The sequence below is a fragment of the Crassostrea angulata genome, chromosome 10 (genome assembly GCF_025612915.1).
Source record: "Crassostrea angulata isolate pt1a10 chromosome 10, ASM2561291v2, whole genome shotgun sequence".
Lineage (NCBI taxonomy): Eukaryota > Metazoa > Mollusca > Bivalvia > Ostreida > Ostreidae > Magallana > Magallana angulata.
Genome location: NC_069120.1, coordinates 46,797,062 through 46,867,663, shown reverse-complemented (window position 1 = coordinate 46,867,663; position 70,602 = coordinate 46,797,062). Strand labels below are relative to the sequence as shown.

The following is a 70,602-nucleotide window of genomic DNA, read 5'->3' as shown; positions in this document are numbered from 1 at the left end:
GTTCAACATGAGACATGCAAAGTTGGGGGAAACTTGCTAAGTTCAAACCAGTCAATTCCTCTCGAGTTTGTCGATTTAACATCAGTTCGTACATGTCCATTGAAGGCTGGACAAATGTCTCTTCACGATGGATTGCTTATTCATGGAAGTGAGCCCAATACCTCATCAAAGCGTCGCTGTGGTTTTGTTATCAGATACGTAGCAACCGACGCTAAACCAATTCAAGACCCCGATAGACCTCGGACTTTTCCTTGCACGGTTCTTCTTTCTGGGAAAGATGAATACGGAAATTTTGAAGACAACAAATCGGAGTGGTTTCGCCACTTGAATTGAGCCAGTTAAGCTTCTAACTGTGATGATTTCGCCAGCTCTTGCGGACTTATAAATTATTCATTATATTGTTTTTAAGTTTTTACATTATTTGCTACTCATTTTCACAATTGTTTTAAGATTTTGAATCAAATTGTCTTCTTAATTGACTAATATTTATGAATCTTCAAGATAACGGCAATATTGACTTTTATTAAATACAGGTCACATTGCAACATTGACCAAATGTAATATTGAGATATTTTTAAGCAAACATTTTGTTTTTCGAAATAAGAGACACACAAATGTGATTTTTTAAACTAATTTAAGTTGATTTGAGAATGATGTACTTGTAAACAACACATAATTTTATTGCATTTGAGAAGAAGGAAATAATTTAGTCATTATCACGCACTAAAAAATACGAGTATGTTTTTACAACGTATCATATTATTGTTTCGCTTTAAATGTACAACCATTTACGTTTGATTTTTACTTAAATAAATCTACTTGTTTCTGTTTTTTTTAATTATGTCAACTCCAGTATGCTTTTATGTGAGTATAATATCAAAACAATGATTCCTCACATCTGTATCTTGCTTGTATCCTGACTCCTAACTTTCAAATTTCGGTCAAATATTCAAAATACAAAAGCAAACCATTTTGAACATAAAAAATCACAAATCGTATGTTATTCTATATTAGTCATTAAAAAAAGCTTTCAATGAGAAGCTAGGGCACATTTGGACCTATATTTGAAAATCCGTGACAGTGTTTCACACAGGAAGTAATTATTTGCGACCATATCTAGGTCTTACCACTTTCCTGTGAAAAAACCCCATAGTGTTTGTTCTGTTTTTTCATTATTAAATTACTGACCAAATTTGTTTTGTGTCAAAATCATTTAGGCATTTGGCCCTTTTAATGAAACCCCTTACATGCACTGAAACTCAGCCCTGAAACAGAAAGCAAAGAGACCTGAAAAGGCAAATGTCTTTGGTTCATTTAGAGGATCTTGAAATATATTTATACTTAAGGATCTGAAGCTCTTTTCAAACAGTTTTTGCAAATGAAAGTTATTAAATTTTGAAAAATACTAGTAGCTTGTTTACTATACGCCATAGGGACATTTGACCACGTGGGATGTACACAGCTACTTTGGCTGATTGAAATGATATAAAGGTAAAGTGTGAAGGTCATTTTACATTCCATGTATTATTGAGTTTTTATATCTCTTTCGTTTATGAAGATATAAAAAAAACTTTTAAACACATCGATTCCCCGTTGGGGGCTTCGCCAGGTGTGTCGGGTATTTCTGTCGATTATCTATCTATTCACGATAGTCAGTCCAATATCAGATAAAACATGGTTAAAAAGTCAGAAATGAAAGTTATGATTAATTCGATCTGAGAAGAATGAAAAAAGATATTAAAGAAGAAATTAAAAAGAACGTTAAAAATTCATTGCTTCATGAAATCAAAGAAATCAAAGAAAAAACTACACTAGAAATCAAAACAGCGGTTAATGAAGAATTCGAACAAAAAATTGAAACTGAAACAAATGAATATGAATATAAAGATATTTCGGACGGTTTCAATCTTGAATTTGAAACTCTTCGGGAAAAGTTCAGCAACCGGGCACGAGAGTTGAGAAGCATGATGGACAATCTGAAATACATTCAAAATACATCAGAGAACGCACTAATGTTAGCTAACCAGAATCAACAATATTCACAGAAAAATAATATTAAATTTCTTAAATGGGAAGAAAAGCAGACCGAAAACTTGCGAGATGACATATGTCACAAACTGAAAACAACTGTCAACATCGATCTCGCACTTGCGGACGTCATCGCGATTCATCGGTCCCAGGAGGTGCCAGGGACGGTCCAAGGCCAGTGATAGCGAAATTCCGCGACACTGAAACAAAGGTAAAAGTAATAAAGAACCGTTCGCAGGACAAGCTCAAATACATTTTATTATGTTATATATAACATAGTGCCGTACGTTCATATCTTGGAAACTGATATCACGTACAACGTCAGGTTCAACAATGGGATGGCATACATGTATTTATCATACAAGTATTGTGGTTTTTTATTTTACTTTTAAAAAAGATGCAATACCAAAATTAAAAGTTGGCATGATGTAATTGTTTCAACACTAAAACAAATTGCATTAAAAAGTGGCATTATATGGGACATTTATGTACGCGTATACAATATAGCATTTCGTGATTTGCTACATGACGCAGGGTAAAATAAATCATTGGCGTCTTCTACAGACTCAGCTAAGCGATGTTGCCATCCGAAGTTTGATAACTCATGCATATCGGTGTCAGTCGAGGTGTCCTTGTAAAATAAGCACTCGTTTCTGCAGATCGAAAAATATGGTGATCAATTTGTTTTCAACAATTTTCAGTCCCTCATAACTCGGGTTGGCAATATAGAATGCAAAATTCTTCTCCACGATTCCCTCTTTTCTGGGACATTTTTTTCTATTGATGAAATGTCCTGTAACAATTGGGAGTGATGATCGCTACTCGAATGAGTTGCTTCACAGCTTCTTTTAATCGCAAAAAAGCATTGCATTTAATCGCAAAATTATTCTTTTTAATCGCAAAAACTTTTGCATTTATTCCCAAAATATATTGCGTTTATGCGCACTAATAGCTTTGCGTTTAAATGCAATATTTTTTGCGTTTAAACGCAATATTTTTTGCGATTAAATGCAATACTTTGCGTTTAATCGCAAAACTTTGCGTTTAAACGATATCCACTTTGCGTTTAATCGCAATACCTTTTGCGTTTTATCGCAATCTTTTGCGTTTAAACGCAAAGTACATTGCGAAGAAACGCAAAAGATTGCATTAAAACGCAATAACTATTGCGATTAAGCGCAAAATAATTTTATTTATTTACTGAACTGGCCTCAATGAGCTTCCTTACTATTGATAGAATTATGATAATGAATTTTCTACCAAATGTTTGAAAGTAAAACATTTTTCTAATGTTTTATTTGAAATTACATACAACATTTGTTTGAGGCAACATCCCTCATTATATACCTCGCCTGGGGTGCCAAGGGCTCCCTGGATCGGTAATTCTGTACCAAAAAATGATGATACATATACGTTTATATTTTTACAAAAGAAAGTTAATAAATAAAGTAATATCATTATATTCATAGTAGATATTACACACATATATCTTAACAGTGCGAATTTATCATATTTCTTATGTAAAGATTTATTGTAAAATATATGTAATATATGTATATATTACATTTCTCAGTCATAATTTATCTGCAATTTACGAATATAATAGGATTTGACAAATATGATTACAGAAAATATAAAAAGCGAAATACAGTGCGATACTATGCGGAAGGACTTGCTTCCAGTCACAGTCACAGTTCTTTCTGCCGTATAACACCTGAATGTACAAAGGGCCAGATCGCCCTCTAGTACATTTTATTCTGATACTGTGTACAATGTTCATTTCTTATTTCATATTTTACAATTTACAACCTTTCAGAGAGAGTTCCAAGTATACAATAATCAATATTGCCATTTTGAGCTTTCTGATTTACAAGCAGTAAAACATAATAAAAAGTGTTGATAACGGATTGAAGATTGAAATCTTTTTATTAAAATCATACCAAACGCTTTCCTTGCTTAAGTTAAAGTAAATAAAAGTATTTTACGATTGAATTTTATATTGTTGCATCTAAAACAATTTTCTAAACAATCTAAAATATTCAAAATAAAAAGATGAATGATAGTTATCTTAACGATATACATTTCAATGAGACAATATAATGCAATAAGAAAACACCGAATATTCATATGCACACAGATAACCATGACTTTTTTTTGTAACAATAAAAATCATAATAAAACAAACATTTTACAGGCACAAAAGAGTTTATCAAGTTTTGTTTTTAAAGTTAGTGAATCTTCTAGGACAATTATATGTTCGTTCTAAGTAACTCCAGCAGACCATCAGTCGAATCACAAGATGACATCTTGCTAACAAGTTTAATGATTTTCGTCTGCTGGTGTTCAGGAAGTAACCTTGAGTTTGCTAAAAACTTCTTTTTCAAACTTTTGTCTGTTAAAGGTTTTCTCCAATGTCCGTTTGGTTCAAGACATCTGGCAGAAAATTTCTCTCCGTTTTGTAGAGTAACAGTAACTTCGACGTACATTGTGTCAAAGCAAGGCTTATTGTCGGCTCTGTGAACAATGGTTGTCTTCTGTAATAAAGTGAACAATTCTTTTCTCTCTTTTTCAATATTTCCAAAGACGAAAGTTTCAGGAGATACTTTTCCGTCTATTAATGCTGAATTAGCAGTGAATTGAAACGAATGTCTTGCCTCGTGTTCGCACGATGGTACCGGTCTGTTAATATATTTGGATTTTGGAGCAAAGATTTCAATGGATTTTACAAAACTGGCATCCATGTTTCCATAAAGATCTACAATTTGTTTTCTGACGTGAAGTGATGCCTCGATGGCCCAGTGCATCCCAAGATGACAGGGATAACTTTTGATAGCTATGTCCTGGTGGTGCAGAATTAGGTTTTCAGAAGTTTGTAATTCTTGAAAAAAAGTGGATGGATCATAGTCGGTGAAAAATGCCCCAAAGCCAGATTCCATGTCAAGAATACGCTCGTTTCCTTCGATTCCTTGATCTGCCAGAAAAGCTGCTTCTAACCCGCATCGGGCTGATTTGCCAGCATGTAAAGGTTTGGCAAGGGTTCCAGCATTTGCCATTGGAGCACCAGCAAACGAGGCTGCAATAGATAATGCGTGTAGGCATTTCTTGGGTTCCAGACCTAAAAGATTCGCAGAGGCAGCAGCACTTCCCATTACACCAACTATTGCTGGGGGATGTAATCTGAAAATAAACATATTTTGAAAATCCATCTTTAAAAATGTCATGTTGCAGTTGTTTGTTAATAATATATTTATTCTTTTCTGAGATAATAATTTTTCTTAGCTAGAGAACGGTACCTGTTAGGAATATTATTAGACTGCAATGAACACCGTAATAAAACTCCTTGTATTTGGACTCCACAGTTAAACGCTACAAGAATGTCCTCAAGTGATGGTTTGTACTGTTCTGGAAGAAAGTCTGCCAGTGCAAACAAGGCAGGGAGAATAGGGCTGCTGGGATGAGTAGCAGGGTGCCAAGTATCGTCAAAGTCCATCGAATGACAATTGGATCCGTTTATAAACGCCGCCATACCTGGCCGAGTGCGTTTGTTAGACGTTCCCCAAATAAGCGCCGGCTCCTTGTCGCTGATTCTGTCAGTTGTTTCTGCAAAATGTTGAATTGTTTTGGAGAAGGATGTTGTAGACCCAATCAGACCGACTCCTATGATGTCCAGTATCATTCTCTTGCTCCGGTATCTCACGCGGTCAGACAATTGTTTTGAAGAAAAGTTCGACACATGTTGCGCAGTCCAGTCGGACAAGGAGCTCTCGGGAAAATTGAAATGAGTCACTGTTAACAAGAGAGAATATCATGATTTTATATGACCATTGCTGGTTTCTTAATTTCTCTTTATTTCTTATTTTAAAGGTTTAGATATTTCATATCTGAAACAAACATGTATATTAGTGTTTACTTCAGATACAAGTATCTGTCAATCATAAAAAAATAAGTTCATTTCATATCGATACGGTTACACAACGTTAACAAAGAAAATAGTGGACAACAAGTCTGACCGCTGGAATATATTAAATCTGTACAACCATTCTGTTTTGGTCTATTTCATATAACTTATATCTGTGGATCATGATAATTTAACTCTTGCAGTTATAAGAATGATTTAATGTTCATGGAAAATGACTACCATTCGCCGAATCTAGTTTGTCAGATGAATGAATCAATGTTATTTCTAATACTGAAATTTTGAAACATGTACTTTACCTTGTGGCAATGCTTGTCGCTGCACTTTTCTTTGGATCATTTTTAAGCTCGCTCTCGACATATTTAAACTTCCTTTTTTGTATAATTCAGTCCTGCAAAAACACTAACTTGATGATGAACGTAATATTTTATTCTGTTAGTTGTTAACAACGACTGTGTACGCGTTGCTATCTTTGGCTTTAATTTTTTCCAAATCATCGAAAGTCAATGATCATGTCGTTTTATATAGTTTGAAACATGTGACTACTTGTGGAAATACATTAACCTATTTTTAGACATCGTTGAAACTTCATCCAGGAAGGAACTTGTTCATGATCGGTACATGGACGCTCCGAGAGATTTTATATAAATGAATACTTATCCCAGTATAGTCATACTCCACATACACATGAGTATGTAAAACTGATGGTCAAAAAAATTACACCTTTGGAGATGGGTGTTCTATTTTCTTTTTTTTTTACACACATTTCATTGAGAGAAACTTTTTCGACAGGTAATCGCATTCGTTTATTATTGTCTGCTATAAGCTGAGATATTGATAAACTACACTAGAATGTCATATCTATTACCCTTTTCTCTAAAATGAAGGGAATTTAAATCTAGAGAGACAGAGAGATATTGATAAACACTATGCGGTTGTTTTTGTTGTTGTTGTTGATTTTTACATACAAAGCAGGAAACAATAAGGAATGAGAATTAAGTCCAAATTTAAATATTGGAAAGGGCGCGATTAAACAATCAAATCAAGTCAGGAAGTAAGTGAAGCTACAAATCTGATCATCTGGAGATACTTGAATACTAGTACTCTTTAAATAGTGTCATGTTTTGATTAATCGCTCTATTTAGACAATCAATGACTCGTTAAAATTGCAGTCCGATTCAGATGAGCATATACGTGTGCAGATATATACCAGATGAGATTGGCCCCCTCAGTGCGCACTCTAGGAATGCACGATGACGTACTGGGCAGTCTGTCCGCTGTGAGGAGTATGTCCACATATCCATGCAGTCTTCAATGTGCTTCTGTCTGTAGAACCAACAACACTAGTTAATATGAGTTAAAATAGTTGAACTGTACTTTATGAAATACGAATATAATATGGGGAAAAAGATTTCGTGATGTTATGCCTTTGGCTTGTATTTTCATGCTTACAGTATATCTCTATAATGTGCATGCATTGCACAAGCTCTGGTTCATTTTAGTTGAATTCAATTTGCATTTATACTTGTGGATTTGATATGCCAATAAATATCCAGGGAAAATGAGAAAGAAAAGATAGGAAATTTACACTTTATCTTTAAAAAATCTATCACATGACATAACCAGCTTTTTATTACATGATTTTTATCTAATGTACAGAGAATTTCTTCCTCAATATTGATCATAAACGATTTAAACTTTTGAACTTGCATATAATTTGAAAAGATAAAAATCATAATAAGGGACGCTCTGACAGATCAATCATTTTATCATCGCCAAATACTATCAATCTTGAATACGACTCAGATTTTAATTACGTCCATTTAGGAATGAAATCCACATAAAAAAAATTAAGACTAGAGGTAATTATCAATACAAATAACCAAAAGAAAATATTATATTCGCATAGTCAACTGTTACTCAACTATACTCAAAGATACTACATGTATTTGAAACTGAAAAAAAATAAGTAATCGTTAAGTTTGCTTTGTTGAAGAACAAAATCATTTTCCATTTAAATTTTAAATTTGTGTATATCTTCCACTATATTTTTAAAGTTATCTTTGATTTATGGACGAGGAAAGGCTAGAGCTCACTATCCCATCTTGTTTAAAGTTTAAATATACTTGACGGTTGTAGATACAAAAAAAATTACAACATGACAACTTATCATGAGTAACAGTTTATGCATTTCACAATCCTGTTGGCCAGAATAACTTTCCCGGATTTATAAAAACATCGGACCTTGCGAAGTGACTAACAATTTGTAGTGCAGTATTTGTAGTGTGTTTACGAAGATGCTAAGATCGGAACGCCCAGTCGTGATTTCTGAAAATATTTAGAACTCTACACTACTTTCGATTCAGGCATCTGATATATATTTTGCTGTCATGTGCCCAATGATATAACATACATTAGGAAATCTAATTTGAACTACTTGCTCTCGCGATATATGATACACCTAGTTGTTAACTCTCTCTCTCTCTCTCTCTCTCTCTCTCTCTCTCTCTCTCTCTCTCTCTCTCTCTCTCTCTCTCTCTCTCTCTCTCTCTCTCTCTCTCTCTCTCGGGGGATTACATCATCCTATAAGATTTCCTGTTGGAGGTGAAAACCGTTGAAGGCGATCACTATACTTACAGCTTCGAGTTAATTTATTCTTTATTTACTTAATCTAGTGTTAATAGTGTAATATATTTTTTACCCAGCTAATATCACCATTTCATACTTCCTGGGAAAAAGAGGGTATGCTTCAAGATGCACATTTTCAAATTAATTTGTGAAACTACTTAAGTAGGGTTAAATATAGACATAACCTTAAACACATTTTCACTTTTTAAAAATCACTTTACAAACAAATCACGAGTTCATTACTAAGGAAGCCTTGTTGGATCAAATTAAAATTGTAAATGAATACTTACACTCTGTCAATTTTTAAAAAAAATGTTAACACGAAGCTGAAAAGGTTATAACGAAATTAAAAATTCTATAGTACTATATTTGAAGTAGTTAGAACGCCCTTTTAAAATTCATATGTATGTCAGCGGCCAAGAATGTTTAATTTTTTGGTTAATTTTGTACTGTTCGATCTTTTGTATCTTTATAAATGTTAAAAAGTTGCTTATTTCTAAGCAAAAGGGCTACACCTGCATAAAATTTAAAATCATAGAGTTCGTTTTGCTGTATAGTAAATGACGACTTCAAAGTCTAAAAATTATATTCCAATCGATAAATACCACGTTTTTGAACTAATTTAAATGTGCATTTCTTTTCCAATGGGGGTTTGGAACCTTTTAAATGTATGCATGTTTGTCAGTGTTTTTTCATTCCTTACCAAAGTTCGATAACTCAATTTTTCATAATTACTCTATTTGTAACATGATTTTCAGTAGTAAAGCAGAATTTTATTAAAACTCTGGACTCCCCCCCCCCCCTCCCCACCCCTCCAAAAAAAAAATCAATGATAGTTTTGTATTGACTCTTATCCAGGGGTTGCCGAATTTTGAATGGTTATTGTTAACCATGTTTATATGGAATTTCATGCCACAAAATTTTTTGGCCAATCAAAGAAAAATAACCGTGAAACTGCATGGTGTAAAAAACCGCGCATCACTTTAGAAATAGAAAAAAATTGAAATATTTTTACACGGATACTCTACCCTCATATATTGCCAATTAAATGAAAATAAATAATCAAATAAAGCAAATGTTTATTAATTTGCACTTCATCATACCAATCAATAAGTAATAAATTCTAGTTTGTATTGAATAAAACTTTGATTTAAAAAAAAACTTTGCGGATATTCTGACATAAACATGATTGTTCATATATGTAAAAGAAGCAATTTTTTAAGACTGCAGAGTACCAATAAAAGATACTTTCTATGTATTATCGCGCGACTGAATAGGAATCATCAAAACCGACAATAACAAGAGGCTATTGGTGTATTTCTTACTGTAATTATTTTTGTTGTCAGTGGATACATTAAATACATGTACTTTAACATTTTATAATACTGTTTGCTGGAAACATTCTGTTCCAACATTGGATCTTGCTGTATATGTGACAATTTGACTCTCTTAGTCTACAATAAAATAACAGTTGTTTTCCTCAAAGATATTTTGAGAAAGTTTGAACTCAACTCGGTCCAATAAATAAAAGATCGCATCTAACATGGCAGCATAATAAGTGATATTTTCGTTGGAAAAACATAATCTGGGAACAAATTTTATTTCTTGTTTTATTTTTTTTGGGGGGGGGGGGGTAATCTATATTTCATGTATTCTTGCGTTCAAATTAGAGTTAACTCGTTCTTGAGAAAATCAATTGATTTTCTTGTGGTCTTACGTGTTTCATAGATCACATCTCTCCTCGATACGCCTCTCAGAGAATTACAGAACATGTTTCCTGAAAAGCGGTGGGTCGGCTCAGCATTATGGTTTGAGTATGGTGAACGTATGAACTACGCCAATCTGTCATCTCTTGTAATGCAAAAGTCTCGTCCATAATGGCGGGATGTCACTGTCGTTGTGTCCATCATTAGGAAATAAAAATCGATGGACATCGCAGCAAATTATTCCTAAGATCAATTTGAAAAAAAATAAACCAAGGACATCACGCTATTTACCGTTTTCTGCACTTATTACGGCGTGAAGAAACTATTTTTCCCAAGTCAGAAAGGAAATTGATTGCCTGACTGTAAACAAAAATTGTTAAAAACATTTTTTTTTTCATTGGAGAATGGTAACCATGATTACATTGAGATGTATTGATCGCTAGGTCTGGGTTGACACATGCGCTGTGTACTTAGCAGTGCCCACTCTCGGTTCCCGCAATCTCGGCTTATAGAGAGATTGCTGATTTCATGGTTGTCTTTACTTACCCTTTGCCCTGTGAATTTCGTAGAACGTAAGTATATATGTATTTTGTTTTGTATAGATTAACATCTAAGGATTTTAGATAAATGTCTACATACATCAGTATAGTGTATAGTGTATAGAATGGTTGATTTTAAGTTGCCTTGAGAGCAATTCGAATTCATTTTCTAGTGCTATTATTGTTAGCGAGAACAAACTAAGTACATGTATCCATATCTGTAAGCATTCAATGGTTTGATCATAACAAGCTTATTTATTCCTTTATAAGCACATATCATTGCTAGTATTAGAGCATGAATGCAGAGGAATGTTCCTTGTATGTCTTATCAGCAGTAATTAACATTGTTGTGTTGTTGTATTCGTCAACATCAGGTGCAGAATCTATTTGACTGTTGTGTGACGTATGACGTCAATCTTCCAAATTCAAGCCTCCTAAGATCAGAATCATTGTCATAAACTTTTCTTTTGTTCTATTGGTGGCAATCTTTATTGGGTTAAAAATAATACATTGCTTTAAACAAGATATACGTTGAAACTAAATACATTGCATACACGAACTTGTATTCAAGAATATGAAATGAACAACATAGATTTGGGCAATATTTCAATAGATGCTCCTCATAGCGTTTTTTCTCAGGAGTCATAATTGTATATAGACGGGATTAAAATGTTAGAAATACCGTGAATTTGTTATCCATTTTTCCTACGTTGTCCGATTTTGAGGAATGAATGGTATTTGATTAGTCAATTTGTCAGACCGATGGGTGATGACTATATCGTTCGAATTTCCTTTTAAGGAGGCTGTATGGTCAACAAATTACTCATCAGATATATACCTTAAATCTGTAAATATGGTTTTTTGGTTATAAATTATTGATTAGAGAAGAAAGGTTCCATATATTTCTGCTTTTTTAATTAGATATATGTATATCGTTATATAAAGCTCTTCTTCAAAAGGAGAACAATAGGGTCTAAAAATGGCCGTGATCATTCGGCTCTCTTTCATACAAAAAGAACAGATAATTTGTCATATATCTTAAAGTTAATTTTTATAAACAATATTGATAGGAATGAATTATATTGAGAAGTTGCAATGTTGATGCATAAACTATAGCACTCATTAGCAAGTGACATGTTTTGATGAATGCATCGTGAGAGGGTTGTCACAAAACTCCTTTAGAAGTATCTCGGATGTTCAGCTACCGGTGTATGTTCATTAAATGCTTATAGACTTCTGATGAATATTAACGTACATGTACTTGATGTACATACATGTATTTACTGTAAAATAAAATGATTTCTGATAGTATAGTATTAAATGTTATCAGCAAAGTTGGACGGTTAATTCATTCATGAAATTGATATTTTAGAGAAGTGTGTAATGTGGTCTGTCTAAACGTCAATATATTTAATTTAGTTATGATCACAATTAATTCCATGTTGCTAGGCAACAAGCTTTTCCCATTTTGCCCCTTGGCTCTTTTTCGCCCAGTGTTTCTTCGGTTCGAATTTGCGATGCATTATCTGTAGCTTTAAATTGAATTAAATTTCTACTTTTTGGTAAGCGGTAAAAAAAAAACTTCACTTACGAAGTAGCAATTGTTTTGTAAGTCAACGGTATAAAGCATTTATTTTTTGGTCTAAATTAAATTAAATGTATTTTAACTATTAATTTTTGAAACTTATTCGATCTTTAAAACACCACACTGCTTCATTTAGACTTACAAATCATCAAGAAATCTTTAGTAGAGAACACCAACGAGTTTTGAGTTCTCATCATAAGAAGGTTCGGCATTGCAGGCAAAGTGTTAATAGTTCCATCTGATGTATCTCACGGTATGAATTATATGAGACATTAGCCTTCCAGGAAAAGGTCAGGTGCTAATACCAATATATAAGGTAGCTCTACGTGTATGAAACTCAATAGTGGGATGATGCGTACTTTAATTATCAGAGTAATGGTTTGCGTCAATGGTGGACATAATATACCAATGAAACACTGACATTAATTAATTTACCTTCGTCATATTGTAGAGACTTGATGATTAAGTAGACTCAGGCATCAATTTATTGACTAGCTGGGTTTTTTTTTTAGATTACTGTCAACATTGAGATTAAAATCAAAAATCCACGAACAATTATTTCAGTCATATAAAAATTTCTTGCAAGATTTGTATTCCATGGTCTGACTTCTTAAAAAATCGTTAAGTATCTATAGATTTACATCGGTTATTATGGGGAATTGTAAAGTAAGATCGATTTCCTTACTTGAGGCCTCTGAACAGCATTCTTAGATCATAATGACTTAATTTAATTTCCAAGAGTGGAATCTATCTATTCCAATAACTTATCTGGTTCACAGAAGACGAGCAATGTACAGTATGGATTTTTTGGTATTCCACTTGGGATTTAACTGTAAATAAATGTGTGAACCACATTTGGAGTATCGCTAAATTTGAACAGAGACCTGCAATCAACATTTAATCAAAAATTCTATGACGTATAAAACGTCATATGGTATTATATTATCAACTGTTATTGGTGGCATTTTGTCTGATGACGTCAGTTCTCTTCCTACGTAACGTTATTTCACAACTTTAGACTCGCATGCGAAGTGGTTCCTGCTAACATGCGTTCATTTGCACGTAACGATCTCCAACTCAAACCATCAATATGGTTTATTCATTTCCACAGAATTCATGGAATATTTTCTGGGTTTTTATTTGTATCTCATTCATTTCCATCTCTTTGCCTGAAAATCAGCAATACAGAGTCATTTTTATTGCGTTTCGCTATCGCTACCAATTAATTGACCCTATACATTAACCGTTATGCTGTAGGAATCTGTATGCTTTGCTTCGTTTTTTGGCTGTTTCGAATCAATAAACGTTTAAGAACCCCCAATGACAGTTCCGGAGTCTGACTTTTTTTTATTGGTGAACGAGAAAACCACAGGTAATTGAAAGTCCATCTCAGGTGTATAAATTGATGATAAGGTTTGTGGGTTGTTCAGTGCTGTGAGTAGGCTTTCCTGTTATTCCTTCTACTTCAACAGTATCGTGTTGTTCTCTTTCAATAAGAATTGAATTGATGAAATATTTTCATCTTTTAAAATTATCGTTTGGGGTTTATTTTAAAAAATGCCCAGTTTCTAATCATATTTGTTTATAGCGAAATAAAGTAGCACTTAAATAGTATCTGGTAGACCATCGCTAGTCCCTAAGATAGTTATAAAAAAAAATTATAATAGAATTATGTGTCTTGATTTATTTTCTGATTGTAAAACAAGGAATCCAAGCAATTTTTTTACAGTATAATTCAAGACTTTGTTCATATAAAATATACTTTTGAATATTAGAAGACATAGATTTATAACCCTTTAAATATTACTGTTGAAAAATTCGGTTAAATCTCGGACTTATTTATTCTCTTGCATCTTTATTTAATTTCAGATCAATTGTTATCAGTCTGATTAAGATTTAGATTCTTAAATCAATTATGAGGTTGAATACCAGATACAAGGCTTCGGGTCGTAGTATAGGTTCTTTAATTAGATTGCATTGATCAATGTACTCGACGCAAAGCAGGTATAAATTCTGAAAGCGGGAAAACGACTTCCATACAATTTTAGAGATCGGTTCTGTATGGAATTGCTGAATATGGATTTACTGTCCAGAGACTTGGTAAACAAAATCGGGGAAAGATGAGTGTCCTAGAATGTCGCTGACTAAATCAATAGATTTGGATGTCATGTATTTACATGTACACTAATTCATGTAAATAATACGTTGCGATGAGCTTTGAATCAAATTGTTAACGTCCTTATCGCATTATCACCAATCCATGCCCGAGAAAAAACGAACAGAATTGCAGCTATTTCATTTACCAGTTCACCCTCTCCCAGTAATCAATGAAATGATGTCATTTTGTGGGCGGCGGATATTGCTAGTTAAGTTTTGCTTCAAATAAAAATGATTTGTGATCTTATTTTTGTGGGGGATTATTTTTTAGGGTTACTGCCACCTGGAGCATGATGTGAGGACGTTCTTTGTCGGGAGACGTTTAGAGGCGTCATGTCAAAGGAGAGCACGGGTTTATTTACGGACAAACCGACCTCTCCGAAATACGCCGAGGAAAAGCATGATTCAGTCTCCACACCCAAAGAGAAGAAGACAGGGAAGGTGTTCTTCGACGATGATGTGCCGGAGAAGAAGAAAGGGGTGTGTCCTTACTACTTCGGCGTGAGATCCTACCTCCATAACTTCTACGACTCGGCGACGTACAAGGATCCCAGCATCTACGAGGAAGATGATGACAACCGGTACCTCCTCAACCCGCATGCGCGCCGACGCCGATGTCGTCCGATTTGGTTGAAAGTTTGTATATGGATTGGAGTTAATCTTCTAGTGTTGGGTGTTCTTGCAATTCTGGCTGGGTATTTCATACCGACGAAATCCATCATCCGTAAGGGTGACGTTCAAGAGAACGTCGGATACGTTGACGAAGATGCTGTCAGATTCAATACCACGCTTGATCTGTTGAAGCTAGTTGGTCTGATATTGTTCTGTGTCGGGGGAATCCTTCTGGCTGTGGCCCTTATGTTTCCGACATTCATGTCCAACATGTGTTCCGATGACATAGGCGAGGAGGCGATCCGGATTCAGTCGGGAGAGGAGAAGCCACCCCTGAGTCCTATTGAGATGACCATACCCGCCACCTCCAAAGTGAAAGGTGTTCAACCGCCATTTAGTTCTAAACAGAAAATTCACTTCCAAGAAGATTCTGTAAAATTCAAGGAACAGTAAATGCAGCATGATCTTGGGTTTGGAAAAGAAATCCCCTTTTACCCAAAAATGGTCACCCTGCATTAAATCGCTGTTCCAAGAAATAGCTATACGTGGATATTGTTTAAAATTGTGATTGTATAAACTGTTAAGCAATGGCATATTACTCAATGAATTTCGTTGCAGTAAGATCAAAATTTGTTCGTTTTCTGTCTCAGACTCTGCCGACAAATTTAATTACAGCCTTAGTTCTTTATTTCATTTGCTGATCAATTAAAAAGACTCGTTGTAGAATTTTTACTGATTGTGGGTCGTCAAAGATAGCATGTCATTAAGAGGGCTGGATAGTCGTAACATCATTTTAGACTATATTGATCTCCTTGAAATGAAGAGCTCTGTAGGTAAAGATATAGGAAGAGATTGAAGCGTAGAATATTTGGATTTTTAAAATTTTTAGATAGATATTGATATAGTTTATTGCGAATTATAATCATATCTTAAATTTTAAGGTAGATCTTATGTGAAATTTGTTAAGCATCCGAACAGCAAACAGTTGGTAAACGGCTACTAGTTTGAGGTTTTTTTTTAAGATGTTCATATTTGAAACCCATTCGTTTTATGTCAAGTGTTTGGTTAAGAGCTAGATATTAGCTTTTCTCTCCGTGGACGTTCCCGGTGCTTACTCAGCATGCACCCTATAGATATATTCTTGTGTTCGTAACTCAATAAATTTGTCCATTTTTCAACTTTTTGTCATTATGAAAATTTCATTGTTAAAATTGGTATTAATGATCTAAACATTCTATTAGTCACTTTCTAAATCTTAAGTGGACAAATGAGTATGTCTCAACCCGTCCGAATATGTATCGCCGTTTTATACATGTATGATGCTACTGCACCCCTAGATCACAGCTGTGAAGTGTTTTCGTGCTGGTGCATCTATTTTCTGATTAAAATAAACAAACGATGGTCTGGTGTCTCCACAATTATACAATACTAAATCGGTCTGCTCTGAGATATAGAACAGATCCGTCTCTCTTTAGAAGAATCGGTCTATGCGATATCTAACCCCTAAAAAGATAATGTGGGGAAATGTTTAATAATTTCAAATAATTTTGATTTACTTACCAAAAGAATGTTTGAATACCAAGACTAGTATTGCCCAAACTATTATAATGACTCAGAAATCGTGGCTAAAAACTCTTGAGTGCTTTTTATAAAATGGTGAGTGAATAATTTTTTTGTCAACTCGTTCCATTTCCTATAAATATTTTAACATCAAAATAAATTCCCACATGCATTAATGCGGGATGTTACTCACATCAAACCAGAGCGGTTGAACAACATTATATGCGGGCATCGTTTGTTTTAATTTTTTTCTTGTCAATATTGTCCAACTTGGTCATATTTCTTGTATTTAAACCTAGATTATGAAACTACAATGTGTACATTGCCATCAGAACACGTATGTTAAGTTTGACGCGCATGGTTTGGGGGTGGTTTAGGGTAAGGGAGTATGACTAAAATGGGTAGCGAAACCCGGGACGGGCTGGAATTTTCGAAACGGAAAACCGGATTTCTGCTAATTTCTTAGAAAATACTCGTTTGTTCTGTACGAAATTTGCAGAATAACCAGTTTAATCGGGAAAAGAAAATCTATTCAGAAAAATCAACATTTACTGTGCTGCAATTTAATTACTAGAAAAAACTTCTTTTAAAATAAATACAAAATAATACATTGTGCTTATAGGTACACGTATAGTAATTTGATTTTCAGTAAAACATGTTAAATCATTAAGAAACAAACCGAGTCTGGGCCCTGGTAGGGCGTTGTGTTTTAAACAGTTAGAACGGTTTTTCATCGCGATTTGCTGTTTGGATGCTTTATATTTTGAATTTCAAATGGGGGAGAGAAGATTCAATTGAGGATACATCAGCGTGGTTTGAGCTGGGCAATGTCACATGACTGACAGCTATAAAATCCTCGTCACTTTTTCGGAAATAAAAACAAGAGATAAACCTGTACATGTGACTGTAATGATAAGAAACGTGCAGTAAATTCCAATTATCTTTACATCAAATTTCTGAGTTATGAAACGCGTTTTTATAAAGCGTTGATTGAATAATCTATAATCCGCATGTCGCACTAAAAGCCCGCTATCTATAGGGTAGTGTTATAATAAGGTAGTGTCGTAAACCCCCAGGGAGGCCCCAATTAGCTTTGTTGTTTACACTGATATATAACTGAGCAAACATCACTCCTGATCAGATTGTGTCATATTACGTAACGCCGGGTTACATAAACCCAAAATTGCCTCTTATGTAACTTTAAAAAAGTTATGAAACCATTTTTTTTTTCTAATTAAAGAAAAAATATGTAAAACTTCAAAGATTAAAGTGACATTATCATAAATTACAAAATCCTAGCAATATTTCACAGATTTATTAAAACATGATTTTATCACAGAATATAAACAAATATAATTCATACAATATTATATCAAAACATCAACAAAAATAAGAATAAATCTTGCCAAAAGATGACACAGAATGCAATAATGTATCACAAAAATAACTTGCTTTGAAAAGCAAATATTAAGGTAAGAGTACAAGTGGTAAAACATCTTATTGGCTATTGAAACAATTCAATTAAAATGCAGAAACAAAATATTCCTGGGTCTAATAGTATGAAGGCACCATTGACATTTCACAATAGTTTGGACATTCACTCCTCAATCAGCACCACACATACAAGTCAGTTTTAACTTCTCACATACACATACAGGTAAGTAACAGATGCCTGTAATAGATAAATGGTGATGGGGAGAATTAAGGCATTTCATGATCAACTTGGACGGAAATCATAGCATCATTCAACACTTGGAGAAAGTAGGAAGTGGAACAAAAACAGAAATATTGAATACTATTCTGTAGTTCCTCAAAGGTAAAGTTATTTTCATTGATAAAACAGAAACATTATAATTACAAACAGAATAAGCAATATGCCATTGTTTAAATAGATGGGATTTGTTGTCCGTTCAGCATTTTAAGGTTCAATAAACCAATGCAATGTATCTTAATACTCTGATTTCCATTGGAAACAACTGTAAATCCAAGGATGATCACAACAAATGGCATTTTGCCTGGATCTGACATCAAGCAAATTACCAGTCAACCAGCAGACAATACATTGCAAGGAGCAAGATCCTATATTTCCTGAACATCATTTCCAGTGTGTGATTTTTAAATACTTCATTAATTAAAAGTTGTATTTCAAGCAAATTAATACTGTTTGTCTTCTTTTTTTACTCATTATTAATATAAATCTTAATCATCTTCTGAGAATTAAATCCATTTTCCTGCAGCGTTGTAGATAAATGACTGTTTATTTGGCTCAACAGGTCGATAATGAGCTAAAAAAAGAAAAAAATTATAATAAAATATTAGTATTTTACAAATAGATAATAATATTTTAACTCCTACATTTTTCATCTAAATTTCAGTCTTTCAAAATAAAATCATTTGGCATTCATAAAATATTTAACCACAGTACATCTTTAGTTATTCCCTTTCTTTTCATTCGTTATTAATTTAATATTGCCAGTTTACTCCTGATATCATACACAAAGGAATTCGAGATTCTGTGATCTATGAGTTCTAAAATCAATAAAGTGGAGGCTCTAGGACGGTGTCAGTCGACAAATCTGACAGCTTGTCATCAGGAATAATGATCTCTCTCTCTCTCTTAGGGACAAAATTTGGGGGAAGCCATTTCACAATAAAATGAGGGGAAAAAATCAATACTAAACAGAGCATCGATGAAACCAAACATGAATGGATCATATTTCTTAACTTTTTGATTTTACTAAAATCTGATGGAAATACATAATTTACTTGATATTGCAAATGCTTTCAGTTCTTGCATATTGGTTAATTCTGTTGATTTCAGTCTATATATATCAGCAATGGGGAGTGCAAATTAATTTTTTTTTCTCCAAAAAAAAAAAAATAATAATTCCAATAATTTCTTTCTACTAAACTATGATATCTAAATATCAGATGTATGATCAATACAGCTGGTGTACAAGTGAAATAATTAAGTCAAACTTTCTTATATAAAAATTTATATAAAATTAAGAACACATCACGTCAAGAAAACTCATTTTCATAAACAGCAATATTTCTCTTCTATTTACAGACATTTCTGGCTCCTTTAGATGACTAGTGTTAAATATATGGGGAAAGACCTTTGTCCAAAAACAATGTCAGTTTGAAAAATTGAACATGAAAACATGTCTATATCAATCTGTAAAAACATCTCGATGTGGAGTAAACGCTTAACATCATTTTTTTCCCCTCTAGTGAAATTCATTTTCCAGTGTCCAAAAAGTACCTGGTAGTACATTTTCATTACACCCACACACAAAATGCCAATGGCAGTAATTATTTAAAGTGCACCTTTAACCCTTTCCTATTATAGAATTTACAGTCTGAATGTTATACTACTCCAGCATCAATTTCATTCTGATCACAAGGTTACAGATTTTATGACGTAATTGCCAAATACAAAATTTGTTCAAAGGTTTTCTTATTAAAAGTTCTCTAATTGTTTGCTGAGGTAGGGTTTTCTAGAGACAATATACTGAATTCAATGCATGAATCTGGCAGAAAATCATTGCTATTAAAATGAGCTTCATTTTACTGACATTTGTTATTTGAGACTCATTTCCTGCTGGAATTTTCTACTTCACAAGAGATTCATAAAAAATTTTAATTAGCACCTTCATTTTCTGGGAAATTAAAATGAACATAATTAAAACAGCTTGATTACTTTCACACAGATATCTCTCAGGTGTTGCATGTTTGTCTTGATTAAATATTTACAGAAGAAAATGGGGGAGTATAAATAGTTCATTAGCACACAACCAGTACAACCTTTCCTGTTCTGAAGCAAGGTTAAATAGAGAGCAAGAGTTACCAGCCTTGTATCACTGTTTTAGAATAGATCGAGAGTGGGAAGTGATCATAAAATATGTAAAAGATCAGAGCTTTGTGTTCAAAATAGAGAGATGACTCATGAAGTTTTCCTTCAAAATCAGTAGCTAAATTCAGAACGAAGTAAAACTTCACATTTAGTGTCATATAGTGGAAAATTGTTAAGTTTTCTTGCTTAACATATCGCAGTAGATAATATCATTTGATATCCGTATCAAGAATGTTAATCAAACTCACCTGGCCCAGGTAATTCTCCAGTTGGACCATTCCCTGTCCATCGACTGGTTGTGGACACAAAAGCAGAGCTAGACATATAATGTTTGGCAGGACCCTGATAGTCGACCAGGTCATAGGCGGCGGGTCCAGGCTGGGGCGGCGTGTCTGGTAGGGGCATGGCGGGGGCAGAGATACACAGGTAGTGCTTCCTCCTGTTAATGTAGTCAAGTTAACTTTTTATATATACTTTTTTTTCTTTTAAATATTATCTTATTTCAGGTTTACATGATAAAATAATAAATATTCGTAAACTGGATATTTTACATTTCATATCATTACCACTCTCCCCCCCCCCCCCCCCAAAAAAAAGTAAAAGTTGGAAACAAAGATTAATCTTTACTCACGGGAAAAGTTGTTTTTTGGCAGGATCAACAGGTTCATTTGGTTTATATGCACCAGGTCCTGGCACCTACAAACGTTGATATGATAGATTAAGGACAAAAAGATTCAGGCAGGTACACGTTTATTCAATATTAAATACTTCTCCAAATTAAGAGTCTTTTTATACTTACTGGAACAGGACTTGGTTGCATCTGTCGCTTTGATTTTGATTTGAAACTAGAAAATGGAACTTTCACACTTTCATGTTGGAGATGATCTTTTACTGTATACTGGCCTAAGTTTAAAATAAAATAACAACTTATTTTATCAATAATTAAGACAAGTTTTTTACAGAAGGAACGTTGTTTTATCAAGCAGTGAGCATATATATATATATATTTTTTTAAACTCTCTGAGACAGAAGCTTTAAAAAAAAAGATTTAACTTTATTACCTGGTGCAGGATTTCTGGCTATATCTTTTATATTGATAACCTCTCTTTTACTTCTTGATTTAAACGCTGCATCTGCCGACACGTTATTAGCTTTTCCCAACTGTACTTTTAAAACCTGAAAAATGACAAGAGTTGTACCACAAAAAGTTCACTTATAAAAGTCATTTGAAAGCCATCATCTTCATCTGACCAAACTGGGACATAATCATCATCATTAAAATGTATTTCTATCTAATCATATCTATGTCCTTTCACAATGACAGCAAGATAATAATAATAACACCCCCCCCCCCCCCCCAACCACACACACACACACACATACACATAAACACACACACAAAAGATAAAGTTTGAATTACTTGATATTGATTAGGTGCTGGTCTCTTTTCTTTCTTCTCCAGTTCTGTTGCTTGTGCTATGGGTTTTTGGAACAGCCTTCCTACCTCTGAGCGATTGAAATCACTCTGTGTCCTCAACATATTTGGCAAACTGTAGACACCAGGTCCAGGTGCACTGGTACCGACATACTTCAAACCTTTCTTGGACTGCAAAAATACAGGATATTCTTCACAAGTTTCAAATGGATATGAGTATATAAATTGCCATAGATTGTTATATACATGTATATTGAAAGGAATTTGTACTGAAACAGTATTTTAAAAAAAACTTGATCTTATTTTGATTTTTATAATACTAATATATTACCTTTGATGCAAATCCCCCTGTTCCTTTCTTTGAAAAGGAAGCACTATTGTTTTCTACTGAATTATGTTTGACATAACTGCCTGGACCAGGTGCATCTGTCTATAGTCATAAAAAAAATGAAAATTAATGTAAGAATAATTCCAAGAACATGTAAATTCTTTTAAATTTATGACAAGAACATGCTGAAATTCTTAATTTGTCATGTTACTGGTACATAAAAACTGCTTTGTTTATAAAACAATCATTTTTAAACCCACTTTCTAATACATAGCCCAATCATACGTTATTTGAAAAGTATTCTGGTTTATAAAAAAAAACACCAGATCTTAAAATTTACCATGGCAAAATCTGACTGAAAACGTTTCGCTTGTGCCCCGAATCCTCTCTTGTCGCTATTGTCAGTCACAATAGTTTGATATTTACTGGGTATTGAAGCTGTCGCTGCAACAATGCCATGACCTACAACACAAATACGTCTAGCCTTACTCTTTTCTCAGTGTTTGGATGCATTGAACAGTGTTGAACATTGATTTAAAACGCTTACACAGTTTTGAAAAATATCTTTTTAATTCGGCATACATATTAGTGTAGTGTATAACTAATTACCCTTATGCAAATGGCCTGATGTTGTTCTACTATGAATTCTTTTCACATAATCATCATCAACTACACGAATACTATCGGTAGCCGCCATGTTTAAACAATGACGTACAACGACTTTTCGGATCCAAATACGACATAAAATAGTAAACATACAGATGAATAATTTATACCCATTTTTGTGTGTTTTATTACAAAAAGGCATATTTGAAATATTTTACTTTTTATCTTTTGATATATTAGCATCTTTTACACACTAATTCAAAAGATTTTGTGCGAAATGTGTAGGAATATCCACTTGAAAATAGTGCAAAGTTGCTAAGAACAAATTATGGAATGGTCCAATATAGAGGGGTGTTCATTTATTTTTTTTGAAAGGCATTTGTTCTGAAATAAGAGCAAAAATTCTTATAAGCTACAAAACCATACAACATTATGTCTAATGATAAGACACAGAGCTATTTTTCATATTTAAAAATTTTGATGATTATGAAACGCAATGACGGAACATACCATTATTGACCAATGAAAACCATTCCGGTGCAAGCTTAGCGCGGTTTTTAACTCGAGATTCACGCACTGGACGTCAATTGGCATCTCAGTTAAGAGAGAACGACATCCAAATATCTTTGTTCCTGTAAAGATATTGACATTTTCTTAATTTTGTCAAGATGCTTTCAAGTCGGTCACCAAGAGCAACTCAAGAAATTACTGCACAACTGAGGAAATCGAAGATTAACGACGAAAACGAGGTAATGAAACACTTGGCGCTTAAATGTGCAAGGTTTTCTTTGTCAGTAAACGTGTTATGTAATTAATCTGCATTGATGCAATATATATATTTAATTGACTGTATTGTTTGCTGTGAATTTAGTTTTATCTTCCTTTTGATATAATGGTGTAAATTCAATGATAAAAAAGAAATTTAACAACGAGGAACTTTGATTTGTCTGATCTGAGTCATTGAATGGGATAGTCACAAAATTTTAAGATTTTTTAGGAGAATAGCATTCATACAAATTTTATCCTAGGACAGCTATGCAACTGATATTTTTCTGAATGAAACATGCACGAAAATGTTTGTATGATTTGTCTTTGTATTTTTGGAGGGAAATGTTTTTACGGATGTTGACCAATTTTAGCGCCATTTACAAACACGTCATATAAGTTTTTTTCCTAAATACGGAAATGTAGGCTATTGCTTAAAAATAACGTCGGAGTTGAAGTTGAAACCATTTTCAAACTAACATTCTGCTTCTGTTTCTATGAAGAAATTGGAGCAAATTCAGCTATCATAGTATGTGATTTATAGGTTACAGTTATAGGTGTAAAAATTACTATAAGTTATGGAGATTTATTGCATTTTTTATTTCTTGCTGTTCCAGATGCCAGAAAACTTAAAAAACACAGTTTTAAACAACAGAAAAGTTCTTGGAGACAGCAATATACCCGTGAGTTAATTTATAAGATGTAGAATTGCAGTTGTTGGGTAAATTTACAAACTTGATAAAAGCAATAAATATCATTAAAGCAGCTATACAGGAGTTAATCTCATCAACAATTTAAAATTATATGGTGCATAAAATAGTTTATGAGTAATTTTTTTTAACCATAATTTTAATTGCTAGTGATATGATATAGTTTTAGCGTAAAAATTTTTTTTCTATTCCACAGAATATTATAGAAAAAACAAACGAGGTAAGAAAGTTTCTTTCATGGTCCTATTAAAAATATTCATATTTCCTAATGCCTAGTATAGTGTGTCACTGTCCTTTTACTTAACCGTGCTGTTCCTGTTTTAGCCAATCAAGAAAACATCCAGAAAGCCCAAGAAAGTTGAACCCTTGCTGGAGGACAATCCCCGACGCTTTGTAGTCTTCCCAATCCAGTACCATGATATCTGGCAAATGTACAAGAAGGCTGAAGCCTCATTCTGGACTGCTGAGGAGGTCGATCTCTCCAAGGATCTGGGTCACTGGGAAGCTCTGAAGGATGAGGAACGCCACTTCATCTCCCATGTTCTTGCTTTCTTTGCTGCCAGTGATGGAATCGTCAATGAAAATTTGGTATGTGGAACGGTTTTCAAACACATGCAATGTGAAGAAAAAATATTCATTCCATAAAAATCCATCAAAGTTTTCTTTGTTCTGAGATTCAACAAATAAAAGAGCTATGCAATGACTACAGCCCCCTTTACTTATTGATGTAATAATATGAATTCATTGTGTACCATTATTTGACTTGCAGGTGGAGAGGTTCAGTAAAGAAGTACAGGCTACAGAGGCCCGATGTTTCTATGGATTCCAGATTGCCATGGAAAACATCCACTCCGAAATGTACAGCTTACTCATTGATACCTACATCAAGGACCCCAAACAGAGGTGTGTGATAAGAAATTGGTCTCAATTCAAAACGATTTTTTTTTCTTAATTAAAAAGATAAGATAATAGTTCGTTCTTCTGTGATTTGGGGAAAAGAAAGAAATTCAGGAATGTGATTTGTCAGCAGATTTACAAATGAAAATGTTCACTTTAGAGATCAGTACAGACTCACAATTGATTTCCTCCTTTTTTTTCTTCTGTTATTTACATCCTTGAAATACAACAGTACTCGTCAGTCCTTGAAAATAAAATCTTATTTAATTATTGTAGAGATTACCTCTTCAATGCCATTGAGACCTTGCCATGTGTCAAAAAGAAGGCAGACTGGGCCATTAAGTGGATCGGTGACCAGGAAGCTGACTTTGGAGAGAGAGTAGTGGCCTTTGCTGCAGTGGAGGGTATCTTCTTCAGTGGAAGCTTTGCTGCCATCTTCTGGCTGAAGAAGCGAGGAATCATGCCAGGGCTTACCTTCAGTAATGAGCTGATTAGTAGAGATGAGGTATGGACCAACAACTTTTGTGTCTCTAATTATTTTTTTTATATTTGGTCATCATAAATGTGCTTTGGCTGATATCTAAAGAAATGAAAAACCTACAAGCCCAAAAGCATGAAGTCTACTTATGAGTTTAGTTCAGTTTTAAAGAAATACAGCTTGTCTTTCCAGTCAAATTCTGTAAATTAAATTAATTCCAATTTTAATTTGAAAATGATTAATAGCTATGTATTCAGAAATTTTCATCCCCATTATTTTTTCGTAGGGATTACACTGCGACTTTGCCTGCCTGATGTTCAGCCATCTCTTAAACCGTCCATCCAAAGAAAGAATATATGAAATCATCTGTGATGCCGTCAAGATTGAACAAGAATTTCTGACGGAAGCTCTGCCTTGTAACCTCATAGGGATGAACTGCAAACTGATGAAACAGTACATTGAATTTGTTGCTGACAGACTACTACTAGAACTTAAATGTGAAAAGGTAGGTCCACATTCCATAAATGATACTGAAACATGGTCTCTTCTCTTTTTTCTTTTATTGCTGTTATAAATGAAGACTCTAAATACAGTGGTCTTAATTCTTGCTTGTATTTTTCAGGTTTACAATGTCGAGAACCCTTTTGACTTTATGGAACACATATCCTTGGAAGGAAAGACAAATTTCTTTGAAAAGCGTGTCGGGGAATACCAGAAAATGGGCGTCATGAATGGAAATGATTCCTCCAAGCATGAGTTTACTCTTGATGCCGACTTCTAAATGCTCATATAACTGCATCTTATCATTTATCAAAAATTATTTTACATTTCATTTACACATTTTAAGGTATCATGCAAACATTTTTTTTATTTTCTTTTAGCTCCATAATGAAATATTTAGCCATTCAAAAAAGTTGAAGTATTCTTAATCCTCCAATTTCATTTTTTTTTATTTTATTTTAAAATCTCTTATGCTCATGTGGATGTTTTGAGGTATTTAGATTTTTTAGCTTTTTAAGATGAATACCTCATTAATCATTTTTTATTCCTTTATTTTGCCCTATTTTATGTTGTATAGACATTGACTATTTATGTGTGCAAGAGAATCTTAGTGCAAGTTTGTTATTTAGTGTTTTATGAATGATGAACAATAAATGTTTTATATGTACAAGCAGTGTTGTTAATGTCAGGGAAAGGGTTGGTATGTTGCAGAAATATTTTAGTTAATTGGATTTGAAAATAAAGATGACATGTTTTAAATGAGAACATCTAAAAGATATGCTACATGAATGAGTAGATTGGTCTTGGAACTCCTGCGCTAAAAACACTTGTCTAAGAAATATTAATGCAATACTGAATGGGTTAAGGCAGCAAACGAAGCCTATTTTAGCCTTCTCGCTACTATTATTTAAAATTGCTGGTAAGAACATTGAAATATTCTTCAATGGTAAAGCTGTTGAAACCCTTTCTTTAAACTTGAAATCCAGGTCTACGTTAATTGTAGTTTTCTTGGTAGAGAATAATTCCTCGGAAGAATTTATTCTTCACATTCCTGAAGACAGAAAATTTTTAAGCTTTAAATTTTCAAGCAATTTTGCTGAGACGGCATAAATTAAGAACGAATGTGTGTATTGAGAACCATAAAATATTTAAAAAATCAGTGTTAAACAATTTAGCATGGCATAACTCCATGCCCACCTCGGAAATGGAATGGCTTTTTAATGAAAAAGGAACTGTACATCAAAATTCCATAATTTCTCATGACCGGCATGAATCATCAAAGAAAGCATTTCATTGTTTATATTGACAACTTTCTTTTCACAATTTAATAAATTGATTGTAAAAAGTAAGAAAAATTAACCATATTATTGTTAACGTACATCAGAACGTTAGCTAAAAGAAACAGCAAAATCGAGTCTGACATCATCATGATTATTTCATGCAGTTCAGTCCTTGATTTTTCTTAGGTCGCTATGTTTCGTCTAATCGATAAACGGGGCATGCAGATTTCGGTCTGCCTGTTTCAATATGGCTATGAATTAACTTTTAAGTTCCCATAAGAAATGAAGAAAATCATACTCGGTAGATGTAAATGTTTAAAAATATTGAATCGTTCAATAACTTTTATTTGAATGTTTATGCAAACTATTTAGTATAACAATCTTACTTGTTAACATTTACATTGACTGTAAATTGATTTATAAAGTACTGGTATAGCATCTTTGCTAGCCAAGGATTTCGGATTAGAAACCCTTGGCTAGCAAAGATGCGGTATAGGGGTATAAATTTTTTAGACCCCGTGATATTAACCTTAAAGAAAATTTCCCCTTTCAAAACATTTAATTATGTGCCCTTTTCAAATCCTAGATTTAAGAAATGCTGCTCTCGACAAATAATTTGATGACATAATAAATTTATTCAATATAATAATTTAATCATTTTTTAAGCTCTCAATCAATATAAGCCTGATGTTGCTTTCATAACTGTATGAAGACAAAAGGATTAATATTTACAATAATTTATTTCTCAACAGCAAATAAACAGTATTTTATGACCAGAAACATATATCACAATAAAACATTCACCTTAACTAGCACTTGCAGGTACTATTAGATATATACCCCACACAGAACAAAACAAATCTGGAATGAAACTACATCACATGTGGTCTTTTTCATTTATGGAGAAGTAATACCATTAATTACAGATATTAAAGATCATTTAAAAAACTCTGTTCAGTATGTCAGATCCCCAGGCCTGCTTTAATAAATTAAATACATCAATAATTTAATCTTAAAGAAAACAAAGCAACTGGTTCAACATAATGCTACGTAATTCACATTGAGAATAGATTTCATTAGAAATATTTGAAAGTCATGTATTTGATACAAAGGATCTTCAGATATAAATACACTGTAATGAAGGACAAAGCAAAAAATGCACAATGGACTTAGCTGCAGGAGTTTACATATACCCGGTAGTTTTAATGTGAAAAAATACTGCAACTATCCTGGTAGCGGTAGTTCTATCTTCATGCAATATATGTTCTGAACAGTCAATACTACAACCATCTTCGATATCCAAGGATTTTTCGGTCCACTGGGCTTGCAAAGATGCACCATAATAATATAGCTAGGAGTCAAAATGAAAGTCGACGGTTACAACATTTTTTTTTCTTTTGTGAAATCAAGTGGATGTTTGGGAGCTTCACTCAGTAAGATTTTTTTTGTAAAACGCTCTTATACACTAGTATAGTCAAAGAACATTTAATGAGACAGAAAGCATACAATACCAAAATGTCTGATGCACATATAAATGAACATATATACATGCATACGTGTAGTTATTTAACATAGATACAGATAAAAGTAATAGAATTATGATTTTTTTCTTTGCCTTGCAAAACAATGATTACCCCTGTTTATGAATACGAGTCTGTTATATGTGAACATTACAAAAAGAATAATGAGTTTACAACAATGAACAAAACATGCAAGACTAGAGCAGAAGCCTGCATTTGATGAGGCATGCAGCAAGTACATAGGATAATATCCTTGTAAAATTGACAATATCACAGACAAAATACAAAACAAAACATGTCATACTGCAACCCATCATAGAATGTCTAGCTGCTTACAGTACCACTATCATTAAACAACTAATGATGTAGTCACTTAATTACAAAGATTTAAGCTTTGTTGTCTAGGACACTAATTTGAATTGCACAACGTTTCAATCACTTGAAAGTTCCTCATATAAAATGTTTTCCAAGAATGTGATTAAAAATGTTTGCTTTAATTTTTAATAATGGCCAGCCATAAACAGCAAAATTGATATCTCAGGAATAGTTAGGCTGTGTTAAATACTATATACAAATTACATAAATTATGGAAATTTGCATGAATGCCACACAAATACATGTACCGGTATATTCTTAATTTGGAGAAAGCAATTGCATGTATTTTTGGTAAAAAAAAATTCTAGAATAGTTTTCAAGCTATTTTTAAAAATATATTAAGAGGCCAAAACTTTACAGAAATGTAAGCTCATTTTAAGGAACAAATGTGCATGGACAACTGAAAATATTGTTTGCTGATGTTAATATAAGAACACAACTTACAAATAAAACAATACATTGCACAACAAATATCAATGAGTCAGCAACAATAAAGGAAATAGTAAACATTTACAAGAACAAGCAGAGAGATACCAATGCATGTATCTATATGCATGTCTACACTTCGAATTGTTCATTGCACACGTACATTACACAGATTCAAATGACATATCACAGATAATAAGCCAACAAATAAAAACTACAAACAGGCATTAAAAAAAAAGAAAAAAAAAAATCTTAGCTATCGCAGCTAACTTAGCTATGTTAAGATGAAAATAGGTTTGAAATTAAATTTGGAATTTCATTTTCAAACAATTTTAACAAGGCCTCATGACATCATATAATGTAGCTTCTTATGTTAAAAGCTAATTTCTATAGCAAAACGATAGCAATATGTTCTGCATGCATATTTGTAAAACAAAAGAGCATGTTGATAACTGATAACCTTTCATAAAAACAAGATCCCTAATGATTTCATTTAATTCTTAATTGAATTGTTCTAATGAATTTGCATGAAAAACAACTTTCAAGAAACCTAAAAATTTAGTCAATGTAAAATCAAGATTTTACTGTTTAAAATTTGTAAATGATGGATAGAATATGCATTTCATAGGTACTTAAAAGTTTTAAGAAAATAAACAACCAATAAAAAAATAAAAACAAAGGAAAATCCAAATATTGCAGGCAATAAATCTTTAAAAGAGTTTTGAATTGTATTATAGCAAAACTTGATTTAATCTTTTGAAATTTAAAACATACATGTAACAAAATGCACATGCCTATTGTGCAATTATCAATCATTTAATTTATGACTCATACCAACTTTTTAAAAAAATTACAAAATAATTTCATAAACAAACAATTTCATAAACAAAATATTAAATTGGAACACTTAGAAAAAAACTGTAAGTAGGAAGTAAGGTACTAGATTTTCAATTAACATTTCTGACAAAATTTGCAGTTATGTATACCCTGACATAACATACCCTGATTGGCAAAATACTTTGAATAATTTATATTACTGATGAAAAACACTCAGGAAACAATATCTGCTGGTGTAAATGGAAGAGAATGCTTCATAATCATCATCTTGTATCTGCTACATGTGCGTATAGTTTCACATGCTAAAGTGTTTTGAGACATATATCTACTACGAGATACAATTTACGCTGTATATCCAATTCACTTGAAAATACGAAAAAACACAATTTTTTTAAAGGTAAATGAGTGTTTAACTTCATTAAAAATCACTGATTTTACCTGGAATTTTCAAACCACTGAATTCTCTAACAAAATACCCGTTGATTTGGGGTGAATAAATATGTTGTATAGCACATCCGACTAGAGCCACTTTTAGTTTTTTTCTTTGGTCTCTGTTAGGATATTACATCATCATGCTGTCACTACATCAATGACATCGTCCTCCTCTTCACAGCATTTACAAAGCTTACATTTACAGCATAGAATGCACGGAGCTGCAAGAAGCAGGAAAGGGGAGGCAACTAGGAGCAGCACACCAAATCCAGCAAAGATTCCCACCACCTAAAATACAAAAATACAAAACTTGCTATTTCTTTAGTACCTACCATATCTCATGAGACACAACAGGCAGAAACTATGTTTGTTATCATGAGCTATTCAACATTTTAAATTTTCAAAATATAAATAACTTACGATAATAAAAATATTTCAGACTAAATTATGCAAAATTTGCCAAAAGGGAAAAATGGCTGGGTAAATGGTATTCAAATGAATTCATGAGAATGAGATTTTCAAAATAATTTCACCTGTGTTCTGTGCCAAATAACAGAGGCTCTGGAGTGTCCAAGTTTGTTTTTACATGGTCCCTTATCATAATGCCTCAGCAAAAAGTCATGCTGAAAAAAAATTATTTATAAAACAAACTAATTACTGTTGGAACGTGTTTATAACTTTTCATTCAGTTATACAACTAAAAACTCTGTTTCAGTTATACCTACAAATAATGCATACAAAATAACAATGTTCTATAAAACACCTACCCATAAAATTGAAAATGATGGTTTACTTAATTAAAAAGTACCGGTAGTTTAAACTTGGAAAAAAAACCTCTTTTTGAACAATGTATGGCCAAAAAAATTAGTCATATTAATTACACTCTGGCCAAAAACTTAAACATTTATGGCATCATTTCACTTACATCTAGAGAAGTCAAACAGTACCAGCAGAACACGTGCTTACAGCGCTTACACATCATCTGGGCACAACCATCGTTCCGCTCGATCGGAACCCAGCAGACCGGACATCGCTTGATCAGAGCGTCCTCTCGACTATTGTAGGGGATGCTGAAGTAGAGAAACCATTATCATACATTCAAATTGGCTGTACATCAGAAGGAATGAAAAACATAATTAACTTCAATCTCTAAAGAAGGGTGAGAAACTGCTTCTTTTGGTCATTAGACACTCATTATATACATGTACATTATCTATGTATCAATAAAGAACACAAATTTAAATCATATTTTCCAAATTGTCTGTTTTTAAAACTCTACCTTTTTGATGATAAATACCTGTAACAAAAAACAACACATCATCCATCAAAGAAAGGGTAAAATTATCTAAAAGAAAAGAAATTACCCAGCATCCTCCTGTCTTCCGCTGAACATCAGGTCATCACAGGTCATGGCTCCATGCCACTTAGCCTTACACACTGAACAAAACTGGAGGCCACACTACAAAACAACACACTCATATATTCTGTATTATCATAATAGTAGCTTAATTCAAAGGGTCGCACCCCATAGAGTTGCTCGGCACAGATCATCAGATGAAACGTCTTGTTTGGTCTGATCATCCACACCTGTCAACTCGACGTGATCCACCCTTTGGATCAAGTTTATATTATGATGATAAATTTACTGGAATCATACAGGTATACCCTTCCATTAAAAGGTAACATCTTTTAAATCAATTTACAACATTAACTTAACAAATACGGTAAAACCATCTCTAAACAAACTCTTTTTAAACATGCAAAGTCAGCGTTTTCAGAGAGGGGTGTTATGGATTTTGGAAAACCACAGTGTGGTGATCTAAAACATTGAATCACATTCTGTAAATTAACACACTCCAGAAAGGAAAGCTAATTGATAAACAATAAATTCAGGGATCTATGAATCCCACAACACTGGGTGTAAGGGCTTTTGTAAAGATCTTAACTGAATTATTAGTCGGGCCAATAAAAGGACAAAAATAAGCTAACAGAAATTTTAATCAATATCTCGCAATAGATCTACAAGTACGATAGGATAAATAGTACCTCCGGACTGATATATAGTACCTCTGGACTGATATATATAGTGCCTCTGGACTGATATAAAGTACCTCTGGACTGATATATAGTACCTCTGGAGTGATTTTTAGTACCTCTGGACTGATATGAAGTACCTCTGGACTGATATGAAGTACCTCTGGACTGATATATATATAGTGCCTCTGGACTTATATAAAGTACCTCTGGACTGATATTACGTACCTCTGAACTGATATATAGTACCTCTGGACTGATATATAAAGTACTTCTGGACTGATATATAGTACCTCTGGACTGATATATAGTACCTCTGGACTGATATATATATAGTGCCTCTGGACTGATATAAAGTACCTCTGGACTGATATTAAGTACCTCTGAACTGATATATAGTACCTCTGGACTGATATATATATCGGTAGTACCTCTAGACTGATATATAGCACCTCCGGACTGATATATAGTACCTCTACACTGATATATAGTACCTCTGGACTGATATATATATAGTGCCTCTGGACTGATATAAAGTACCTCTGGACTGATATATAGTACCTCTGGACTGATACATAGTACCTCTGGACTGATATATAGTACCTCTGGACTGATATTAAGTACCTCTGAACTGACATATACCGGGTAGTTCCTCTGAACTGATAAATAGTACCTCTGGACTGATATATATAGTGCCTCTGGACTGATATAAAGTACCTCTGGACTGATATATAGTACCTCTGGACTGATATATAGTACCTCTGGACTGATATTAAGTACCCCTGAACTGACATATTACCGGGTAGTACCTCTGAAATGATAAAAAGTACCTTTGGACTGATATATACAGTACCTCTGAACTGATAAATAGTTCCTATGGACTGATATATATAGTACCTCTGAACTGATAAATAGTACCTATGGACTGATATATACAGTACCTCTGAACTGATAGATAGTACATATGGACTGATATATACAGTACCTCTGAAATGATAAATAGTACCTATGGACTGATATATATAGTACCTCTGGACAGTCTACTTGAGTAGGATTGTATCTTTCTCCTGTTGATGTGCTACACACATGGCAGATAGCTTCACATCCAGCCTCTGGGCAAAACGTTCGATTGGGGTCCAGCTCAATCTCTAAAGTACAAGTCATGAGTGAAACAATTAATAAAATTGACTTAAAAAAATTAAGTATCCAAAATGTTCAAAAGTTCCATTAGTAGCTAGCATACCTCTTTGGTGTCTTAGTCGTCGATATCTTTCATACATATTACCATCCACTAAAGATTCAATCTAAAAAATAAAAATATACGATTTAAATTTATAATTTACTTCTGTTTACATACCTGCTTCTATAAATGTTAGCACAGTTCTGCAAATGTATCTTAATTTGACATTAAGGTAAAGATATTGTAAATGATTTCAGAGTGTCATTAATACCCATGTACATTAAGAATTTACTATGGTCCTTCAGGACCATAACTCATTTTAAGTTTACTGGCCTTAGCGTTCAATGCTCTTGTTTCTAAAGTGTACGTAAGATTTGGCTGCATTTCTTAAATACATTTTTCAATCACTATCAATACTCTCTGTCATTTTACACATTTTACAGTCAATCCTCTCTTGGTCCCAATACACACCTCTGCAGCTTCGATCCTCCCCTGTTTTTTACACTTGGCATCTGGACAGGTGATTGTAAGAATACTCCCATCAGTGATCAACACCTGTAGATACTGTTTCACACACTGAAATAATGCAAACAAAATCAATAAACACAAACAGCATTTTGGTGTTAAAACAAATCAAAATTTAATGCCAATATCAACAATTTGTAAGATGTACATTTTGCCACTAATTTGACTGTAACTTATCAGTGTACCTTTTCACAGTAGAGACATTTACAGTCGTGTAATTCGTACATCTCCTGTAGGGAGCATTCCATCAGACACAGGCGACATGTGATGAGAGGATCAATGGCCAGGTCCACTGAATTATTTCCTGCCGAGTATGTCGCCATTTTATCCCAATCTACAATAAATACAAGTAAAATCCAAGTAACATGCACATCTCTGAATAAAGAGTCATTGTAACAAGAGCTTGGACTGTAAGCAGTACGTGACAAACTCAGATTTGATCAAGGTGGGGGTCTATCGATACTCATGATTAACTGTCTAGAGATTGGCTAATACTAAGATATGAATACATACTATAGATTCCTTATTTTTTCTGCATCAAATCACGAGAATATAAAACTGCAAACGCTGAAGTTTTATAATACATGTACTAGTAGTTTCTTTTAGTTTACATCTGTCCGAAAAATAAAAGCAAGATTTTAAATCTGCAAGATGTACTCTCTTGCGATATGCTTCTTGCAATTTTATGCAGATATCAATTCCTTAAGTTAATTAGAAATCTGCAGTACATATTCGGCTTCATCCAGGGTTGTATATTTCAGTTGAAACAGTCTCAGTTTTACACAAATGAGCAAATCTTGGGGAAAAAAACCTTTCCAATTTGACAGTCTATGAATATCAATAAGCAAATTAGAAGAAAGAGGTCAATATTTGAAATTTACAGCTTATTTTGATTAGCAAAGTAGAAAGTTTACATCTCACTGAAAGTCAAAGCTCTTCTTTAAACTGCTCTATGTACAATTGATATTAAAAACAAAAACTTCCTATCTTGAAAACTGTAGAAGGAGTTATATCCATACAAAAGGGGTACCATAATGGCAGCCGCCCACCCGCACGCCTGTCATTTTTATCATTTCAATAAACGGGTTTTCCTACAGAAACTGCAGTACTGGGGAAATCCAAATAATTGGAATTTTTTAGGTGATCAACTTTCATGAATTTTGAGGGTATCTCTTTCTTGTCTTTTAATAAATAATTATTACCATTAAATTCTTCAAACAATTTACTACTGATGTCTTTGCTTTACAGACTCTCTCTTAAGTACCTAAATAATTATAACCATTAAATTCTTCAGACAATTTACTACTGATGTCTTTGCTTTTCAGACTCTCTCTTAAATACCTAAAAGGCTAAAACAACCTCAGAAAATAAAGTACATTAAATTTGAATGCAGATCAAGAGCCACCATTTTTATATGTAAACAAATTGCACCACTCCGCTTTACAGGGCTGGTGATAGTGTTTTAAAGAATATCAGAGGCAAGAACAGTGATGATCTGTAGTGAAATGTCCAAGAATTTTTTTAGGAATTGAATAGAAACAGAATGTGTTTGTAAATAAGATTAATCGGCCCAAAACTAGCGAAAGTTCTTGTGCACCTTAAATTGCCACTTATTAACATCATGTATGGAGTTATAGCTCCCGGCCAGGTTGTCCATCCGATTTTTTTCAGGGCAGAAGCTACAGACCTGCAGCTAGATAGAGGTGTGTATGGGCCAAAATTTCTGTGGAGCAAGGTGTATTTGGCCCAAAGTGTCTAACATTCCTACATAATTGAACTAGATTTGAGACAGATTTATTCACTTCATAATGCAAACCAATTCACTCATAACGGTATTAGAAACACATTCAAGTTCGTGAAAATTAAATTCATACAGCCAGCTTTCGTCGAATACATTTAAATATATCTTAAAATACATGAAAGGCCAAAAACATTGGTAAAATTTACCAATGTTCACATAAATACTAGAAAATAAAAGTTACCTGCCGCGCACTTATGCACTGTTTTTTTCTATATAATTTTTCATATTTCAAAAAATAAACGTAAGTGTGATATGATTATTCACGTCGTCGTCCGGAATGAATTAGACATCAACAAAGTGAACAATATTTTCCTGAAAGATGAAAAACAGCCAGAGGTTGTCAAAATTATCTGCGTCATTTTAACGCTTAAACATGACATTAAGTCGTTCTTCGTTTTCCAAATATTTAACCATTTTAAAAGTTAACAGTATTAAGAAATATTTTTGAATATAAAGCGAACAAGCAAACAACAATTTAAAAAATGAATCTACTGACTTATTATAAAAGTAAAATTGTCAACTTATCCGAATTTCAAGATTTTGGCTTTTTTTGAAGTTATGATCAAGAGCGGTTGTTATCTTAGTTTTGATTGGCTCATAGGATAAGCGCCATTTTGCCGCCATTGTAAGAATTTAAACCTCAAGCATCATGTCAGATGTAGAGAACAACAGAGAATCTGCTCCAGAGAAAGAAGAGATGGTAACATTTCGTATCTGATAGAAAATATATATATGCAAAGCATTTTATGCTATTTCGTATCTAAAACTCTCATTAATTAATTTGCACTTTGGGTGGAGAACCCTTGTTTACATTTTCGCGATTTCGCCTCGTGTTTTGTCGCAAAACTTCTCATGTGAATAAGTGTCTCTCTACAAATGCATTTTTACCCTTAATCTCATGTCCGTACCTTGGTTAAATGACTGCCATCTTGCCAAGTATTTTAGACTTGAACACGTGTTGATCAACCTCTTCGATATTGTCATCTGATCTGCTAACAAACAACGTGTATATTTTTTACTGCAGGAAGAAGACAAAGAGCCAGTTCATGATACGTCAAAATCAGAAGACTCAGAGGATGAAGCTAAGGAAAAGAAGAGTCCAGTTAAATCTCCTAAGAAGTCCACGAATGAAAAGAAAGAAGAACCAATGAGTGGTGATGATGATGAAGATGACGAGGAAGAGGAAGAATTACAACGTAATATCTCATTCTCTTAATCATTTACTGCAGCTTATGAAAAATGTGATGTTCTTTTCCTGAATACAATCAAAGACCATTTTTCAATAATCATGATGATTTTTATTACATGAACGCTTTGCTTTGAAGATGTCTAAGTTTTAAATAATTTTTGACATACAGCTGGTCTCTTAGAGCGCCCTGTAATTATTGAATCTGGTAAAAGAAGAGAGAAAAAGAAAGTAGAACGTCTCAGCATGCAAGAAGTAGTCCCAAAAGAATCTAGAAAGTTTGAGGTGGGAGAAGGATCTGGTGACAAACTAGGAGACTGTGCACGAAGTAAGTCCAATGCTTCAGGCGTGTGTATAGAAATAAACTTTCCCTGATTTTCTTTTTTTGATTATCAAGATGCGAAATCGATAGCAAATGATCTGTTTTAGTAATTGAAATAAAATTTTGTGTTTTGATTGTATAAGTTGGTACATGTCATAAGCAATTAATTGTATCACATAATAGTTTTTGCTCATGCACATTTATGTATATGTTCCAAGGTATTTGATTTAATGTTGTTATTTCACTTATTTGATGTAACGTGAAATATTTGTCTGATATTTTTTTTTCGCAGTTGAGTATCATATTTCAAAAGGAAAAGTTGATGATTTAAAAGCCTTACACAGACTCTGCTTCAACAGTCCAGGAAAGGTACCTGATAAAATCATACCCTGGTGACTGCATCAACATTCCATTTGTCTTCTTCATGCTGAAGTTAATTTTCTCCTCTTTCTTGCAGGCAACACTAATAAGAAAAAATTTGCGCCTCTTTAACGGATTTACATTTAAAAAGGGTGATGATGAATACAAAAAGAAATTGGCAAATTTAAAAAAGTAAGCTTATATATAATTTTGCACATCTTGCTTTACTTGTACTTACTGTTTACTGTATGATTGTGTAATTATGGAGAGGGGGAATTTCAGTGTTACAGTGAATTATACTTTATTTTTTTTAATGTTTATCATTATCAGGGTGTTGCATTGTGTCAGATGACTATACATTGCTTTATTTCATTGTCCCATTAATCACATTAAAACAGTGTATAGATTTTTAGGTCACCTGAGTCACTCAGGTGACCTATTGCAATTGGTCTTCGTCCGTCGTCGTGCGTTAACAATTTTACATTTTTAACTTCTTCTTGAAAACTACCAGGCCAATCATTACCATTTTTGGTGTGAAGCATCTCTATGTAAGAAGAATCTAAATTGTGAAATTTATGGCTCTACCACCCCTGGGGTGCCACGGGCGGGGCCAAATATGCAAAAAAAGCCAAATTTTCAAAAATCTTCTTCTCTACTTCCACACAAGTGAGGAAAAAAATGAATGCATGGTTATGATGTCCATGAGGCCCTCTACCAAAATTGTGAAATTTATGGCCCCTGGGTCAGGGGTTCTGGCTCTAGGGTGGGGCCAATATGGCCAAATAGTAAAAATGTATTAAATCTTAGAAAATCTTCTTCTCTACTCCCATATATATTTGTTAAAAACTAAATGCATGGTTATGATGTCCATGAAGCCCTCTACCTTAATTGTGAAATTCATGTCCCCTGGGTCAGGGGTTCAGGCTCTAGGGTGGGGCCAATATGGCCAAATAGTAAAAATGTATTAAATCTTAGAAAATCTTCTTCTCTACTCCTATATATATTTGTTAAAAACTAAATGCATGATAATGATGTCCATGAAGCCCTCAACCTAAATTGTGAAATTCATGGCCCCTGGGTCAGGGGTTCAGGCTTTAGGGTGGGGCCAATATGGCCATGTAGTAAAAATGTATTAAATCTTAGAAAATCTTCTTCTCTACTCCTATATATATTTGTTATGATGTCCATGAAGCCCTCTACTTTAATTGTGAAATTCATGACCCCTCGGTCAGGGGTTCAGGCTCTAGGGTGGGGCCGATATGGCCAAATAGTAAAAATGTATTAAATCTTCGAAAATCTACTTCTCTACTCCCATATATATTTGTTAAAAACTAAATGCTTGATTATGATGTCCATGAGGCTCTCTACTAAAATTGTGAAATTCATGACCCCTTTGTTAGGTGTTCATGCTCTAGGGTGGGGCCAATATGGCCATATAGTAAAAATGATTTAAACCTTTAAAAATCTTCTTCTCTACTCCCACACATGTGGGCAAAAAACTGAATACATGGTTATGATATACACAATCTCCTTTACCTAAATTGTGAAATTCATGGCCCCTGGGTCAGGGGTTCAGGACATGAGGGGGGGGGGGCAATATGGCGATAAAGTGTTAATGCATATAATGTTTAAAAATCTTTTTTTCTATTCTCACACATCTGTATAAAAAAAACGACTAATAATTATGTTTACCAGGAAGTCCTCTACTGAAATTTTAATTTTCATGTCCCCTGGGGTATGGGTTTTGACTCTAGGGCAGGGCCAAAATGGATGTATAGATGCTAATGCATATAACGTTAAAAAATTATCTTCTTTACTCCCACACACCTGAAAGGAAAACTAAATTCATTATTTTGTAGACCAGATCTTTTAGTTTTTGACCAAAATTATAGGTTTCACAGTTCTTTTTGAATTAAATGTGGTTGTCATTACAAATTTATAATTTTTCTACTCCAGTATGAAACCTAATTAATTAGATGCATATATGAGACTCCATGACAAGTTTGTGTATTGGATATATGCTACTCAGGTGACCGTTAAGGTCAATTGGCCTCTTGTTAATTTTAATCTAATATGTTTTGCGGAGCGACCATTAGGGCGAGCGCAGAATGAGATTAAATACATCTCTACAGGTACACATGTATCATTGTTATAAATCAATAAAAAAAAAAATTACAGGGTTTTAGAAATAAATTGGAAGAACATAAAGGAATACAAAATTGAATTTATTTTCTTTTTTTGAATCTTTTTTTTTTTTTTTTATAACTCTTATGCTCCAGTATATAAGCAATACCACTACTTTTTTTTATGGAGAACTTTGTTATTTGTTAGTTGCATTATGGATGCAATGTTAAATTAAAAAGATTTTGACATGGTGTTTAATGTAGAGTTTTCCCCCTTTTTATAATGATTGTTATTTTCTCTTAAAGAAACACTGTAGCTGTCCTTAAGAAAGTGTGTGAGGTGTTGGATTTAGAGAGAAAAGGAGTTCGTGATGAAATAGCAGAGAGAATACTTGATTTTTGTTTATGTCCAAAAGACTCAGGAAAAGGCATTCCAGCTTCCAAAAAACGAAAAAGTAAGATTTTATACCTTGATATTAATTTTTCATAGTTATTGTGGAATAATATACAGTCGTTTTACCGGTAACGATTATTTGCAAGTATCAAATGATTTTTAGAAAAATTATCGGTGAAAAACGAAGTTAACGTTTTAAAAATCCAAGCTACGTAATTATAAAACAGAAATAGATATTCTAACCATGTGTTGTGTTGTTTGACATGTGCACGATTATTTACCGTATTGTTTACAAATTAAAAAGGTGACCCAGATATGAACTGACGGAAGTGCAAGGCAGAAAAAACAAAAGTGTAAAAACAATTTAACCTAACTATGAATATAAGTTTGTTATTGACCCCTTTTAGTGGATAATTAATAATATAATCAATTTAATGAGATTATGCATCGTATCAAACAACAATGGAGCTTTGAATGAAATTACTACTTAAAAAAGAACCATGTGTAGTTTTCTTAGTATTGGTTCATTGCGACAGAAGTATTATTTGGCTGGATATATTGATAGATATACGGGCAAAACAAAGGCAAATGGCAACTACTTATCATCATTTACTAATATTAAGTGTTTTCATGAAAATTTAATTTCATAAAGTGACGCAAAATGAAAACTATTCAAGTCCAGTTTCAATTTGACGGGAAAATGGTACGATATAAAATAACGATCATATTATTTGTTTGAATAACATACTTACACAAATATTTTTCCTTCTTCATTTAAAAATCTATTGACATATACCTCTAGTGCATTTTTAAAATTAATCCGCCCCAAAATATTTGGTCAGAAATGATAGAGGGCGCTTGATTCGATATTGGGAAATGTATTCGAAACTAGGAAAATGGAGGGGGTGTTGAAATTACTATCTCCGTAATTCATCCTTTTAGATTTTTTCGGAAATTTGATACTACATTTTAGAAGGACAAATAAACATGATTTAAACAAAAAATAAAAACATTTGGAATTCCAATAATAATAGTCGCATTCACGACGAAACCACAAACTGATTCGTTACAGGTAAAACGACTGTATTTATTTAGTAAACTGTTTTGCTCCTACCCAGGGAAGTCAAAAACTGGAGGCAAGGCAGAGGGAAAGAAAAAAGTAGCAAAGAAGGAGAAAACTCCGAAAAGTGCCAGCAAAAAGAAAACATCTTCAGACGCTGAGGTCTCTGAGAGTGAAGAAGAATCAGATGATGAAAGCAAAGAAGACTCTGCTTCATCAGCAGAAGAGGAAGAAGATGTAAGATTTAGTTTTAGTTGCACAGTTGGATAAACTGTGAAGAATTAATGCTGTCTTTTCAACAATCAAGAGAAGTTAAATGTTGTATTTTTTCATAAGCATATTTTAGTAAATGAAAGTTTTGTTATTAATTATATCTATTTAGGCCATATAAAATTAATATTTAGATTCTCATCCTGATTTGCAAAAAATATTTGGCGGGTGGGCGGATTTTATTTATTATTTTATATATTTTTTTTAAAACACCTTTTTCACCGTTTATGTTCTAGATATAACAACTGCTCTATTCTTTTAAGTTGTTAATGCTAATATGAGTACACAAACCCAGTTGTAATCTTTTAATTCCATTTTATTTCGACTTAACTGTTAATGCATGAAGAAATTTGTATCCTTATGATAAAAGACATGACTTGAATCCACATGTTTAGGCAGCCATTAATATGTTTTAGAATTTTTTGTATACCAAGCCCGATTTTTTTCCCTAAATTTTTTTTTTTTCAAAATAAAATAAAATGCATTGGGATGGCCCATTTTCAGAGGGGCAGGCAGGGATGAGAATCTAAAAATTAATTTCATGGGGCCTTAGAGGTTTGTCAAGCATAAGATTGTCTCATTATTTATTTGGCTGACAGCTGATTAAATTTTATTTTCAGACTCCTCCAGCAAAGAAAAAGAAAACAGAAACGCCTAAGAAACCTGCTGCAAAGAAGGCTGCACCAAAAAAGGAGGCTAAAAAGGAAAAGAAAGCCTCACCAAAGAAAGCAGGTATAAAGAATTACAATATTAAAGTCTGCATATGGTCACTGAGTTAAAATTATCTGAAGCTTAGTGAACAAAAAATTAGGATTCAGTAGCTTACTCATACAAACTGGGTTAGGGGGTAGGGCTGCACTTTAAAACTACTGTATAAGATGTAATTTCAAAATTATGCAGATAGATTGGTATGTTTTAGCCATCCAAATAGTATGTTACAACTATACTGTAGATTCCTATTCCTAATTTAATGTGAGGAATTGATATTTGCAAAAAATTGTGAGAAACACATCTCAAGAATCGTAAAATCTTGTTTTAATTTGTCTGACAGATATAAACATTATGAAACTATTATTAAAATTTGGCATTTGCGATTTTATATTCTCAATTTGATTCAAATAATAGAATTAAGTAACAATCTACTGTAGTATGTTACAACAGTTATTGATTTTGATGTACATTTTACTATACAAAAACAATGCTTGGACAAATAAAAGACATTATATATGTATATAAATATGTTTCATTTTAATGACATGAATTGATGGGTTCAAATAAGTTTTCATTGGTTTTAAGTTCTATTGTACAAAACAAATATGATTTCTCTACCTGTAAGACATGTGCATACTAGTATCATTCATTTTGTTGACCAGCATTATGAGAAGTAATTGGGCCAAAAAAAAAAGTTGTGTGTTTAGGGTAATTCAACCTAACCTACAAAAATGTCCAGATCCTACCATTTTTAGATGTCTGTTTTTATTCGATTAATTTTATATTATTTCTATTAAAAAATTTGTTTTTAAATATGACACAAACAAACATTCTTAGGGTTCATGCAGAAAAAAATATGATAAATTAAAAACAAATCCCTACCTACCTGACCTAATTTTTTTTTGAGGCCTTGGTTCAAAACCTATAAAATGCAAACTTTAAATGGTTTTGTAAAGAGTGTTATGTCTTTCAGAGTCATCAGATGAAGAGAGTGATGAAGATTCTGATGAAGAACCACTTGCAAAGAAGAAGGAGCCACAACCCCCATCAGTATGTCAAAGTAGAGTTAATGTATTCAGGGTTTTCCTACTGTTTTTAAATTGGGGCCAGGGTCTTTAGAATTGGGAAAAATGACGTGTTAGTCACGGGTAAACTGTTCAAATTGGAAAAATTACCAAAAAAAAGTACTAGTTTTATTTGAGGACCAACCTATGGCGAATTTTATACTTAGTGAGAAGTTAATAATTATAATTTATAATTAGTGAGAAGTTTGGAAGACTTATGTTCTCCATCGTTTCACTCATCCCAACATAAAGTTTTCTATCCTAAGTATTTTATAAATAACAACAACACAGGTGTTAGAGTGAGTGAGTTATCAACCAGTTTATTCACGTAATAAACAATCAGCACAGGACTTTAATAGCGATGAACTTGAATTAGGCCCAATAATTGTATATTTCCAAAAATATCTACAAAATTCAATGTAAATTTTAAATTTAAATACATATCAAGTATACTTCTTTGTACGTACATGTACCTATAAAAAAAGAACTCGTGTTCCAAAGGGTTGATTGCTCTTCGATATGACCTGTCTATACCTGATCGGTTCTATACTACAGCCAAACAATTGTATAACTGCGCTTAAAGAAGTAGTCCGTAAAAAATACAACTAACAGAAATTTATTGAATTCATTTTATGATGTAACAATGATTTATACAGACTTCATTTTTAAATAATGAGTGTTACTGAAATAAAATTGAAGCAAACACACACTTATATTTAAAGATTAAAATAAATACTTTTTATCCTCCATATTTCTAAAAGTTTTCCAATATGTAATAGTTAATTAAATTCATGCATTTTTACCTTTTATATATGAAATGTTTCCTAATTATGTAAGCCAATTGACAAGCATACAATGAAATAATTATTTGCAAAATGGCACTGATATTTGCATTTGGGGGTATTTAGTCCTACCCTTTGACCTAATTACAACCATTAATCAGAGAAACTTTGATTTTGTAAAGAACTGCAGATTTACAATTTTATGATAATTTTAGCATTTAATTGGCATAATTATTTACTAATTATAAATTACCAATTTTAAAAATCATCACTACAAAGAAGTTAACATCAGTTGAAATCAATGCACAGTATGAGGAAATTCTGGCAAAGTTACAGAAAGCGAATGTGTCACTGAAGTCGCCCCCTAGTGGGTCCATTATTTATCCTCACTAACAATAATAAACAGAAGTGAAGAAAAAAAATGTTAAAGTTGCATTTTATATACCAGCAGAACATGTTCTGATATTTAAAATTATTGACACTTGATTGGGAAAATTGGATCTTGACTTGGGAAAGTATTGGTAATTTTTTTTATTGGGAATGTAGGTCCGGTAAACGAACCCAAAACTAAGCAAGGAAAACCCCTGGTATTTTAGTAGTTTTAGTAAAGGGAGGTAAAAGTTTGTTGACATTTTTCTTATTAACTTAATTAACTTTTTATTCCACATAGGATAAGGAATTGAAGGGTTTAATAAAGAAGATCCTCGACAAAGCCAACCTAGAAGAAGTGACCATGAAAACAGTTGTCAAACAGGTCAGTACTATGCTGTGAACTTCATTGCTGGTCACCACAAAAACCTGCGTGAATCCTGGTACATAAATAAACGCATACACTTGATGGGACCATGGTTTAAGATGCTGTTTGAAGTCTTTAAAAAAAGTGTAGGACATTCAATGCTATTACTATTTTTTTGGAAACATTTACAAAAGATGCTGATTGATTTATTTACTATGTACATGTAAAAGATGGGAATGAGAACAACTGATTAAGCTTACTTTGCTTCATTCTTCTGGTCTTCTGGTGTGTATCATTTTCAAAAACAAAAATAATGCAAATGAGGCAAATGAATTGTTTGAATATTATGATGAGATGTTTGTCATTATAGATTTAAGAAATTTCAGTTAATTTTTTCCTTTTTTTTTTTTTTTTTTTTTTTTACAGGTTTATTCAAAGTATCCAACATTTGATCTGTCAGATAAAAAAGATTTCATCAAAGAAACAGTTCGAGAGGTATTTTATGCTTCATCATTTTATAATCTGATGGAAGTATAGTTCTTTTTAATGATATTCATGAAATTGCTTTATCTAATACATTTTTTTATCACCATTGAGTATTTTCTGTGCATATATATTATGTTATGTATAATAATATCACATGAATATGTTGTAGATACACATTATATTTACATTTTCAACTCTCTTTGTAATAACATTACGAATCAATTTTTGAACCCTACAGCCAAATAACTTCATAAAACATGAGTGACAGAAAATGGGTGTGTCTTATAGCATAACTGAAAAACTGTTTGCTGTGCCACGTAGTAATAAATAGCATGTGCTATATGAAAAAATAGTGGTTTTAAAATGTTGTTTTAAAGTGTACAAATTGGAAATAATATAAATATTAATAAGGAATCATTCTTTGAACATTATGAGGTGATAATTTTGATTGGAGCATAGTCAAATCTATCATAAAGCCCTTCGAGCTTTGTTGGATTTGACCAAGCCCCGACAAAAATTATCACCTCATAATACTCAAAGAATGATTCCTTATTCCTTAAATATAGATTGTATATGATATTATTGTATGATTTATTATTGTAGTAAGCAAAGGACAAAATAAATTCATTACATTTTAACCAAATTTGATTTATTTTCCAGATGATATCGTGACCACTCCTCAGACGATTTTTTATTTTTACCAAACAATGGCAGCAGGGTGTCTGGAAGTGTTATCAAGGGGAGCTAAACACTTGCTGTATATGGCTTTCCATGGTCTCTGTGCAAACTGTGATTTCTGGATGTAATCCACAATTATTTTTCTCCTCTACTTCTGGATTAAATCCACAATGATTTCTCACTTCTGGATGAACCACACCAAATAATAGGGGATGGAAGTGTGTATAAATATGGCAGATTGTTAATCTGAAAAGTTGTAACAACCGTTAAGTGCGATTCAGATTGAAATTGTGAAATTAAAGGTTTGATTAATTGACGACCGAATTAAGAAATTGTTCATTTCATTCATACTCGAATGTGTGATTTGTTCAAAATGTCTATACACACTATCAAAATCTTCATCTTGTATTTCTGCATAACTGTTAACATGTTTCTTATGAATCATTCATATGTTGCATTGTTTGAATATTCCCAGACTTCTACATTTTTTACATTTAAGCAATTTATGACCTATGAAAATATAAATGCATATGCATTAGTTGAGTTTTAGGAGGACACAATGTTATCTAGATTGTTTTTTCTTATGACATACAGAGCTAAATTTCCCTCTTTTTACTTTGTGAAATGTTTCTTTTTTATTTATACATGTAATTTTTAATGAATGGGTTATGTATAATTTTATGTACAGCACAACCATTGGGGCTCTTGTCCCAGACTAGGGGCTTTTTCTCATGGTGTCATAATGCAATGGACCTGTGCTTGTGTTGTATTTTTCTTAACTAGGCATCAAATTTCATTGTTGTAAATGTTATTCATATCATGATCGAAATTTACTTTGTAAAATAAATTGTAAAGAAAAGCTCAGTGTTACTAATTGCACTTTGTTGATTTTTCATGTCCAGCTTTTCCCTCTCAAAGTACACTGCTTGATACTGCCTGTTAGTATGATATGCTGGTGACGTACAGAATACTATGCCTAGATAGCGACAGAATAAAACACCTCAATGGTGACTACTGACTAGTTTTACTGACATGCACCTAATTTAAAAATATATCTTTCATTATTAAGATTATTCCCTCTACAGAAACAAGATGTTCAGGGGACCACACCACTCACATCAGCAACAAAAGCTTTAGACCTGTCTTCAAGTTTCAAATACAAAAATATCTAGAGAACTTATAAGAGAATATGCCATAATTTTCAAATTTTTCTCAACTTATTCTTAAGTTAAACATTGAGCTCCTTTAGTTGTTTCAGTTTTTCAGAATAAGATTAAAGATTTAAAAAGACGTTTCTCTAATGCATTGTAAAAAAAAAAAAACCCAGTTGTGGTCCCCATCTTAACCCTGGGGCTGATGATTTGAACAAACCTGAACTAACGCTACCTGAGGCTGTTTCCACACAAGTTTCAGCTTTTCTGACCAAATGGTTTTAGAGAAGATTTTGAAAAATACGAAGAACATTTCAAAAATTCAAATCTACCCTTTTAAGAGGCCCTTCGTTTGAACAAATTTGAATCCCCTTCACGCAATATTGCATTGTGCCAAGTTTTGTTGAAATTGGCGAAGTGGTAGTGGTTTAGGAGTGAAATGTAAAAAAAAGTTTACCACAATGTCAACGGTAAACGACGGACAAGGCTCGGGTAAGCTAATAATATAAAGTGCAGGGAAAATTTTATAACTATAGAAAGAAATCTTTTTATGCCAGGAGCCTGTGGCAATCACTGATCTTTGAACAGTAATTTTGCTTTGAGGTGACGAGCTCAGACTGGTGACTAGGCCTGCGACCCTGACCTCTTCATTGTTACTGATTAGTACTGAATTTAGACAACGTCACAAAGGTGACACTAATATTGCAAACACAATGCATCTCTGGTATAGAACACCATCCTACCTTGGTTCATTTATTAACACTATGGGCTGTAAGGTTGAGTAGTTCAGAACACAATGCTGTGCTGGTCTTGTTTAGTACACGGTCAACCATACTAGTATTACAGAATACGCATACGATACCACTGGTATAAAACACCATCCTACGCGAGGCTATATAGTTCAGAGCATAATGTTCTGCTGGTATTTCTTGTTTACCACATGGGCAATCCTATTTTAGAAACAAAATGCTGCATTGGCAACACTAGTCAATCTTAAAAACACCAAGTTTATTACACATAAAGCAATGTTTTGTACGCCATGATACATTATTTTTCTCAGGATATTCTTACATTTATCTTAATTGTGTTTTTGTAACATATAAAACATTGAAATGTATCTTTATCATGTTGCATTAAACTGTATACTCCTTTTTTTCCAAATCTTGAACGTCATATTTGAAAATACTATGGTAAAGTGATTAACGGAAAATAAAGCTTTGATTAAAATACATGTAGAACCGTTTTAACAAGAGCTTGGGCTTTCGGTGGGATGTTACTGTCTTGTTTGCTCATCAAAACAAGTTGTGAATCATTGACCAGATTTGACCTCCTTTCTTCTAATTCGCTATGAGAACCTTATTAATATTCATAGATTGTCAAAACCGTAGTTTTGTCCCATGATCCCGGGCTGCTCTCCAATCGAAGAGCAGCGGGTGTATTCGCTTGCTACCTCCAGAACTGGTCCTGAATATCTCCAGTAGATCTCCATTGTCTACCTACTATTTGGAAAGTAGACAATGGAGATCTACCGGAGATCTCAATACTGCAAACGAGCAAATTAGGATTACTCTTGCAGCTTTCCAATCGACCAAACGAATACACCCCTAGGGCATGTGATCATGGGACAAATTCACAAAAATGAGCTAAACATAGTTTCACAGTCGATAAACTATGTTTCAGCTGTTAACTATAGTTTACGGATCCTAAACTATAGTTAACGATTCGCTAACTATAGTTTACATCTGTGAAACTATATTTCACGAATGTAAACGTTAACAATAGATTTTGCTGATAAATATAAATTCACATTTGTTAACTATAATTTACAATCGTAAACCATAGTTAAGAGTTGTTAATTATAGTTTCACAAATCGTGAAACTACATTAATCAGACAAATTCACAAAAATGAGCTAAACATAGTTTCACAGTCGATAAACTAGGTTAACTATAATTTACGGATCGAAAACTATAGTTAACGACGTTAATCTTTATTTCACGTCTGTAAACTATAGTTAACGGATCGATAATCTATGTTTCACATCTGTTAACCATAGTTAACACTGAAAACAATCATTTGCGATTGTTAAACATAGTTTATCTGATAAATATAGTTTCATATTGTGAAACTATGATTAATAACTCTAAACTATAGTTCGCGAATGCAAATTGTATTATTTAGACATTAAGGCGCCAAATTCACAAAAATGTGATTAACATAGTTTTACGTTTGTAAAGCATGGTTTACAAACAGAATCTCTCATTTAGTATCTGACATGCGAAATTCTCTGTGAAACTATATTTTACGACCCTAAACTATAGTTTACGATTGAATCTATAGTTAACAAGAGTTTTGTTCGTAAATCATAGATACGTTAATCCTAGTAACAGCAAGATAAGATTTTGCCTTAACAACGATCATTTTCATTGGTTGTTATGATATATATTTCTTTTTGACAAGAAAAGTGATTTTTCGATAACTTTATGGCAAGTGAAATTATTAAAATAACTTAACCTTTCTTATTTTGATTAAAAAAAAAATAATACAAACAACAACAAAAAACGCTGGCTTTTTTTTTTTTTTTATTGTATTTACTGTACAGCAGAAGCTGATGAGGGACGCGATGGTCAGCAACAGCGAAAATATGGGTAGGCTATATATCAATTTTTACATTAGGCATGTAACGATCTTTTTTTTTGTACAGAGGGCAAATTCGCACGTGCTTCCCTATGAAGAGCCATTTTCTACAATGGAGCACATTTTGTATCGCATCTCACGATTGGTTACTCGAGATTTTAAATTGAAAACTATAGTTAACACACATTTATACTCATAAACTATGTTTAACAGACGTAAACTATTGTTTACGAACGTCAATTATAGTTTAGGACGATAAACTATGATTAACAAACGTAAATTATAGTTTATCTCTCAAAACTATAGTGTAGGATCGTGAATTATACAGTAGTTTATGTCTTTTAAATTTATAAATATAAATGACAGTTAACTATAGTTAACTATAGTTTAGAACCGAAAACTATAATTAACGATTGTAAAACATAGTTTATCTGATAAATATAGTTTCACAATCGTGAAACTATTTTTATCAATTCTAAACTATAGTTTACGAATTTCCAGACAGAAAAACATAGATATACATTCGTAAACTATAGTTTACAGATGTGAAATATAGATTAACGTCTGTAACTATACTTTACGATCCGTAAACTATAGTTAACAGTCGATTAACCTAGTTTATCGACTGTGAAACTATGTTTCGCTCATTTTTGTGAATTTGGCGTGCCATAGACAAGACTATCAAAGCCGACGAAGTCGGACGAGTGTCATTGCGTTTAATATATGCATATATATTAGCCAATGACAGTTAACCACAAGAAGACCCCGCCTTCATCAAATCGGAGTTGATCACGTACTGCCCAAAGTCCAAGCTCTTATTAAAACGGTTCTATAAAGGTATTTCGATCCATGATCCATGCTTGCATTCGCAACGTGTCCTACAGAAACATGATTAGGTACCCCCTCCCGAAATCATACATCATTTGGCTTGTTCTAGATCAGTTGTTTTGAAGCAGGCAGTTAATTTCTCGCATTAAGTTTAACGTTTCATCGAACTTTTCAATTCTTGGCTTGCATACAAGTACCGGTATGAAGAGTCTACATTTTTGCTATTCTCCAACTCCAGGTCGTTAGGCTTGAACACCTACCGATTTATTTGTCGCTTATATCGCTTATTTAAACATTAGAACCATTTTAACAAGAACTAGAACTTTGAGTAGTTGTGTCAAACAGCAATGTGGCGTAGGCCTGCCTGTTCCTCATGCAGCCAGAACTCTTTGAAAGCAACAAGATTTGTCTGGCATTTGAGCTAAGACTACGCAATCTCTGCATATTTCTCTTGGAACCAGCGTCATTTTTAACTAGCTTTGATGCAAAAAAGATAGTTACATCCTACCAAAACTCCAAGGTCTTGTTAAAATGGTTCTATTTGTTTCCACCAAAGATTTATTTTTTTCATTTTGGCCACACATATATGCTCGACCGACATTCAGTGAAAAAGAGAACGAGCGGGCGAGCGATTAAAAAATAAAAAATAAAAATTTGTAGCAAACATTTTTAGGCGGTACATAAGTAAATTTGAGCGGACGGTTACATTTCCTCAACTTATTCCTGATTTATAAAATATAACTACATATGCTTTGAAAAAATGCAAGAATAGAGCGGAAATAGAAGAGAAAACAGCGCAGAAATTCCTGGATGTGGGAAATTAATAATATATAATGTTATTCGTATAGTTTTATTTAAATATGAGCGCGCGGGGTCTAACGAACAAGAAATTATATTAGTGTGGCCTTTCGTTTGATTTCCGCTCAAAGATTGATGACTCTTCCATGCAGCTTGCCCGGGGAAGAATTGAAAAATCTGTTTTCCTCCAAAACTAATTTGGATATGATGTTATCCCGTTTGTTTTCCTTCAATCTGTAAAACTTGATTATAATCTCTCTCTCTCTCTCTCTCTCTCTCTCTCTCTCTCTCTCTCTCTCTCTCTGTAATCTATTGATTCCTGCATCATCTTTTGTATAAGTAAATACTAGAGGTCTTGGATCCATAAATCAACGCTACATGCTTGGTGGCGGTGGTGGGTTTTCTGTGGCGACATGTCTACTCCAATTATGGTCAGAATTAGAAGGGGTTTGCTTATCGATCAAAAATTGTCAATAAAAATCTCTCTCCCCCCTCTCTCTCTTCTTTAACCTCTACATACTTGTTGGTTAGCATACATGTCTATCACAGTTCAACAAACAATCATGTCTTCTGCAAAATAAATTGGGGAACATTTGAAAAATTGTGAAAGTACAAACCTTTGGACTATTACTGAATACAGGGTTATTTTTGCGCCCTTTTATTTTCACCCATCAAAGCTATTTAGTTATTTAATATTAAGATTTCTGCCCGTTTTAAATCAATTTAACACAATTGTAATTATCGATAAATTTGCCAAATGAAAATGAGGGTAAATAAAGCGAAAATATATAGGGAAAAATATAAGACGGGACGAATATAAACCGGGGCGAAACTTTCCTTGCATACAATTTTTCTCGTCAATCAAATTCCAAAAGCCCATTTCTTGAATCATTTTCCTAGAGAATTTCACTGACAAGAACAAGCCCAATAACGGCTATAATATGGTATTTCTAAAAAGTAAAAACACTGAATGTTTTATTTAGTCTAAGTTTCTGTGACAGATGTAAACAGTGTGGTATAAAATCTCATCATAAAGAAAGAAGAACTTCAGGACAGATCGAACTACCTACTCCCAACGGTGCAAAAGTTTTCCAGGAGTTCGGTTTTGATATAACTATATAGCTAGACGCTGGTCTCCGAGAAAGCTTGCTTTGTGTGAGGTATGCAGTCTGTTGGAACGACTTTGTTATAACTGTCGCGCACGGCGCTCAGCGTTCGCTGCACGTTCAGGGAATTTTGGTAGAGAGGGTCCTGGAACTTGTCACGTGACACATACTCATAATAGTAATTGGTGTACTCCGCTTCTTGTTTCTCTTGCCGTAAATATTTGACCATTAGGGTGACAATGCTTACAGCGTAAAACATCAGCACAGTTATTATATAAAACAGAGCCTCTTTGTCGGTTTTTTGAAAGTCCTCTGCTACCGTGCTAGACTCGGATGAGGTCACAGTAACGGTACATGGCTCCGCTAAGCCACTCTCGCTCGCATTCAGCGCTAACATGCTGTGGCCACTTGTTGGCTTTTTCTATGGTAAATATGGATTCGATTTCCTCATCTTAAGGAAATTCGTTCGAGATTTGGTCTGGCCTGTAAAAAAAAATGTTTGTTTGTCAATATTGATCAACAATTCCTCTCGTAGTGAACCATGGACCGATTTATTGACGAGAGCAATAACCTTACCCCTGATCTAAGAGAAAAAGTACTCTCTAATTCAGTTTTTCCCGGCGATTAAAAATATCTGCATTTATCTATAAGCTGTGATCTAAATTTTTGGCGCGCTTTAAATGCCATAGATTCCAGACGCTGGTAACTTATATATATTTATAGAATTTAATTTATATTTAGAAAAAAATATGTGAAGATGGGTGAAAGAAACAGAGACAAAGACAGACAGTGATAAAATATTGGAATAAAAAAAATTACTATTAATGTTTTAACTAAATAATAAAAAACCAAAAGCAGTCTTCGAGAAATTAAACATTTGCAAAATTAATAGCCAAGTATAACAACTTACGTAAAAGAGCAGCCTTCCGTTTCCTATTAACCTGTGGGAAGATCTGCGTACGGTCTATCAGCAATTATCTCTCTAATCGATTCAGCGCGTTTCCCTCTAATTAATTGCGATGCCAATTCATCGTCCGACCACGCCAACCAGCGCCTGAGTTCTCACCCTGCCGAGTTACACAACGGCGAACAAAGCGCTTGTTGGACGTCACCTGACCAGCAATATCCAACAAGTACAGCAAATCGAACGTGACTCTGAAGACCCTGTGAATACTAGCCCATTAACAGTTTCTGCACTCCCCCTTTTAGCATTAAGTGATCCATCGGGCGACCTCTTTTTAATAGACCGAGGTTTGCAATCATGCAGCAAGCGATGTGGCTCCAAACACACAAACACAGGATCGCTGGAATGTTTGAAAACTTAAAATCGTCAGAATTAGACGGTTTTCTATTTATATCGTCAACTTTGTTTGAGGAATTATCGACGTTAAAGAAATCTTTATTCCCATCTTTTGGAGTACTGTAAGTGAATTTCACCCTTCCTCCATGATCGATTTGACAGGGCCAATGGTACGGTACGGTTTACAAGAGCTTTACACGCACGCCATGGGATAGTATGTTGGAGTTCACGTTTAAGATTTTGTATCGGTCATCTCACTGTAGGGAGGCAAGGCATTTCAAAGAGAAACAAAATATCAGCGTCTCAGTTCCGACATCGATGTCCAAAAAAACTCGATCATATCTAATCTTTATTAATTATGCGTTTAGTTATTGTATATAATCAATCTACATTTCGGCATTAGATAATGTTGCAGACCTTGATTTATTCTTTTTAGTAAACTGTTAGAATTAAAAATTTGCGAGATGTGTCATGTTGTAAATTTTGTATTTACTGCCACCCGGAAAATTCAAAATTTACAACATGACAGATGATTATAAACTTCACAGAATTACATGCGTGAATCGCCATACTGTAAGACGAATCATTGCTACAGATATAAAAAAGATGTTGAATCGTCTCCAGGTGTTTACTTTCAGAGATAACGCCAAAAATTTATCCCTTTTTAATCAGTTCCTATAGTTTTTATACGATCTATTACGTGAACATTTGAAAAAAATGAATTCTTATTAATGCTGCATCAAAGGAGTCATCCACAAAGAAAACCATCTAGCTGCTGTGATGCTCTCGATCTCTTCTACAGAGTTTATCGGAGGACCAGTAATACAGCAATACCAGAAAGGCTCATCTTGCCACAATTCCAGTTCTTTATGGAACGACAAGGATTTATTCGGCTGTAGATTAGTTTCTATGAAATCCGCATCGGAAGAGTGGGATATTTTATGTGCAATTACTTTCGAAAATACACCATTTCGTCGAGGATTATTTATGGATTGTCACAAAGAGGAATACGTTCAAAAAAATGTTGCCCGGGATGGAATCATGCAGGGCTATTAGATCTATCTCGTAAAACATTTTATGTATATTAATAAACAGACCACTTAAAAAGCCATTTAAACAACGGCATATTCTGGGGTCAGCCGAATTTTTCGATAAAATGTCTCGACGAAAATAGCGCATCACACATACCAGTCATAGTGAGGAAAATATTCGCTTTCCATCATGTTCTCTTCAAAGTTGGTTATGATGTTCACAAGAAAACTTTTTTTACATTGCATGCATGCTGATAGATACGGAGACTTTTAGACTTGGCGCGTGTTTCGACACTAGCTGAGAATGTGACAAACAAATACAAAATACGCTCGACATGGTACCGTGATGGACTCAAATCGATATATATTGGCCTGAAGTAAAGATTTTAAATAAACACAAATAATGTCTAATTTAAAATCAAGTTGAAATTCTTTATCGTCACATTTATAACACCATGCGCCAAAAAAAATTCCGGAAAGGGGGGGGCGAAAGATCTTTAATTTTCCTTAAATGGGGGAGGGGGTCATAGACATATTTTCGGTAATTATATTTCGGTAATTTTACTATGCAAAATTAAGAAGTTTAATTTTTCGGGGGGGGGGGGGGAGGGGGGCTACAAACCCGCTGGAACCCACTTTAGATCCGCACATAAACCCTACCAGAGACTAAATAACTTTATGTCTCTGACTCCACGGACTCCGAGACGAGCCCCTATTACTTTGTAAATGCTAGTGTATGTGGCACTCAAAAATGAGCTAATCATAGTTTCAAGATCGATAAACTAGATTTAACGTTGATAAACTATAGTTTACGAACATAAAATTATATAGTTAAATATGATAATCTATAAATTCTATATTTCACATCTGTAAACCACAGTTAAAGCGACCATTGTTGTTTCAGAGGTGTTAAACTATAATTAATACTGAAAAACAACCATTTGCAATTGCAAAACATGGTTTATCGATACATCGATAAATTTAATTTCATTTATCAAATGTGAAATATGTTTATCTCATTTTTGTGGATTTGGCGTGCCATACTAGTAGTGTTACTCCAGGTACGACAAAATTTATGAAGTACACCTCTTTAAAGCTGCATTTTGCTAAGCATTTTGGGGGTTTCTGAGAGTAAGAGCATTAACCACCAACTCACTCAAAGGACATGCCCCCCTGACCCCCGACCGACATTGACATTAAAGAAGGTTGACGGACAATGGCAAGTAAAATGACAGTTCTACAGCCGAAACCGACCAATAAGGCTACTGAGCTACCACTTGTGAATAATCTTTCAAATATAACAGTCACAAGATTGTGCCCAGACCTAATGTGGTATCAGAAGAAAAAGGCAAGGGAACAGCGATGAATAAACAAAGGTTCTGTGAAAAATAATATTTAGGCAAAAAAATCACTACCACGCACTCTTTCTTACAGGCAGGAGAGGGGAAAACATGTAGGCTGTAATTTGCAGGCATATAGACAGTTTCTGTTTAATAATTGTCAATGTATTTATATTTAAAACCATTGATTATTTGGCAAAAAATTGCATTCAAATACATTGTACACAGGTTATTTTTTTGCTCTTAGTGTAATGACAATTTTTATCTGATCTGTTTTGGTCAACGTTTGTTGTTATCAGTGAATATAAATCAATGTATATTTATGATCATTTTCTTTTTTCAGTTGATCTCTCTTATAGTAAATACATGTAATATCATCTTAATGACTTCCATCTAGTTGTCTAAAGACTGCATTTCTAAATAATCAATCATCACAAATGAGAGAATTTTAGATCCAACATCTTTTCTAGGCATAAACATACAATTAAAAAAAATATCAACAAAAAATGGCCTGAAGGTTTTCAAAGTCTTCACACACATTGTAGATGTTCTTTCAGTCAGGTTGTACTGTTCTTCCCGTACATTCTGCAGTGTATTGATTCCCCAAGTATGGCAGAGGTACTAAATCCCTGACACAAGACTCTATGGCTGCAATCTGTAAAATAGACACTGGGGTCTCTATAAGAGCACCTGCAGACTTATTGGCAGAGTGTGAGTGCACATCCTTAAGTGTCTCTGACTAGACCAATGTGTGTTTGTCAGACACCTGTAATTTATGTCTACCAAACTTGCTCCATCACTCCAATTTCACATAGAATATCTTTCCCCTGCCACATGTGAAGTGTACTGATAATTTTTAGGTAAGTACATCTATGCTGTAAGTTTTTTAAGTCAAGTCAAAACAGACTGACTACAGTGGGTAACTTCTCTTTCAAAACAGTCGGTGGTTTCCTAAGAAGAAACAAAACAAGTTATAAGATGTACTACACTGTGTATTTACAAAAAAATACTACAATTCAATAATAGTGGACTAAATATTAAATTTATATATTTTTTCATGTATACACTAGTTATGCAGGAACATGTACTTCATTTTCTTGGAAAATAATTAAAACTTAACAAGTGTGTTTGCTTGAATTTAATCATGATATTGGTTGAAATTATTATTTCAAAGAGCTTCATGATATACATGTAGACTATTAGACCTCAGAAAATCTTCCAGCGATAATATATTCTCAAAAGACCAAGCAGAAATATAAATAAATTTTGATTAGCGCTACAGGAAATTCTTCATTTATGCATTGAATGCTTATCTTTGTATGTTGTTGGCCCTATATCACAACAAGCGGTGCAGACAAATTATCACACCACGCTAATGTGCAGTATTCAATTTGTCTGCACCGCTTGGTGCGTTATAGGCATTCAATGCTTATATTTATAATCATACTGATGTCTATTTGTATAAAATATTTGTGTGACATTGCTTTAAAGCCATTATATAAGCTCTTAATCAGGGATATGAAACATACATGGAACAGCCATATTAACATGCTATTTAGTTCGCTTCCTCAACTATAAATATAGCGTCTGAAACTTTGTCGAAAATTTTTTCTACTGATGAATAGATTTGATTTAACGATTATTTTCCCTTGGTACATATCAAGTTAGTTATGAAAGTTTGAACGTTTCATTTAATCTTACAATAATTCAAAACGTGTGATGACGTTTATATTTGTGCTCATTGCACATGTATTGGCTAAGTGGATTCAAGGGAAATTGAACATCTCAGATTTCCACAGTAAATATAAGGGGAAATATACACTGAATGTAAATATTATATCTTTAAAAATACCAAAAAAAGAAAGAAATTGGCATTAGCAAAAGAGTCCATTTTACCTCAGATGACCAAGTATCGATTCATGATATGTCTGGCTAGGGCATCGGAGCCGCTGGACTTGTAGATAATCATCAGATTGTAAGCCAACTGGTGCGTCAGGTCAAACCGATTCTAATGGGAAAATGATTTACCGGTACTAGTAAGTTTACATGTACTTTAATTATCTCAAAGGAATCTTAATCGTGTGAGGTCTAAAGTATATGTCAATTTGTAAAATGTTATTACTGGCAAGTGTTTTTTCACCAATAAAGCAGTTTACCATGCCCCAAAAATCTATTCCTCTTTCCTGCAAACGAAATATTTTAATCATGTTGCACTGAGTTAATTTGATATACAAAGCAATAGCAGATACTGACCTCTCCATCCTCGATGATTGGAGGAAATGTCAGGCCTTTTTTGTAGTAATGGATGGCAGCATAGGTCAGCCCTACAGACAATTACAACACCATCAATGATCATCAAAAACTGCACTATTGTTATATAAAAGAAAGACATGAGTTAAACTAATTAACCTGTAAGAATTAATTAAATCAAAGGCCACCTTTTAAAAATAGATAGTTTGCAGTCTCTTGACAGACTGACAAAAAGTACCAACTGACAATTCCTTTATTTTCTTGACTGCATAATTTACAGTGTTGAGAAAACTCTGACTCAAGATTTGTTGAGAAAACTCTGACTCAAGATTTATCAATAACAATCTGACCAAAATTTTTGCTTGTTTGCAGATCTTTTTATTGCATAAAAAACAAAAATTAACTTCCTACCAATCTAAAGTTTAAACATTGAGTCAGCAGAGGGCAAACAAACAGTTTTTTAAAAAAATGGCTCAAAATTCATACCCAGCTGATGCAGTGCTCGACCCAAGTTGTAGTATATCTCTTGACACTCCCCTCGAAGTTCCATGTAGTTGTTTATAAAGGTTAGTCCCTGAAAAACATGTAATACATGTAAATACAAATCACAAGACTTAAAACATGATCAATTTGTTTCAAACATCCATTTTCTACATGAAATCAGTATAAAAAGGTTAGTCCCTGCAAAGCATGTAATACATGTAAATCAAAATCACAAGACTTAAAACATGATCTTTTTGTTTCGAACATCCATTTTCTACATGAAATCAATAGACTTAAATATAGATCAAACCTGCACCTCACCTGAGCAAAGAGGGAATGCTTTTTAGAGGAATACTTCTGGCCAGCCAGGTGGATTAATGTGAGTCCTATACAGAGATTGACCAATGGGTCCTCAGGACACGTCCGGAGAACTGCCACATACTCTCCTACAGTCACAAAATGTCTACGTCAAGGCAATCAAAATGCTGCTTTTATAATGAGTAATGGAAATACTATCAAATATGGTTAAACATTTTTTTCTCTTTTAAAATGAACATATTTGTGAAATCTAGATAACACTTTCTTCCTTATTTAGAATGTACTTTAAGGCTTTTGACATCACTTTTTCCCATGCCTAGTGTGTACTTGTAGGTTCCAGATATCACTTTCCCTCTAACATAGATCATACTTGTAGGTTCCAGATATCACTCTTTCTCATCAAGTGCATACTTCAATCTCTCTCTCTCTCTCTCTCTCTCTCTCTCTCTCTCTCTCTCTCTCTCTCTCTCTCTCTCTCTCTCTCTCTCTCTCTCTCTCTCTCTGTTAAGCATATTGACGTTTAGATTCCAGATATCACTTTCTCTCTTACCTAGTGCATACTTGTAGGTTCCGGATATGGTTGCATTATGCCCATTAAGTAACTCTACAGGAGCATGATCAGGATTCTGAAAATGAACCAGAAAATGAAATAAATATTATAATTGCATTTTAATTTACATTTGAGCAATAATTTTTGATTCAACAACATACACCACAATGAATATAACTATTAGTATATAAAAATGTTGACATTTTAGTTTTTAATTTGAAACTGAAAATTCAACATCTAAGGGGTAAAAAAACCCACATTTCTCTCTGTGCTGTGACAGATTACAGGCATCAGATTAAACAGATAACACAGCTAACACTCACAGTTAGTAGATAGCGAAGACAAAATCTGCTATGTCTGTTTTCAGTGGAAATCAATAATACTTGGTTCAGTAAATTCCATGCTTGGTTTTTGTGCCCTTCCTGTAAATTTTGAAATAAAAAATAAATGAGACACAACACAATTTGGGCCGACTTAATAACTGTGATATGCTGTACAGTGTTGTATATTTTCTAAGCATACCTTGATACAGATTTCTCTGATATGACTGAAGGCAAAGTGTTCATTCTTTGATCGAATACAGGCCAGCAGACACATAAACTCAGCTTGCTTAAAAGTCAAAAGTATAAAATGTTGAAGACAAAAGTTTTTAGATAAAGACTTTAAAAAACACATAATATTTTCATAAAGCTAAGTCCAAGACCTGTACTTTCTCATATGTCGTTTGTACAGAAATATAACATATAACAATTCAATAATTCATAAAAAATATTGTTTAATTTCAATGATATGACATCTTCTGTAATTTTTTCAATTTTATTTACCTTGACTTTCCTTGGCTCTAGCATGAAGTAGGGACAGGACATACTAAGGGCCGTCACTTCTAGTAAATCGTCATATTTCTTGTTGTTTAACAACAATTCACACAGCTATAAATGTACAGAAATTGTTTTTATGCTGACAAATTTTTACACAAATCATTCACAGTACTGATAACAAGTATTGAACCTTAACATTAATAAAATGCAAAAGTCGTTTATATTTCCCAATGTTCATGTTTTAAATTATTTCCAAAAAATTGAAACATCACTTTTGAACAATGAATACTTAAGAAAGTTTCTTTTTACCACAGTGAATACTAAATAGGGCATAAAATTTGTAAATTATTGACCATGTAAAGAGATATTACATTGTATTATGACATATTGAAACCAAAACTTCCCAATTTTGCAAAAAAAAAAAAATATGCACTGTTTTACCTTAACAAACAAATCCCATAAGTCATCAACTGGAATGTCAGACTTTGATGAATCTCCAACTAAAAGAAAATAAAACCAAAAAAAAAATCATTTCTATAAAGATATTCAGTAAAACAGCAATATTCTAGAGCTTTCAATATTATCTTTAGTCCTAATACAACTCTAATGATATTCCTCAGTTCTAATCATACCTTTATAGCCAGGTTTAAAATGGTCCTGCAGCATTTCTCTCCTAGTTTTATTAGATCTACAGCAATATACAGCTGAAATTCATAGGAAACAATACATATGCATGTATTTCATTTGGTAATGAACTATGAATATATATCATATAGGTAATGCTGTGTTCAATGTTTGTGTAAGTCTAAATTCTTGTGTCATTTTCAATAGTAAAAATTTATTATTTTATTACATGAAACTACTACTGTAAATTGCAAAAGAGTGAATTATTTCTTATCAGTGCATTTAAGTCAAGAAATGTACATGTAAATGAAAACTAACACTTTTTTCATAATCACTCCTTCATATAATTTGGAATATGCTTGTATATTGGCATATAAAGGTGCTTTTTTCAGATCAAATCAAAATATTTTTGTTCAATCATCAAATTGACTATTCATTCCAGTTGTACACACCCTTGATGAAGTCTGGGTCATTTAGATCCTTGAACATGTTGAACAACAAGGCTTTACATTCGTGGTAAAACTCGTTCAATCGACCATGGGCATAAAACAGCATACATCTCTGGAGCAGCAAAGTTTTCTCCTAGAGAAAAAATGTCAAGTTTTTGGAAGGATGCATTTAGATTTGTTAGTTTTGGACTTCAGTTTATTTTTAATGTACGTAATATATACATGTACCTCTTTTGTGAGTAAACCATCAGACTCATCTGTAAAGATATAAAAGACAAAAAATTACAATGAGGTGCATTGGCATTTTTATCAATAGTCAGAAAGGTGCCCTCAAATATCTAATATATTACTAAAACCAAAAACAAGTGCCAAAATCAACAGTAAAACAGAAAATAACATGTTTTTTATCGCTTTATTTCAGAAACAGATGTCAGAGTGGTCAGACACAACAAAAGCTTCATCACATTAAGTGTTACATGACTGAGTCAGCCCTCCCCCACCCCCATCCCCAACCCCAGTAGCATAACCAAAGCTGAGTGCTCTTAGAATAGCTGAGTTTGCCCCCCCCCCCCCCCCCCCCCCCCCACCCGCCCTTACTCCCTTTAGTTTTACCCATACCAAAAGCTATTAAGACAGCTGACTTGTCCACCCCTTCTGCCTTTTGGTTTTCCTTTGCTATAAGAAGGCTGAGTCCCCCCTCCCCACCCTCAGCTTTATTTACCCCTGCTGAATGCCTCCCCCCAGCTTTATTTACCCCTGCTGAGTGCTTTCAATGCCTCCTCGTGTTTCCCCAGCTGTGACTGCAGGGTGGACAGGGACATCCTGGCCTCGATGTGAGAGGGGGCCATCTCCACTACCCTGCTGTAGGCATCCACTGCTCTCTCCACCTCCCCCAAGGAGTTCAGACACTCCGCAAGCCTCAGCCACACAGCAGCCTGAAAAATTACCGCCATTACTAAGACATGTACCAGTAGATGTAAATTTCAAACTAGTGGGTATTGTTTTTTTTTACAAAAAAACACATGTCTCCCCTTCTCCCCAAGGATTGTAATATGGGGCAAATTTAACAATTGAAAAAGAATGATGTCAGCTATATGTTACCCAGACCCAGACAAAATTTTATTATCTTTTTCTTAATTTGACCTTGAGTAAAACATAGTCAAGGTCATATATAAATCAATAGTACATCTAAGTGTATTATAATTGCTCTTTGTTTAAAGTTTGAAGCCCTTCTGTCAAAGTATATTCAGGAGTTGAACAATGAAGTTTTTTCTAATATGACCTTGAAATAAAAATTCTAGGTCAAGGTCAAAAATTTTGGTAAGGTTCAACTAGGTTATATACCATCTATCTATGATACAAGTTAAAAGTCTGTATGTTAAAGGAGTCTTGTGTTATGGTCCGGACAATATTTTTTATGAAAAGCTTGACCTTTAAGTTCAAAATAGGTCAAGGTCAAAACTTTTGGTGGCATGCACTCCTTCTCAATTCCATCTACCTATGTTTCAAGTTTGAAGTCTTAATGTCAAAGGGTATTAAAGTTATGACCCAGACAAAATTTTATTATTTTTTTCTTAATTGGACCTTGAGTAAAACAAGGTCAAGGTCAAATATTATTCAATAGTACACCTAAGTGTATTATTATTGTTCTTTGTTTAAAGTTTGAAGTCCTTCTGTCAAAGTATATTCAGGAGTTGAACAATGAAGTTTTTTCTAATATGACCTTGAAATAAAAATTCTAGGTCAAGGTCAAAAATTTTGGTAAGGTTCAACTAGGTTATATACCATCTATCCATGATACAAGTTAAAAGTTTGTATGTTAAAGGAGTCTTGTGTTATGGTCCAGACAATATTTTTTATGAAAAGCTTGACCTAGAAGTACAAAATAGGTCAAGGTCAAAACTTTTGGTGGTGAGCACCCCTTCTCAATACCATCTACCTATGTTCCAAGTTTGAAGTTTTAATGTCAAAGGGTATTTAAGTTACGGCCTGGACAAATTTGGATGAAGAAGAATAAGAAGAATAAGAAGAAGAATAATAATAAAAAGAAACCGAAGAATAACAAGAGGGTCTTCCGTTGAAAACGGAAGACCCTAATAAGAAGAATAAGAAAGTCGACAAAAACAATATGTCTCCCCTTTGAAAGGGGAGACATAATGACATACAGTTCATGTTTGATAACACAAACATACAATATCTCGAATAACATGAATATAATGGAGTTCATTAATAATCTCTTCAAAATGTTTTTTTTATCTTAATATCTTAAATCCCTTGATATGTCATTCTTTTTTTATACTGATCTAAAGATAACAAGGTTTGAAACTTTGCTTTATGGGGCCTTACATAAATGTATTCTACTGTTGCTGTGTTTATGAATGAAACTGTAACCTTTGCAACAGATTTATTTATGAAATTGACATATATTTTTCAATAAGACTGTCAGAAATACCAGGTTGTAATTCTCTGAGTTGACAAGTTTCTTCAGGATTGGCTTTGCGTCAACAAAACATCTCTGGTCCATGTATGCCTCCGCTACATCCAAATATAAATCACCAACATCTTCCACACTCTCTTGAAACAGTTGATTTATAACAACCTACAACAGAAAATTTAACTGGCGTGCATTTCTACAGTTATAGAGAAGTGGCCAATACAAGTTTAATTATAAATTGATATCTGTATTTAACTTGAAGCCTGCTTGTTTTCTGTTACCTGTGCAATAGTAAAGAGTTTGTTCTGTATAAGGCATATTCCAAGTTTCACCCTCAAGTCAATGGGGAGGATTTCTGGTATGGCAACACTATAAAACAATTGTATTTACAAAGCTCCACATAGGAAAAAACATATTAACATGTACCAATACGTAATGTACAAATAAATGTCCTTGTATCATCTTGAGAGCACAAAACATTAGGTGTCAAATTGTGATTAAAATAGGCAACTACTGTGGAATCATTAAATTTCATTGGGGCCAATTTTCATAGATTGCTTAAATTTTACAGGTTCGTGGGGACGTAATTTCGTATATTCTCTTAAACCTAAAAAGGAGATATGACTTTATTACCCTAAATTATTAATTCGTGGAGGATGTTAATTCGTGGATGCGAGGTACCCACGAATTCCACGAAAATTGAGCCACCACGAAATCTAATGATTCCACAGTATATGATACTGACCATTCGTCTATGGTCACTGGGGCATGTGTTCTACAGTTAAGGTATCTACAATACTAACTTCTGATATTCAAAATGTCTTACTTAATGATTTATATACAGGTATGTTTCTTACGAGCTGATTTTGACGGCACCATTTTCTATGAGGGAGATGCCTATGGGAACAGCTTTGCTCCATTCTCTGTTGACATTTAATTGAAATACAACCCCACAGTGATTCACCAGCACCTGAAGAGAGGTTAAAAAAACAAAATATATGTGTTATATGTACATTAATTAGAAATGCAGGCATTGCAATACATGTACTATATACCACATAATGCAAGACAATGTATAGGATAGAAATACTATATACCATATTTACCATGAGTGAATTTTCAAAGATAACATCAATTACTGTAACTTCAATCATAGTTTCATATAAAAGTTATTTTTAAACTTTAAGAAATTATTTTTCCATCTTAATGTGTGCACATTGTATTCATTATACTTCATGCTAATTTCAATTCAATTTACCTCAATGGCTTGCAGAAACTGTCTTTGAGTCATTAACAGTTCCATGAATAAATTCACATCTGAAAAAATATATTATATTATCAAAACTATAGTAAACACATTCAGTGAATGCATTACACATAAATCTCTAGCATACATCAATTTGCTTAAAATAACAATATAAAAAATACCAATAACTTGTCGTGTTTTCTAGCTTTTATATTAAAGATTGCATGGATTTTTTTTAACAAAACCTGTTTTGTACTGTACTTTAATCAATTAACAAACATTCGATTATAAATTTAAACCTTCAGCTGTCACATTTTCAGAATTTGCCTCAAATGCATTTCTCATGGTTTCCATGGCAGACACTTTATCATCTTCTTCATAGTAATGCTGCAAAACCAACACTATACATATGTATGTGAATATTCATATCAAAGCCTCATTCCTTCAATGTTTTTGCGAGATAAAACATAGAAGTGTAAAATCACAGCATAAATCAACCATACTCAGCAAGATATACACATTAATACATGTATGTAAATACATTTTCATGCTGCAAAGCCAACATTTAATTAATGTAAGTGATTCGTCATCATAAATAAAAGTAGATTATTATTTATTTCTTATTTGGAAAGTTGACACATAAAATTACAATGTTAACCAATCAGAGCCCCTTATTGGCTGTTGGTTACCTTGGTGATTGTTCTAGCAATCTCCATGTATCGCTCGCCATCTTGAGATGGAGTTATCCTCAGCATGGACTTATAGCCTTCTAGAGCCTTTTTCTTCTCCCCTAACTCTTCATATAAATGACTTCTGCTCCAGAATAAGTCAAGGTTTTGAGGATTTTGAGGCTCAGCTCGTAGTGCTTAAAGGTTAATAAAATATAATGGGCACACATTTCTAATGTTCCAGTACCACTGAACAATGAACAACAATCCATAAACAAAATACAAAAATGTACATGCATTCACAAAATTACCATGAACAAATTGATCTTGCCTAAAAATTAGACACAACAATCTTGACCAATAATACAATGTTCATGCAAGTTCTGATAGATACAAAAATGGAAAAAATAAATTTAGGAACTTTACTGAAAATGACAAGCTTATAACAACCTACTGCATTTTTTTCCCTACAATATCTTACCTTTGGTGTAACAGAGAGTGGCCTGTTGTTTGTCTCCCAGCTCCTGACATAGTTCAGCGAGTCGGATCCAACTGTTACGGTCCACTGGGTTTAGATATGCTGATATCAAACTGTACTGTACACAACAAAAAATAAAATATATCAAATTATATTGTACATATCAACATTAGAATTATTTATCGGTACGGCAATAAAGGAATTTCAAAAAACAACATGTCTATCATGTAAAATGATATCAAAACAAATAACATGACTTAAGTATAACTATCACCAATCTTGACTGTTACAACTTAGAGTCTGTATCATAAACCAACTCACCTGAAGGGATTTCTTGAGGTCTCCTTGGTCCTCATAGATAAGGCCCAGTGTCTGAAAGGGCATGTATGCTTCTGGAGCTGAAATCAGGGTTAGAATAAATATTGACCATAGGAGAAAAATAAATTCTTTTAATAATACAGAATACAGGGGTCTTGTTTTGGCCGATTCGAGCAAGATACAGGTATGAATACTGAGTTTTGATATCTATGCACCACAACTTTTATTTGTAAAGAATTTGGTTTAAGTTATGTGTGAGGATGTCTTTGAAACAAGATACAGCAGACAATGTGTCCTTTATACCCATCTTGATGATATCCATGCATATTGATATGGCCTTTTCATGATCTCCTTGAGCAAACTTAATATTAGCTTCTCCCATCAGTCCCTCTAGATGTATGGGTAAATCGCTGTATTTCTACCAGAAAAGCAAAAACTAAAGTAAAGAATACCGATATCAAACAAAATTTAATTTCGTTATTTTCGTTGGCAGTAAAAAACAACGAAAATTAAATCCATGATGAATTTTTTAACCAATGTATTAATGAATACAAAGAGAATACGATATGATGAAATTAAATGCCAACGAAATTTTATTTGGTTAAAAAACAAACGAAATTTGGACCTAACGAATATATGTGCTTCTGCAGTATACCTATTTACTGTCAATGAGTTTATTGTCCCCCGAAACAGAGGTATAATAAAGATATACATGTATATTTATCAAATTCTGTATTTCCATCAAAAACTATTTTAGTCTAAATTACTGAGGATACATACCTTTTTCTTTTTACCTGCAAAGAAAAAATATTGGTATAATATGTATATAAAATGACTTACATTTGTATACAGAGATTTGATTTGATTTCATATTCAATTGATGATGTAATTTTAAGTATTTCATGAGTGAAGGGTAACAACAAAATCATAGAAACTTATTACAAATTTTACCAATTCCACAATGTACTCACGCATCCTCTTTCTGGGAGATTTCTCGTTCGCTTCCATGTCCTCTGATTGGCCGCCTCCATCATCCGCCCCCTCCTCGTCCTCTTCCTCCTCTACAATCGTCTCCTCTGTTGGCATGATGACATCTGTCACATGTATTGTCTGGGCCACATTGTCAATGTCAACAACCTGCTCAGAATCATCTGTGTCCATCAGCTGACTGAACTCTGTGAAACTTATTTTTCCTGAAAATTAAAAATCATTTTCAATACTCTTTATGGTGTAAAGGGCAAATTTTATTTCCATCTGTTTTAACAATTTTTACAGATTCATAAGTTATGTTTTGGCGAATTTTGATATAGGAAACAATTATTGTTTCCTATATCAAAAGTATTTTAATTATATAAAGACATGAAAAACAAAATAAAGGAACAACAATAATCATAAAAAGAAACTACCTGTTACTTGCAAGTTTTTCTAAGAACTGCTTTGTTAAACTTACAAGTTAATGAATAAAGAGTGGTATCTATTCACAAAACAAAAAACCAAATGTTCGTTCAATTTAAAAACAGTAAATCACTGTAAACTTTTCACTTTAAAACAAGTAAGCAAGAATAGGCGCTTGAATGTGTAGGTTATAGGTATCATTCTACAACCTGTCAGGTACTGAAGAGTTGGTTCTATCCCTGGCATCTTCACACCCTGTCCCCCTTCCTCTGACTGCACCAGTTGGAATCCCGAGGGTCCCTGTCCCCCTTCCTCTGCCTGCACCAGTTGGAATCCTGAGGGCCCCTGTCCACCTTCCTCTGCCTGCACCAGCTGGAACCCCGAGGGTCCCTGTTCAGTGCCCACACTAAAGCTGTGAAATTCATCTGAGGAGACTGTGGCCAGCAGCCCCAAGTTGGCTAGTTGATCAGTCGATACCTCAAAATACTGAACACTCTAGAAAACAGATTTAAAAGATATTGGACTGAACTTCCCATATTAATTCAAATGTTTAAAGTAATTAACTTGATAAACATATATTCTTTGTTTACGCTTTTCATTTAATTTTTGTCTCCACTTTATTTACAAATTCTCTAAGCACCTCGTGTGTGTTATTGAGGGTTTACAACGAGAGATTCAAACAGTGTTATAAGTGCTGCTGAATGAGAACTAAGAAAATTCTAGTGGAATTTTTTCACACACACAAACGAGGTCTCCACACATAAACACATCTTAAACTTCAATGTAAGTGACTATCCTAGTGTTCAACTTTAATAATTTTCCCTTAGTCTGATTAAAACGAATCACAATCTTCTAACGATAAGCATGGCATTTAGCAATATCATGCAGTGATCACAGCTATAGGCCTCTGAATTTCTATCAATAAGCCTCTAAATGTAGGGGAAGAGAAAGATATATACCCTATCTATATATAAATACACTTTTTATATAGATAGGATATATATCTTTCTCTTCTCCTACATTTAGCGGCTTATTGATAGAAATTCAAAGGCATGTGCAGTGATCAAGCCCATAATCAAACTACGAAAATGAAATTCATGAAAAGGAAAGGACCCTACCGCTTCTTGAACTGCATCTGCTAGAGATCCCTCAATTACTTGCCCAACGTCTTCTATTATAGCATACGTCGTTGTAGTTTGTTCGTCAATTTGGGAGTTTAATGTTGGATGTCCAACGTTGTTTTCATCTTTACCCTCCATTTTCAAAGTTACTTTCGGAATTCACTTCAAATTTGATCACTTTAAACGATAATTCTCAAAAGTATACGAATGAGTTGCGTATTTAGTAACTCGTACGTTGGTACGTTCGATACATTTTTTTGGCCGGGGGGGGGGGGGGGGGGGTGCATGAATATCCGTGTGCATAGTTAATCAATCAAGCACATTCTCCATGACCACGACCCAGCACTAACAGACAAATAGATGGGTTTTTT

The 70,602-nt window shown here is 33.5% G+C and overlaps 8 protein-coding genes and 1 long non-coding RNA gene across 9 annotated transcripts in view; 4 read left to right on the top strand and 5 right to left on the bottom strand.

Moving 5' to 3' along the window:
* LOC128166915 (probable alpha-ketoglutarate-dependent hypophosphite dioxygenase) overlaps positions 1-830 on the top strand; it is a 2,385-nt gene extending 1,555 nt beyond the window's left edge. The window contains exon 4 of the mRNA XM_052832371.1: positions 1-830. This exon is cut by the window's left edge and continues 20 nt beyond it. Coding sequence (XP_052688331.1) covers positions 1-333 — 333 coding nt within the window. The 3' untranslated portion in view covers positions 334-830.
* Positions 831-3,307: 2,477 nt separating this feature from the next.
* LOC128168148 (cis-aconitate decarboxylase-like) lies at positions 3,308-6,470 on the bottom strand. The gene is made up of 3 exons (XM_052834260.1): positions 6,244-6,470; positions 5,322-5,814; positions 3,308-5,205 (listed from the first exon to the last, which is right to left on the bottom strand). The coding sequence occupies exons 1-3, from the start codon at positions 6,302-6,304 to the stop codon at positions 4,278-4,280; spliced, it is 1,482 nt and encodes a 493-aa protein (XP_052690220.1). The 5' UTR covers positions 6,305-6,470; the 3' UTR covers positions 3,308-4,277.
* A 3,996-nt stretch (positions 6,471-10,466) lies between these two features.
* On the top strand, positions 10,467-15,800 carry LOC128166640 (neurensin-1-like). Its single transcript, XM_052831931.1, has 2 exons — positions 10,467-10,850; positions 14,831-15,800. The coding sequence occupies exon 2, from the start codon at positions 14,893-14,895 to the stop codon at positions 15,622-15,624; it is 732 nt and encodes a 243-aa protein (XP_052687891.1). The 5' UTR covers positions 10,467-10,850; positions 14,831-14,892; the 3' UTR covers positions 15,625-15,800.
* Positions 15,801-16,140: 340 nt separating this feature from the next.
* LOC128166639 (O(6)-methylguanine-induced apoptosis 2-like) lies at positions 16,141-23,097 on the bottom strand. The gene is made up of 9 exons (XM_052831930.1): positions 22,960-23,097; positions 22,691-22,812; positions 22,354-22,452; positions 22,008-22,193; positions 21,649-21,763; positions 21,387-21,490; positions 21,219-21,283; positions 20,836-21,026; positions 16,141-19,016 (listed from the first exon to the last, which is right to left on the bottom strand). The coding sequence occupies exons 1-9, from the start codon at positions 23,045-23,047 to the stop codon at positions 18,949-18,951; spliced, it is 1,038 nt and encodes a 345-aa protein (XP_052687890.1). The 5' UTR covers positions 23,048-23,097; the 3' UTR covers positions 16,141-18,948.
* Positions 23,098-23,515: 418 nt separating this feature from the next.
* Positions 23,516-26,977, top strand: LOC128165306 (ribonucleoside-diphosphate reductase small chain-like). Its single transcript, XM_052829705.1, has 8 exons — positions 23,516-23,705; positions 24,339-24,404; positions 24,628-24,651; positions 24,756-25,019; positions 25,201-25,334; positions 25,605-25,833; positions 26,093-26,311; positions 26,429-26,977. The coding sequence occupies exons 1-8, from the start codon at positions 23,625-23,627 to the stop codon at positions 26,585-26,587; spliced, it is 1,176 nt and encodes a 391-aa protein (XP_052685665.1). The 5' UTR covers positions 23,516-23,624; the 3' UTR covers positions 26,588-26,977.
* A 1,331-nt stretch (positions 26,978-28,308) lies between these two features.
* Positions 28,309-37,231, bottom strand: LOC128165305 (probable E3 ubiquitin-protein ligase RNF144A). The gene is made up of 9 exons (XM_052829704.1): positions 36,899-37,231; positions 35,102-35,250; positions 34,863-34,967; positions 34,455-34,515; positions 34,241-34,359; positions 32,542-32,636; positions 32,103-32,247; positions 31,711-31,800; positions 28,309-31,465 (listed from the first exon to the last, which is right to left on the bottom strand). The coding sequence occupies exons 2-9, from the start codon at positions 35,237-35,239 to the stop codon at positions 31,316-31,318; spliced, it is 903 nt and encodes a 300-aa protein (XP_052685664.1). The 5' UTR covers positions 35,240-35,250; positions 36,899-37,231; the 3' UTR covers positions 28,309-31,315.
* A 65-nt stretch (positions 37,232-37,296) lies between these two features.
* LOC128165304 (protein DEK-like) lies at positions 37,297-47,772 on the top strand. Its single transcript, XM_052829703.1, has 12 exons — positions 37,297-37,417; positions 37,742-37,913; positions 38,076-38,231; positions 38,518-38,594; positions 38,683-38,777; positions 41,015-41,163; positions 42,221-42,399; positions 43,053-43,164; positions 44,117-44,193; positions 45,660-45,743; positions 46,152-46,220; positions 46,872-47,772. The coding sequence occupies exons 1-12, from the start codon at positions 37,367-37,369 to the stop codon at positions 46,881-46,883; spliced, it is 1,233 nt and encodes a 410-aa protein (XP_052685663.1). The 5' UTR covers positions 37,297-37,366; the 3' UTR covers positions 46,884-47,772.
* A 5,492-nt stretch (positions 47,773-53,264) lies between these two features.
* LOC128166780 (uncharacterized) lies at positions 53,265-56,250 on the bottom strand. Its single transcript, XR_008241175.1, has 2 exons — positions 54,319-56,250; positions 53,265-53,891 (listed from the first exon to the last, which is right to left on the bottom strand). It is a non-coding gene; the product is annotated as an uncharacterized LOC128166780 (long non-coding RNA).
* A 967-nt stretch (positions 56,251-57,217) lies between these two features.
* On the bottom strand, positions 57,218-70,395 carry LOC128166779 (general transcription factor 3C polypeptide 3-like). The gene is made up of 27 exons (XM_052832155.1): positions 70,229-70,395; positions 69,320-69,605; positions 68,687-68,908; positions 68,496-68,509; positions 68,019-68,133; positions 67,719-67,795; positions 67,401-67,515; positions 66,941-67,116; positions 66,551-66,638; positions 66,264-66,322; positions 65,863-65,975; positions 65,287-65,374; positions 65,024-65,170; positions 63,326-63,506; positions 62,800-62,828; positions 62,575-62,704; positions 62,131-62,202; positions 61,940-61,998; positions 61,505-61,609; positions 61,203-61,289; positions 61,004-61,102; positions 60,681-60,756; positions 60,134-60,258; positions 59,816-59,903; positions 59,333-59,403; positions 58,976-59,087; positions 57,218-58,030 (listed from the first exon to the last, which is right to left on the bottom strand). Exons 1-26 carry the CDS (start codon positions 70,367-70,369, stop codon positions 58,977-58,979), a joined length of 2,874 nt encoding a protein of 957 aa, XP_052688115.1. The 5' UTR covers positions 70,370-70,395; the 3' UTR covers positions 57,218-58,030; position 58,976.
* Between the last annotated feature and the right edge of the window lie 207 nt (positions 70,396-70,602).

What these genes read in the sequence shown, in the direction of transcription:
- LOC128168148 (XM_052834260.1), bottom strand. Translation starts at nt 6,304, where the DNA reads ATGTCGAGAGCGAGCTTAAAAATGATCCAAAGAAAAGTGCAGCGACAA. An exon ending in GCGACAAGCATTGCCACAAG is followed by an intron (nt 5,815 to 6,243) that starts GTAAAGTACATG and finishes TCTTGTTAACAG; the next exon opens with TGACTCATTTCAATTTTCCC. An exon ending in TCTAATAATATTCCTAACAG is followed by an intron (nt 5,206 to 5,321) that starts GTACCGTTCTCT and finishes GTTTATTTTCAG; the next exon opens with ATTACATCCCCCAGCAATAG.
- LOC128166640 (XM_052831931.1), top strand. Translation starts at nt 14,893, where the DNA reads ATGTCAAAGGAGAGCACGGGTTTATTTACGGACAAACCGACCTCTCCG.
- LOC128166639 (XM_052831930.1), bottom strand. Translation starts at nt 23,047, where the DNA reads ATGGCGGCTACCGATAGTATTCGTGTAGTTGATGATGATTATGTGAAA. An exon ending in TTCAGTCAGATTTTGCCATG is followed by an intron (nt 22,453 to 22,690) that starts GTAAATTTTAAG and finishes TTATGACTATAG; the next exon opens with ACAGATGCACCTGGTCCAGG. An exon ending in CAGCACCTAATCAATATCAA is followed by an intron (nt 21,764 to 22,007) that starts GTAATTCAAACT and finishes GTCATTTTTCAG; the next exon opens with GTTTTAAAAGTACAGTTGGG.
- LOC128165306 (XM_052829705.1), top strand. Translation starts at nt 23,625, where the DNA reads ATGCTTTCAAGTCGGTCACCAAGAGCAACTCAAGAAATTACTGCACAA. An exon ending in TTGGAGACAGCAATATACCC is followed by an intron (nt 24,405 to 24,627) that starts GTGAGTTAATTT and finishes TCTATTCCACAG; the next exon opens with AATATTATAGAAAAAACAAA. An exon ending in AGCTGATTAGTAGAGATGAG is followed by an intron (nt 25,834 to 26,092) that starts GTATGGACCAAC and finishes ATTTTTTCGTAG; the next exon opens with GGATTACACTGCGACTTTGC.
- LOC128165305 (XM_052829704.1), bottom strand. Translation starts at nt 35,239, where the DNA reads ATGGCGACATACTCGGCAGGAAATAATTCAGTGGACCTGGCCATTGAT. An exon ending in GGAAGACAGGAGGATGCTGG is followed by an intron (nt 32,248 to 32,541) that starts GTAATTTCTTTT and finishes TCTCTACTTCAG; the next exon opens with CATCCCCTACAATAGTCGAG. An exon ending in TTATTTGGCACAGAACACAG is followed by an intron (nt 31,466 to 31,710) that starts GTGAAATTATTT and finishes TTTGTATTTTAG; the next exon opens with GTGGTGGGAATCTTTGCTGG.
- LOC128165304 (XM_052829703.1), top strand. Translation starts at nt 37,367, where the DNA reads ATGTCAGATGTAGAGAACAACAGAGAATCTGCTCCAGAGAAAGAAGAG. An exon ending in AGCTTCCAAAAAACGAAAAA is followed by an intron (nt 41,164 to 42,220) that starts GTAAGATTTTAT and finishes GCTCCTACCCAG; the next exon opens with GGAAGTCAAAAACTGGAGGC. An exon ending in AGCCTCACCAAAGAAAGCAG is followed by an intron (nt 43,165 to 44,116) that starts GTATAAAGAATT and finishes TATGTCTTTCAG; the next exon opens with AGTCATCAGATGAAGAGAGT.
- LOC128166779 (XM_052832155.1), bottom strand. Translation starts at nt 70,369, where the DNA reads ATGGAGGGTAAAGATGAAAACAACGTTGGACATCCAACATTAAACTCC. An exon ending in CACTCTCTGTTACACCAAAG is followed by an intron (nt 67,117 to 67,400) that starts GTAAGATATTGT and finishes TTAACCTTTAAG; the next exon opens with CACTACGAGCTGAGCCTCAA. An exon ending in GTCTTCGCTATCTACTAACT is followed by an intron (nt 60,757 to 61,003) that starts GTGAGTGTTAGC and finishes GTTCATTTTCAG; the next exon opens with AATCCTGATCATGCTCCTGT.